The 60,948-nt window shown below is 41.5% G+C and overlaps 1 protein-coding gene across 1 annotated transcript; it reads right to left on the bottom strand.

The window, feature by feature from the left end:
- Positions 1 to 3,072: 3,072 nt before the first annotated feature.
- On the bottom strand, positions 3,073 to 54,043 carry Slc38a11 (solute carrier family 38 member 11). Its single transcript, XM_075984406.1, has 12 exons — positions 53,873 to 54,043; positions 53,348 to 53,468; positions 51,406 to 51,480; positions 48,864 to 48,998; positions 47,557 to 47,622; positions 46,197 to 46,303; positions 43,335 to 43,414; positions 28,829 to 28,899; positions 28,002 to 28,163; positions 24,667 to 24,779; positions 20,737 to 20,868; positions 3,073 to 3,536 (listed from the first exon to the last, which is right to left on the bottom strand). Exons 1-12 carry the CDS (start codon positions 53,909 to 53,911, stop codon positions 3,243 to 3,245), a joined length of 1,395 nt encoding a protein of 464 aa, XP_075840521.1. The 5' UTR covers positions 53,912 to 54,043; the 3' UTR covers positions 3,073 to 3,242.
- Positions 54,044 to 60,948: the final 6,905 nt, after the last annotated feature.

The raw sequence follows: 60,948 nt of genomic DNA, 5'->3' as shown, positions 1-60,948 counted from the left end.
TGAGAGGCACTGTCCTCTGCCTTCTGAGTGCTGGAATGAGAGGCAAGCACCAGCACACTTGGTCCACGGGATGCTTTCTTTGGTGGGCATCATACTTGACTTTAAGTGACTGTGTGATGTTAGCAGAGCAAGAGTTGGGATTTTCTTGAATAACCTGGACTCAGACTCCTTGTGGGAAAGAAAAGAGATGAGGAGTGCTGCTTGTCACCTGTGCAGCTGTCACTGGAAATGGTCCAGAAGCGAGGAAGTTCTGAAAATTATCCCAGGCAGGACCGAAATGGAAGACCCTCAGCAAACTGGCTAGGAACACAATTCCTAAAAGATAGAGATGCTGTCTGATGTATGTATATTTGATAGACACGTGCTGTTGGATGTGTGCTTTAATGTGTCCAAATACCATTCTCACCAATGCCTCTTTAAACTTTAGGAAATGCTTTAGAAGTTTAAAGGCATGGCCTCTTAACAAATTGGACAATAGCCTATGAATTGCTTTGTCAGCATCATGGAAGTAATGAGCTTCGGTGGAGGGGATCTCTTTCTAAATAAACGAAGACAGGACTCACGGGGATGGAAGGTTAGGCCTACCCTATCACAATGTGAAAGATGTTGGCAATACATGCGCCCGATAACTGGGTCAAAGGTGCTTCTGTTCTTCATTTGTTTAATAACCAACAAACACCTATTTATTGGATATTAAAGATGAATTTGGTTCTTACCAGGGGATTTTCGTCTAGCTGCAGTTTCAAGGTTAACACGTCTGAAGCAATACCAAAGTGCAAGATGACAGATTGCTAAGTATTAAATTGTGTTATCCTTGATGTCTTTTGTTTATTCTTGGTAATCTCACCCATCTCTGATGGTGTTTTCTAATAAGTGAGCGGGCAGGTCAGTGGTTCAATTTTTTAGCATGGAATGAAAGTATCCTCATGACTATTTTAACATGTACCATCTGAAAGTGTGTACTTAATCTAAAAATGGCTTAACAGTATAGCTGTATGACTCTTAATGGGACTGGGAAAATATATAAATTAAATATTGGAAAACTGTACAGCCAACAGAGCTTGTATTCCCGAGTGAGTGGCTGATGCCTTACTGAAGCAAAACTCACTACTGGCCCCCGGGCCTGTTCAGGTATGCCCCTGGGGCTTTTGGCAGTATTTCTTTATTGAGGACTTATTTGTATTTTTTTTTAATTATGTGCAGGTATGGGTAAATGCATATCCAAGGGGGCCAGAGGTGTCGGATCTCCTGGCACTGGAGTTACAGACAGGTATGAGAAGCCTGATGCGGGTGTTGGGAATTGAACTCTGGTCCTCCCAATGCTGAGTCATCTCTCCAGCTCCCTTTAGGCCAGCAGTTCTCAACGGGGGTGGTGGGGCGTGGCAAACAATGCTTTCTCAGGGTTTGCAAATCAGATATCCTGCATCACAAGGTATTTACACTATGATTCATAAGAGTAGGAAAATTACGGTCATGAAGCATCAACAAAAATTTTATGGCTGTGGTCACCACAACATGAGGAACTGCATAAAGGGGTGCAGCGTTGGGAAGATTGAGAACCACTGCACTAGGCCTTTCTTACTGTGTTGTTTGATGCCGCAAGGCTCAGCACTTGATGGAAACGGCTGTGAAACTGTTTTCTATAGATCCTGGGGGGATATTTGGGCTGTGCATTATTTTTAAAAATATGTCCGTATTACCTCTGCTTGTGATATCATCTCATAATTTAGCAGTAGGATGACCAAAACTGATCAAAATACAGATGAAAGGGTAAAATTACCATCTTGGTGGCACTTGCTGTAAGGACGCCATTGAGATGAGCCGGATTTTCTTCTCCTGATTGCATAGTTTTAAAGATAGGAAGATATGTATGAAATTCATTCTAAAAATGGGGGTTGCCTATAGTAGACTCAGCTGTCCCAGGGATCTCTAAGAATGAATGTTGTAGACACCCAGCCTCTAGCTCTCTGTTCCTTTCAGTTTGCTCCGCTACACACAGCTGACTAACCCAGGGGCCCATTCTTCCCTAGAAGCCCATACTCAATGACTCATGGAAGCAGCTGCAGGGACATTTGCCTGGGTACTCAGAACGGAGCCAGCTCTGAGGCATAGCTTGGTATGCCATCGGCTTGGTAGAGCTCTGCTTCTCGTCACCGCTGCTTAGGATTCCCAGTCAATACCCTGCACGACAACCTGCATGTCAGCACCTGCTTCCTCGTCATTGCAGGGGCCTTTAATCCAGCCCTCTCCAGAGGCAGAGGCTGACAGGTCTCTGTAAATTTGAAGCTAGCCTGGTCTACATAGCCAGTCAAGATTGCATAGTTAGAATCTGTGTCAAAAACCAAACCAAACCAAACAAACATCTCCTAAACAAAACAAACAAACAAAAAAAACCAAGCCAGATGAACAAGAACTCCCAACTGCTTCCTTGAGGGCCTGGGACAGTAAGAATGTGTCCTTTCCTAAATTCCAGATTCAGGGCAAGCTTTTAGTCTCTAGATCCAGCTTCTGGGTGTCTTGTATATTCCTGTCATGCTGCAAACTCAGTAGGTCAAATCTGAAATGTAGCTGATGAGTTAGGTTAATGCCTCAGAACAACGAGAAAGAGTGTGCCTTTCTGATTTAAAATAGCACACGTATCATAGTCCCACTGCACGGGACGCCTGGAGATAATTGTGATATCCTACATAGGCTTGTTCTGCCCCTCCACTTTATTGTGTGTGCTTCTTCATGGGAGTTTGTTGCTTATTCATCCAGGGACCCACTTCCTCATAAATAAGGTAACTCCCAGAATTACAACAAAAGCCTTCTCTTTGCTGCTGGATAGTTATTCTACTTAAGAGTTGTGTTTCCTTCTCCCTTCCATTCTACACATTTCTTTAAACATTTGCGTTATCCTGAGGAAACCCCACCCCCAGTTCTAAAGTACAATCACCTACTTATTTGAAAGCACAAAACAGTGGCTCACATACAAGATAATAATGATTTGGGGACTGAAACCGGATACTAAGGTCGAACTGGTCCTTCTCAATTAGATTAGCGCAGTCACAATAAAATACGTCTGCCCCCGTGTAACGTAAAATATACATTCAGGTTTTTTTTTATTTTTCATATTGCTGTAAAGAGTAAGGACGAGCAAGTCTTGATACATGCCAGTGATCGCAAGTGACAAAGAGACTTGCACGCGTGGATTTCAGGAGGTGGCATCTCTGAAAGCAGGCACAGTCTGTAAACCAGTCAGCTCACTGAAAGATGCTGAGGTTCCCAAGGGAAAGCTGTGTTGTCAGTTGAAGATGAGTCCAGGAGGAGTTTGTGAGGGAGGAGTTGCCAGGAAAGCAGTAGAACATTTCCTGCCCATGGGTGCAGTCCTGAGGACTTGTGATGGCCATGATGAATCCCACCACCATCACCACTGCACCAACCGGAAGCATGACACAGGCCATTATCTTATCCGTGTGTGTCCTTGGCTCGCCAGACAATTTCAGATAACAGGCTGAGGGGATGATAAAAATCAAAGGGGCCGCACAGAGCACACCCTGGGTGTTGAAGACAAGAGGCAAGTTAACGTTAGAGGAGAGAATTCCTTGTGTGTGTGTGTGTATACATTTGTATGTTTTATTTTTCTGAGACAGGCTTTCACTATGCATTCAAGGCTGGCATCAAATTGTCAGCCATTTTCCTGCCTCCCCCTCCCACCAAGTGCTTGGAGTAAAGACATGAACTATCACATATAACCTCATATAGCTTTTTGAAGTGCATTATAGAAACATTTATGGGTGAGGGGATGGCTCAGTAGATAAAGGCACTTGCCACCTAGGACGCAAGCCTTTTGGTTCCATCTTAGGAACAGAAGCAGAAATGGGAGGTGAAAATTGACGCCACAAAGTTGTCCTGTCTTCCACACATAGGCCATGGCCTGAGTGCTCTCCCACCTCCACGGCATACATACATATACACACTAGTGATACATATTTAAAATAGTCCAGTGTTTTAAAAGTATTTGTCATTACACATATTAAGAGTTGTATAGGTTCAGTGAAGACAAACCAAGGAAGGAAACATGTTAAGGAAAGACTTAGATGTAGGTTTCCCTTTCCAATGGAATAGTTGCAAAGAAATAATAAAAGGAAGATAGAGTAATGAATAGCAAACCTAGGGGAAGATTAATAGACAATAAAGCAGATGGCAAGATGAACTCCTGGAAAATATGAAACCCACTTTTTGGTCACATCGTCTTTTCTAATCCTGTCTAGAAATCCCAGTATATCACTAATGCCTTTCAAATCGGAGTGGGTTTATCTGCTGTTTGTGTACAGAGAGGGACAGTGGGAAATTGGATGAACATTTTTCTCTTTTCTCTTCTCTCACATCTGTTTGAAAGTGGAGCCTGTCTGTGTCAGAAAGAAAGGTTTAACCCTCGGGGCTTAGCATGAAATCCCATTTCTAAGCTTTCTTTCAAGTAACGCTAAGTGCATTAATTACCCTAGAAAATTGACAGTGGAACCAAATGACCGTAACTTGCTCCACTCCCCCAACTAGCTGCCCATAAATCCAACCTAAGGGGGAATGTCAGGTTGAAAATTATGGGTGGGAGAGTTGTTTATTGTAGAAACAGGGACAAGTACTGACTTCAAAGGGAAAGAGATTTTCCCCTTTAGAAGAACTAATTCTCACTAGAAACTGTGCAAATGTTGTTTGTAAATGTTAAAATTCATTGTATTTTAGATAACACTTTTTCTCCTCTTTTCAAGTGCTATATGTTAACTAAAACATAAAAATTTTATGACAAACGTGTGTTACACATCATAAAATTTTTCCTTTTAGCAAATCTCATTGTGTGTATTGGAAGTTTACAACATGGAGCTGTGGGACACGTGGGTAATGGGTCACTGTGATGGGACAAATTTAGAATAAGACTCAATTACTTTTGCATGTATGAAAAAAAGCTTCTGAAGATCTATTATATAACCAAATTCTCAAATACAGTAGGCTGTTGTTATCTTACTTGTTACTCCTTCCACCTAGAGCCTTGTTCGGACCGTAAGTCGGCTACCCTGCACCCTCACTCCACACTTCTGTTTGTCCTCTCTCCCTTCCCTTTAATAACCACATATTTAGTCTCTGACTCTATTTGGATTTTAAAAATAAATTCCACATACTGAGGGGGATCAGGCAGGTTTTTTTTTTTCATTCTGTGTCTAACTTGTTCCCTTTAGCATAATGCTATTCACATACTGTCAAAAAGCAGGGCTCCCTTCGTTTCAGGGCTGAGTCACTCTCCACTGTGTACCCAAGCTCTGTCTCCTTTACTCATTCATTGCTGATAGACACAGAGGTTGCTTCCATATCTTGACTAATGCAGGTAATGCTGCAGTGGACATGGCGTGCAGATGTGGGTATGAGATGGTCAGTCTGTTGCCTTTGGGACAGACCTTGGCTAGGGACGGCTGGCTTTGGGGTAGTCGTTTTTGTTTGTTTGTTTTGACCTGTTTTTAAAAACCCATACCTTTTTTTTCCATCATGGATGACAACTTATATTCTTACCAAGGGTAACCTTTACTAGTATTTGTCTTCTCTTGTCTTTTGATGGGAGCATCTTAAATAGTTTGAAATGATTTGTTAATGGTGGTTTTTACCCTGCAGTTTTCTGCGGACTTTATTATACTCAATTTAACCTGCCATCCATGTTTATGTTTTCTTGGAGAATGGACTGTTCAGGTTATTTGCCTTTTGTTTGTTTGTTTGTTTGTTTAAGACAATGTAACCCTGGCTGACCTTTACTCATTGTGTAGACTTGTCTAGCCTCTAACTCAGAGACTTTTCCTGCCTCTTCTTTCTGAATGAGTTCTTGGATTAAAGACATATGTGCCACTATGGCTGGCCTATTTATTTATTTACTTACTTACTTCTGAGACAGGGTCTCATTAGTTGCACAGTCTTTCAATCAATGCAAACTGAATTTGAAATTGGGTAATGTAAAATTACAGATTATACCTTTAACATCTTTAAAAGAATGAGTTTCTCAATACTAGCCTGTAAAATTGCATATGTCATACTAAATGTCATCTCCATACTAGCTTTCAATAGTATATTTATTTTTAGTGTCTTTTTTTAAAATTTACAGATACATGACTTTGTGGAATCAGACTGTCAGGTAGTATCTAAAATTTTGAGGAAGAATGCCTAGAAAGTATTTCTATAGTAATTTTGGGGAAGAATGCCTAGAAAATATTTCTATAGTAAGAGAGACAAGAATGACAAAATACTAAGAGGTGCTGATACTGCATTCTAATCTAAAATATTTAGGGCTAAGGAGATGGCTTTATCATTAAAGTTCTCACCATGCAAATGTGAGTACCAGAGTTTGGATCCCCAGAGCCCATGTAAACACCAGCTGGATGTGGGGACCTACTTGTAATCAGTTCTAGCCTCTAAAGACAGGATGCAGACAGGACCTCAGAGCAATCTGGTTAAAGATTGTAATATTGGCAATGGTGGCGTTTGATTGAGAGACCCAGCCTCAACAAAGAAGGAAGAAGAGCCATTGGAGATGATTCCTTACATAAACCTCAGACCTCACATGAATGTGCATGCAAACTTAACCACACATGTACCCACATACATGCAAACATACATGCATACATACGCATACCACATACACACACAAAGATAGAAAAGAATAAATGTATACACAGTGGCGTTTTGCTCTTTAGTACTTGAATAGATATAAGTATCTATGAGAGGTACATAGCAAATAAAAAATAAATTATCAGATGGCTGAAATTAAGTGGACAACATGATACTTTGAATTAAGTTATGAAGATATTATGGGAATGAATCATCCTTTGTAAAAAGTATGAGCTTCTAATTTCTTTGAAGTAAGAGATTGGGGGTGGAAGTTACTCACACCTCTATACCCTGGTTTGTGTGTATAGATTCTGCCCTTTGTAGAGACCACGTATGAGGCTAACTTATCTAGAACAGAGAGTGTGATGCTGCTGTCAGGAAGGAGACTGTCACCTGCTGAGATGCTGTCATCAGCCTTTGGGAACTCTTCCAAATCCAAGTTGCCAGCAGGCAAGGCAGTATATATATCCATCCTGATTTTTCTATCTTTATGTGTGTAGGGCATACATGTCTATGTATGTGTGCTTGCATGTCTATGGGCACATGTGTGTTTGAGTGTGCAAGCACATTCACGTTTGCGTTACAGTTCTTATGCATTGTTGTGGTGACTTGAATGAGTATGTCCCCTCAAGTTCATATATTTGACTATATGTCCCCCCCCCTTAGTGGAACTGTTTGAGATTAGGCAGTGTTGTCTTGTGGGAGGAGCTGTGTCCCAGGGGCAGGCTTTGAGGTTTCAAAAGCCCCTACCATTGCCACTTAAATCTCTCCTTCTGCCCCCACACCTGGTGCTTAGGTCTCAAGACGTGAGTTGTCAACTCCAGTTCCAGCACCATGCCTGCCTGCCTGTCACCACACTCCCTGCCATGGTAGTCTTAGACTCTAGCCCTTTGGAACCATGAGAACTAATTAAATGTGTTCTTTTGTAAGTTTCCTTTGTCATGCTGTATCTTGTCACACCATGAAAATTAATAACAGAAAAATAAGTAAGTTGGGACAGGGACAGTTACAGAGCAAACGTAACAGCTGATATTTGTACTGGAAGAAACCCAGTTGACTGACTTGTTCATGTTACTTTCTTGATGGCGTGAAAGCTCGGCTTTGCTAGAAGTCATGACTGGAGCTCAAGACTAACAGAAAAATGATAGTCTGAATGAAAAATGAAATTTACGCCCTGGAAATGCTGAAGCATGCATGGGCAGCCCGTATGTGGTGGTTCTGTTGAACTTGTCCATATTGGACAACTATTTCTCAAGAGGGCACCATATCTCATTACAGATGGTTGTGAGCCACCATGTGGTTGCTGGGAATTCAACTCAGGACCTTTGGGAAAGCAGGCGGTGCCCTTAATCTCTGAGCCATCTCTCCTGCCCACTTTCCTTTTTATCTACTCTATGTAAAGGAGTCCAGCCTATTAATCCATTTAGTGAAGGACTGTCTGAAGATACATCACCAGCTTTGGAAATTGCTTGGCAGGTCATAAAACCATAACTGCTGGTTAAAAAGATGGTACAAATATCGTCTTATTCATTAAGGCAGGTCAGTTCCATCCATTGCTGATGCCAGGACATTTTGCAATTCGCATCGTGGAAAGAACAAAAGGTCTGCAGGACATTTATAAGCAATACAGCTCATAAAATTGTGTTTTGTGGCCTGAATAGAGTCTAGTAAATGATGCAAGAAGCTAAAAACTAAATAGAAAAAAAAAAAGAATCCTGATGAACTGTGGACCCATGGGGAAGAGTTTTCCATCAGCCTCTGGGCCCATCAGGAACCACTCCCAGCAGAACCCCTCCTAGGGTCCCTCCTTGGCATGTCACACCCTTGGTCCTTTGGACACCTCAGAGACTGGTGATCATCTGCATCTTCCCACCACCGTGTCATTCTGGCTCCTTAAGGCTGGTGGTTGCCAGGTAGGCATCATGGCTGAGTTGCTGCTGCATGCTGTTGGAGATTCCAGGCCTCCAGGGCCTACAGGAGTGAGGTTGGGTAGACTGGGGGTTGGGCTCCGTTGATAGGAATGAGGGAAAGATCTCACTGGGCCCCTTGCTGCTGCTGTCTCATTGCAGAATCAGCCCTGCAGGTCGGTGCCACTGGCATAGGCCCTTGGTACCAGGGTTCACAGACAGGGTTTCCTTAGTCACAGGCATCAGTCCTATCTGGGTGACTGCAGGGAGGAGGAGCCCCCAGGCCCTTGGCAATGATGAAGGTGACAAGCATCACCCACTTCTGATAGCCCCTCCTCTGTCCCTGCTCATACCCCTGAAGGGATTGAGGTTTGTGGCTGCCCTGGGTAGGGGACACAGCTTCTGAGATTCTCAAAGGCCCTTCAGGGATCAGCCTGCCAGCTGCTCCTCTATAGTAGTGGGAAGGGATCGCAGGAAGATTGACAGGATCCATCTTCCTTGGAGAGAAAGCTCAGGCCTGAGGTATATAGGGAGTGACAGCCGGTCTTTAAAGGTGGGGCTTTCTCAGAAGATCCCTTCTCCTTGCTATTGGTCCTTGCCTCCCTAGCGAGCCTTTCCTTCAGCCCCCGAAGCATACCTATTGACCCCTTTTCTTGGGGGACACCTGATGAGGCACAACTTCCTGTAAGGAAGGGTTAGTACTCCTCGACCCCCCACCCCACAACCCCTGTGGCCATATTTTGGTAGTTCCTGGTTTCTTTGGTTGTGCTGGGGAGCAGGTCTGAATCTCGCAGGGTCCCTTCCTCTGACCTCCTCTCACCCCACCCCCATAACTGCTAATATTTCAAAGCAGAATGAAAAAAAAATTACCTATCTTTTAATTTTCTGCTTTACAATCAATTGATACTCATGAAAGTTATTCCTATATCTTAAGAGAAAACGAAAGCCTCTGTCTTAGGAAGTATGCCGACTTGGGCTCTGGTTTGCTTGCCCGATGATTATGTCTCTCTTTCTGGGTCTCATTGGCCTGCTTTCTTCCTGCCAAGCAAACAGCATACAGTGCTTTGGGGGCTGGTTCCTGTGACCATGGCACCAGCTGTTTCATTTCCCCCCGCTTTGTTCCACAAGTACAAACCCACAGGGCCCAATTACTGCAGCTACCTTGTCCCTAACAGCAGCATCCAGCCAAGATGCTGGAGTCTTGCAACAGAACGGGTCAAGGACTGCTTTTCTTTGCTTTTAAAATGGACTCTAAGATTGAGAACGCCTCTGCTTTGAGAATATGTCCTTGCTGTCCTCTGCTATGAAAACATGAAAAAAAGGTGAAATTCTAAACGGGCTTTGAATTTTTACCAGATAACCCAAATTATTTAGCCTGTATTTATTTAATTTTTAGCAATATCAGCATTTTCCTGATTTTGCCAGTTCTCATTCTAACACACGTCTCATCTTTATGGGTGATTGTGATATCTGAAAAGCCAGAACAGAGAATAATTTCTAAAGCGATTAGAGACCGTGGCAAGGCCCTGAGCTGTCTGTCATTCACATCCCCTCACAGAAAGTCTACTAATTAAAGTGAAAGCTATGAAGAGAAAATGAACACAAAAATCTTTAGTTTCAGTTTACTTCCAGCCTGGTATTTACTTTAGTCCTTTAAAAAATTGTTTCATATGTAGCATAGCTTATTCTTAAAAATACTTAAAGAGAAACTTTCTCTCTTTCTCTCTTTCTGGCCTCCCCCCACAAATACACATGCCCCCCCACACACAATATACACAAACACATACAAAAGAAGTCATTTTTCTGTGCTATGGATAGGGTGCAAACCCTTGCATAAATAGGACAAACAGTCCACCGCTGAGCTCTATGGATGTGTATGGATGTATAATGAAAGTGGTCTATTCATATGTATGTCAGCGTGTTCATGTATGTGGAGGCTAGAAGACAACTTTCTGTGTCCTGTGACATCGATCTCTGCCTTCTTTCCTTGAGACAGAGACTCCCATCGAATCAGAAACTTCCTGTTTCAGCTAGACTGACTAGCTCTTGGGGCTGGAGAGATGGTTTAGTAGCAAGAGTTTGCTGCTCTTGCAGAGGACCCAGGTTCAGTTTCAGGCACCCACCTGGGCACTTACAACAATTCTTAGCTTTAGTTCCAGAGATTTAGTGCCCCTCTTCTTGCTTCTGTGATTACTAGGCACACATCTAGTACACTTACATAAATGCAGGCAAAACATTCAAACTCATAAAAATAAATACATTTTCCAAAACAAAAGTGATCAAGCTGGCAAGATGACTCAGTGGGTTAAAGTTCTTGCAGTACAAGTCTGACGGCTTGAGTTCAGTCCCCAAAAACCCATGGTGCCAGGAGATAACCAACTCCAAAACACTGTCCAGTGGCCCTTATGCATGTTTATAGCTGCATACAAGTACTGCTTGCTCTCTTTTTCCTCTCTCTGTCTCTTACACACACATACACACACATGCACACACACACACACACATCATGAATACATAGTGAATAAGTAACTCGAAAAGTTAAAAAAATAAAAATCAACCTAATAAACTTTGAGAACTCAAATGAGGTATTTTATAAAACCAGAAAAAAACCAAACAATAACAAAAAATGATTGAAAGTGTTGTGGCTGGAATGAGAAACAGGCCCCATGTGTTATTTGAACACCTGGTCCCCAGAGGGTGATGCTGTTTGGGATGGTCATTGATCCTTTAGATGTGGCCTTGCTGAAGGAATTACGTTATTGGGGGCAGGCTTTGGGGTTTTATAGCCTGGACCCATGTCTTGTTCTCTCTCTCTCTCTCTCTCTCTCTCTCTCTCTCTCTCTCTCTCTCTCTCTCTCTCTCTCTCTGAAGTGCGATCAGTCTGCTTTCTGAATGCCAGGATGGCCTCATCTGTGGCTCTGTCTTCCCTGCCATGGTGAACTGTGAGTCAAAATAAGCCCTTTCTTCCTTAAGATGGTTTGTCAGAGCATTTTATCTCATCAACAGAAAAGGGACTGCTGTAGGGGTTCATTGTTCCAGACATCTCTACAGTGTAGTTGTAATAGTATTAGCACTGTGGTGTGTGCGTGTGTGTGAGAGAGAGATGTATATGTGTGTATGTATATAATATATGTAATATATATTCCTTTACTTTTTTTTTTTTTTTTTTTTTTTTTTTTTTTTTTTTTTAAATTTTTTTATTGATAAAAGGAGGATAAAGAAAAGAAAAAAAAAAACAAATTTCCACCTCCTCCCACCAGCCTCCCATTTCCCTCCCCCTCCTCCCACTCTTCTCCCCCTCCCCCCAGTCTTCTCCCCCTCCTCCCACCCCTCTCCCCTTCCCCCCACTCCTCTCCCCCTCCCTTTCCAGTCCAAAGAGCTGTCAGGGTTCCCTGCCCTGTGGTACGTCCTAGGTCCTCCCCCCTCCATCCATATCTAGGAAGGTGAACATCCAGACTGGCTAGGCTCCCACCAAGCCAGCACATTGCGTAGGATCAAAACCGCGTGCCATTGTCCTTGGCGTCTCATCAGCCCTCATTGTTCGCCATGTTCCGAGAGTCCAGTTTTATCCCATGCTTTTTCTGGTAACAGTCCAGCTGGCCTTGGTGAGCTCCCAGTAGATCATCTCCACTGTCTCAGTGGGTGGGTGCACTCCTCGTGGTCCCGACATCTTTGCTCATGTTCTCACTCCTTCTGCTCCTCATTGGGACCTTGGGAGCTCAGTCCAGTGCTCCAGTGTGGGTCTCTGTCTCTGTCTCCATCCATCGCCAGATGTAAGTTCTAGGATGATATGCAATATATTCGTCAGTATTGCTCTAGGGTAGGGTCATTTCAGGTTCCCTATCCTCAGCTGCCCAGGGAACTAACTGGGGACCTCAGCTTGGGCACCTGGGAGCCCCTCTAGGGTCAAGTCTCCTGCCCACCCTAAAGTGGGTCCCTTAACTCAGAATTGTGGTTCCGTGCTCCCCTATCCAACCTTCCTTTATCCCGATCCTCCTGTTTCCCCAAGTCCACCCTCCTTCCCTTCTACCTTTTCTCTCCCCATCTCCCCTAACCCCCATCCCACCCCACCCCCAAGATCCCACTTTTCCCCCCGGCAATTTTGTCTACTTCCCTTATCCAAGAGGATAACTATATGTTTTTCCTTGGGTTCCCCTTCTTACTTAGCTTCTTTAGATTCGCCTATTGTAGACTCCGTGAACCCTATTTATGGCTAGAAACCAATTATGAGTGAGTACATCCCATGTTCGTCTTTTTGGGCCTGGGATACCTCACTCAGGATAGTGTTTTCTATTTCCATCCATTTGCATGCAAAATTCGAGAAGTCATTGTTTTTTACCGCAGCGTAGTACTCTAGTGTGTATATATTCCATACTTTCTTCATCCATTCTTCCATTGAAGGGCATCTAGGTTGTTTCCAGGTTCTGGCTATTACAAATAATACTGCTATGAACATAGTTGAACAAATGCTTTTGACATGTGATAGAGCATCTCTTGGGTAAATTCCCAAGAGTGGTATTGCTGGGTCCAGGGGTAGGTTGATCCCGAATTTCCGGAGAAACCGAAACACTGACTTCCACAGTGGTTGCACAAGATTGCATTCCCACCAGCAATGGATGAGGGTACCCCTTCCTCCACAGCCTCTCCAGCAAAGGCTATCCTTGGTGTTTTTGACTTTAGCCAGTCTTACAGGTGTAAGATGATATCTCAAAGTTGTTTTGATTTGCATTTCCCTGATCGCTAAGGAGGTTGAGCATGACCTTAAGTGTCTTTTGGTCATTTGAACTTCTTCTGTTGAGAATTCTCTGTTCAGTTCAGCGCCCCATTTTTTAATTGGGTTAATTAGCATTTTAAAGTCTAGTTTCTTGAGTTCTCTATATATTTTGGAGATCAGACCTTTGTCTGTTGTGGGGTTGGTGAAGATCTTCTCCCAGTCAGTAGGTTGCCTTTGTGTCTTAGTGACAGTGTCCTTTGCTTTACAGAAGCTTCTCAGTTTTAGTAGGTCCCATTTATTCAATGTTGCCCTTAATGTCTGTGCTTCTGTGGTTATACCTAAGAAGCGATCGCCTGTGCCCATCTGTTGTAGGGTATTGCCCACTTTCTCTTCAATCAGATTCAGTGTTTTCGGGCTGATATTGAGGTCTTTAATCCATTTGGACTTGAGTTTTGTGCACGGTGATAGATATGGGTCTATTTTCATTCTTCTACAGGTTGACATCCAGTTGTGCCAGCACCATTTGTTGAAGATGCTTTCTTTCTTCCAATGTAAACTTTTAGCTCCTTTATCGAAAATGAGGTGTTCATAGGTTTGTGGGATAAAGTCCGGGTCTTCTATACGATTCCATTGGTCGACTTCTCTGTTTTTATGCCAGTACCACCCTGTTTTCATTACTGTAGCTCGGTAATAGAGTTTGAAGTCAGGGATGGTAATGCCTCCAGAAGATCCTTTATTGTATAGGATTGTTTTGGCTATCCTGGGTTTTTTGTTTTTCCATATAAAGTTGATTATTGTCCTCTCCAGATCTGTGAAGAATTTTGATGGGATCTTGATGGGGATTGCATTGAATCTATAAATTGCCTTTGGTAGAATTGCCATTTTTACTATGTTGATCCTCCCAATCCAAGAGCAAGGGATGTCCATCCATTTTTTGGTATCCTCTTCAATTTCTTTCTTCAATGCCTTAAAGTTCTTGTCAAATAGATCTTTCACTTCCTTGGTTAGATTTACCCCAAGATATTTTATGCTGTTTGTGGCTATCGTGAATGGAGAAGCTTCTCTGATTTCCCTCTCTGCTTCCATATCCTTTGAGTATAGGAGGGCGACAGATTTTTTGGAGTTGATCTTGTATCCTGCCACATTACTAAAGCTGTTTATCAGCTGTAAAAGTTCTTTGGTGGAATTTTTGGGGTCGCTTATGTACACTATCATATCATCTGCGAATAACGAAAGTTTAACTTCTTCATTTCCAATTCGAATCCCCTTGATCCCATTATGCTGTCTTATTGCTATTGCTAGAACTTCCAGCACTATATTGAAGAGGTATGGCGAAAGTGGGCAGCCTTGTCGTGTTCCTGAGTTAAGCGGGATGGCTTTGAGTTTCTCTCCATTTAATTTGATGTTAGCTGTCGGCTTGCTGTATATAGCTTTTATTATATTTAGGTATGACCCTTGTATCCCTAATCTCTCCAAGACTTTTAACATAAATGGATGTTGAATTTTGTCAAATGCTTTTTCAGCATCTAATGAAATGATCATATGGTTTTTTTCTTTCAGTTTATTTATATGATGGATTACATTGATAGATTTTCGTATGTTGAACCAGCCCTGCATCTCAGGAATGAAGCCTACTTGATCATAATGGATAATTTTTCGGATGTGTTCTTGGATTCGGTTTGCCAGTATTTTGTTGAGGATTTTTGCGTCGATATTCATGAGTGAGATTGGCCTGTAATTCTCTTTCCTGGTTGAGTCTTTGTGTGGTTTTGGTATCAGAGTAACTGTAGCTTCATAAAAGGAATTTGGTAATGACCCTTCTGTTTCTATATTGTGGAATACATTGAGGAGTATAGGTATTAGGTCTTCTTGGAAGTTCTGGTAGAATTCCGCATTGAAACCATCTGGCCCTGGGCTTTTTTTGGTAGGGAGGTTTTTGATAACCGCTTCTAGTTCTTCGCGACTGACAGGTCTGTTTAGCTTGTTCACCTGGTCCTGATTTAATTTTGGTAAATCGTATTTATCTAAGAAAGTGTCCATTTCTTTTACATTTTCCAGTTTAGTGGCATACAAGCTTTTGTAGTAAGATCTAATGACTCTCTGAATTTCCTCTGTGTTTGTGGTTATGTCCCCCTTTTCATTTCTGATCTTATTAATTTGCAAATTTTCTCTCTGCCGTTTGATTAGTTTGGATAGGGGTTTGTCAATCTTGTTGATTTTTTCCAGGAACCAGCTTCTTGATTCATTGATTCTTTGGATTGTTTTTTGTGTTTCTATTTTGTTGATTTCAGCCCTCAGTTTGATTATTTCCAGTCTTCTACTCCTCCTAGGTGAGTCTGCTTCTTTTTTTTCTAGAGCTTTCAGGTGGGCTGTTAAGTCTCCAATATGTGCTTTCTCTGTTTTCTTTAAGTGGGCACTTAGTGCTATGAACTTTCCTCTCAGGACTGCTTTCATAGTGTCCCATAAGTTCGAGTATGTTGTTTCTTTATTTTCATTGAATTCAAGGAAGACTTTAATTTCTTTCTTTATTTCCTCCTTAATCCAGGAATGGTTCAGTAGTTGACTGTTCAGTTTCCATGAGTTTGTAGGCTTTCTGGGGGTAGCATTGTTGTTGAATTCTAACTTTAATCCATGGTGGTCTGATAAGACACAGGTGGTTAGTAATATTTTTTTGTAGCTGTGTAAGTTAGCTTTGTTACCAAGTATGTGGTCAATTTTCGAGAAGGTTCCATGAGCTGCAGAGAAAAAGGTATATTCTTTCCTATTTGGGTGGAATATTCTATAGATGTCTGTTAAGTCCATTTGCTTCATTACCTCCATTAATTCTCTAATTTCTCTGTTAGGTTTCTGTCTGATTGACCTGTCCATTGGTGAAAGAGGAGTGTTGAAGTCTCCTACTATTAGTGTGTGCGGTTTGATGGCTGCCTTGAATTTTAGCAATGTTTCTTTCACATACGTGGGTGCTTTTATATTAGGGGCATAGATATTCAGGATTGAGATTTCTTCCTGATGAATTTTTCCTGTTATGAGTATAAAATGTCCCTCTCCATCTCTTTTGATTGATTTAAGTTTGAAGTCAACTTTGTTAGAAATTAGTATGGCCACACCTGCTTGTTTCTTAGGTCCATTTGCTTGATAAGCCTTTTCCCAGCCCTTTACTCTGAGTAGGTGCCTGTCTTTGTGGTTGAGGTGTGTTTCTTGTAGACAGCAGAATGTTGGATCCTGTTTTCGTATCCAGTCTCTTAGCCTGTGCCTTTTTATAGGTGAGTTGAGTCCATTGACATTAAGAGATATTAATGACCAGTGGTTGTTAACTCCGGTCACTTTTTAAGTAGTAGGGTTTGTGTGTTTCCCTTCTTTGAGTTGCGCTGGTGAAGGGTCTCTAGATGTCTGAGTTATTGAGGTCTTTGTTGGACTCCTTGGTTAGTGATTTTCCTTCTATTATTTTCTGTAAGGCTGGATTTGTGGCTACGTATTGCTTAAATTTGTTTTTATCCTGGAAAATTTTGTTTTCTCCATTTATGGTGAACGAAAGCTTGGCTGGATATAGTAGTCTGGGCTTGCATCCATGGTCTCTTAGTTTTTGCAGTACATCTATCCAGGACCTTCTGGCTTTCATGGTTTCCATAGAGAAGTCAGGTGTAAGTCTGATAGGTTTACCTTTATAAGTAAGTTGGCCTTTTTCCTTTGCGGCTCTTAATATTCTTTCTTTATTCTGTATATTTTGTGTTTTGATTATTATATGGCGAGGGGATGTTTTTTTTTGATCCAGCCTATTTGGGGTTCTGTATGCCTCTTGAACCTTCATAGGTACATCCTTCTTCAGGTTGGGAAAGTTTTCTTCTATAATTTTGTTAAGTATATTTTCTGGACCGTTGAGCTGCACTTCTTCTCCTTCTTCTACTCCAATTATTCTTAGGTTTGGTCTTTTTATTGTGTCCCATATTTCCTGAATGTTTTGTGATGAGAGTTTGTTGGACTTGCTGTTTTCTTTGATCAGTGCGTTTATTTTCTCTATGTTATCCTCAGACTCTGAGATTCTTTCTTCTATCTCTTGTATTCTGCTGGTTATGCTTGTTTCTGTAGTCTCTATTCGTTTACCTAGATTTTCCATGTCCAGCCGGCCCTCTGTTTGTGTTTTCTTCTTTGCCTCCATTTCATTTTTCAAATCATGAACTGTTTCCATTATCTGCTTGATTGTTTTTCCTTGCTTTCCTAGGGTGTCATTCACTGATTTACTCAATTCCTCGAACTTTCTGTTATACTTCGCATCCATTTCTATAAGGGCGTTTTTTATATGCTGTTTAAGGGTGTCAATCACTGTCATGAAGTCAGTTTTTTCTCCTTCTTCATGATTAAGGTGTTCATGTCCTCCTGTTGTGAGGTCGCTGGCTTCTGGTGGTTTCGTGTTGTTCTTCAGATTGTTGGGTGAATTCTTGCATTGGCGTCTCCCCATCTCTACCTTCCAATATTCTCCTATGGATCTTCTTTTACAGGATCAGGTCTTCTTGCCAACTGATGTACCTTCCAAGTGATGTCACTCCCCTGTGATGTTTCTCCTGGGGTGCAGTTCCGATCTCCTTGCTGCTTGGTTAGCTTGCAAACAAAGGCCCACCCTGCTTGCTGCAGGCAGGTTATGGGGACAAAGGAGCTACCACCTTCCCCTTTGCACTCACCTTCGGGTTCAGTCCCAAGCCCAGGCAGGCTGAACAGGGAGGCACTCTGCTCCAAGAAGGGAGGGATGGAGGGAGATAGGGGGTAGGGGGATCTGGATGTAAGCTGGATGGGATAGGAAGAGAGAGGAGGTACCGGGCAGTGTAGCCCTGTAGGTTGATCAGGAAGTGTAGGCGGGCTGTTCCCGGGTGCCGCAGCACTCACTCACCACAATGATGTCTCACTAGGTGCCCTGATCGAAACTCCGTGCTGCTTGGTTCACTCGCAGACAAAGGGCCCACCCTGCTTGCTGCAGGCGGGCTATGGGGACAAAGAAGCCCCCGAGCTCCCCTTGACCCTACGCTTGGGGTTAGGACCCAGCGCCCAAGCAGGCAGAGCCGGGAGGCTCTCTGCCACCAGGGATGGGAGGGGGGAGAGAAACAGAGGGTGGGGGGATCTGGATGTAAGCTGGATGGGATAGGAAGAGAGAGGAGGTACCGGGCAGTGTAGCCCTGTAGGTTGATCAGGAAGTGTATGCGGGCTGTTCCCGGGTGCCGCAGCACTCACTCACCACAATGATGTCTCACTAGGTGCCCTGATCGAAACTCCGTGCTGCTTGGTTCGCTCGCAGACAAAGGGCCCACCCTGCTTGCTGCAGGCGGGCTATGGGGACAAAGAAGCCCCCGAGCTCCCCTTGACCCTACGCTTGGGGTTAGGACCCAGCGCCCAAGCAGGCAGAGCCGGGAGGCTCTCTGCCACCAGGGATGGGAGGGGGGAGAGAAACAGAGGGTGGGGGGATCTGGATGTAAGCTGGATGGGATAGGAAGAGAGAGGAGGTACTGGGCCTATATTCCTTTACTTTATTTCCTGCTTCTATTCCAATGGTTCACTTACCATCCTAAATAGTTATAGAAACAGGTCCTAAGCTGTGGTCACAAGGCATGATCATTCGTGTAATAACTTAAGCTGTTCTCAGCAGCGTGTCCAGTGTGGTGGGCCATAGAGGAAGTCATTATATATGTTTGTCTTGGAAGAGTTTACCATTTGGAAAGTAAAGATAATTAATGGACAGTTCAAATATCACATGGTCTAAGATCTTACGTAAAAGTTATTTCATTAAGTTAAACAGGAACCATTCACAGAAATCAAGACTACTATGTGATTGGATTTCTGCTTTTTCTCCCCTCTCGATTTGTTTGAGAGATGAGGTGTTGCTATACTACTCAGACTGGGTTCAAGGGATTCCTGTGCTTAGTCTCTCCTGAGAAGCTAACTTGCTGGAACTACAGGGCTGCATCAACATACCAAAGGAAGCCTTTTTCCTGTTGTTGATGTAATGGAAAATTCCCCAGGGTCCCTAGTGTTTGGCATCTGATATAAGAAAAGTCCGAATTATTTGCTTCTCGACAGGCTATTCTCCAGCTTTTGTTTGGAACTTCAAGTCACAATGGCATTGGGAAAGCATAGTGACGTCAATATGAGCGATAAACCCTCATTCATCCTGAACTTTTCATAGCCAGGAGAGCAGGATGAGCTGGAGTCTCCCCTACACAACCCTGCCCTCAATGTGGCACATGACCAGGAGATGCTAACTGGTTTTCTTCTGATTAGAAATCCTGTAAGGCTTGTGGAGAAGGAAGAATAAAGACCTTGCATTAGTGGTTTTCCTTCCATTGCTATCTCATCAAATGGTGCCATTAGCCTAGGGTCACACAATAGAGTGGAATCATTCTTGATGTACTTCTCTGTCCCTCTGTGTTCCTAATGGAATCTGTCACCGAAGTGTGTGAAGTTTTGTGTGTGTGTTCTTTCATCAACCACACAGCTGCTGAACATTCACGTTAGTGAGAAAGGTTATATTCTTTCAAATTTCCTTCCATCACTATGTTTTTACTGTGTAGTGCAGAGTAATTGCTCAGTGACTATATGGTTAATGAATAAATGAGTTCCAAGTGACAGCCAACAACAGACTTTGTAGGACTTAGGCAGACGAAAAATAATCATTGCAGGAAAAGGAATGAATGGAAAAGCAGACAGGGTAAAGGAGAAGAAAAAAGATTGATATGGCATAGTGACAGGCTGAAAATAAATCTGGCAGCTAAGGGAGCCTTTGGAGAAATACACTGGAAGTAAGTCCCCATAGAGACTGGGCTACTGAACAACAGCATTTCCAATTGCATTGAAAGAAAAAGATCAGTTCAGACATGACACAATAGAGACCTACATCTGTGTACTTAGAGATGACAAAAGAAAAGTCTGGGGAAAGAAAAAAATATTGAAAGGAAAAGAAGTTTGGATTATCCAAAGTGATGATGTGATCGGGATAAAATTTTATTCTTTCTATAATTTCAAGAAATCCACTAGACATTTCAATTCCACACACAGTGTAGGGTGTGGTCAACTTGAGAAATACCTGGATAGTACAGGGACAAGATATGCAGCTGTGGAATTCTTGACACTTGTAGTCAGACACAGTTTTGTTGTGAGGGATTGTCCTGAATATCATGAGATATTATTGATGCCCTGGCTTCTTCTTACGATATACCCATAGCATTGCTACCCTGCTAGGCAACCAAAGCTGTCTCCGGACATCACAAATATGACCCTCCTGGATGGGGAGCAAAATCATGCCTTTTGAGAAGCACTGTCGTAAACCATATGCTTTCACAGACAGCAGAGGGTCATCATTATCAATATTTATTATTATAATGCAAACAGATTTGCACTATACTTCAGAAAGTGATACTTTGAAGAAAAGGAGAACATTTTATAATAGACAATAACATTTTAAAAGAGATTTCAGAAAGCATAGAGCAAGTCCTTTCATGTACTTACGTTGAGTTCTAAAACTATCCCAAGGCAATCAATCAGCAATGATACCAGCGTGGCTGCAGTAACAATAACCACAGTTAAGATGATGTGGAACACTGATGAAGGATTCCCACCGAAAAACACATTGGCAATTACCTAGCAAATAAACAGAACAGGTTGATAGGTGTTCTTGAGGCTCACTGGAATCAGTAAGGGGCTTTTGTACTAGCAGCGCTATGACTATATGAACCACCCATAGTAAGGCAACGCATTAAACCTTAGGACACTAGGAATGTTTCTGTCTTTTCAAAGAAACTGCACATCTGCATACATAGCAATAATGAGTATTCCTTGCTGAGAACATTGTCAATCGGTGTCCTATGCTGTAGACCCAGAGCCTGGCACACCATTGTTGTAATACACACATTTTTTTTAAGGATAAGAAGGCTTTGAAAGTTTCCTTATCCTTCTTGAGCTGGGCAGATTGCCACTAAAACAAACTACAAACACTAATTGATTACTTAATGGTCTCTAAGGAAGGTGTTAGGACTTACCCTCGTAATGATATTGGATGAGTGCTATCCTTTATTAAGAGAAAATCAATTCTATACGTAAGAAACCCACAGAGGAAAGGCAAATTAGGAATAGTTTGTCAATATTTTCCATGAATCAACAGATTAGGAGGCTAATCTATAGTCACTACTGGATGCATCCCACTCTGATGAATTTACAATAAGAGAATGTCAAAAGAATGATTCCTGTTCTCAAGAACTGCCATCCCAATAGAAGGCCCATAATTGGCATAGAAACAAGTAGAGACTAGTTTGTGGCAGGATTTAAAAAGACCAAGTAGAATGTAGAGGGCTCTTCCGTTGTCTAAACTGGTCTCCTGCGGAAAGCAGAGGAAGCCCTGGACGAATGTGTGAGGAGCAGCTGAAGACCCAAGCGGAAGTATAACACTGACAGAATCACCGCCATGTTCAGGACCCCAGTGCCTCAGACCAGTGTGACTGGCAAAACTTCCCCAAGTCCACATGCAAATGTTGACAGAAAGTGCACTCTGTCGCAGGTTCTTCCTCCTAGATGTTTACAGCCTGAGCTCCCCCCTCCCCGGGACTAGCTGCCCCCTCCTTATTCTGTATATAATAAACACAATCATTTCTGGGCTGCCGTGATACGTGCTCTCCACCAGAGCAAGCCCACACCACCCAATCTGAGCTTGTCTGTATACACGTCTGTATTTCTCCATCCCCGTGTCTCCCCAGTCAGGTTTCTAGGACCACAGCACACAGGACACGGCCTTCCTTAAAGTCCTCTTCTTTTTACCGTTTCTGAAACGCGAGTGACCTAGCCGAGCTTGGGGTGAGGATTAACGGTAGAGCAGAATGACAAGCTGAGGCCACCGAGGAAAGAAGAGCAAAGGAGAAAGAGTAAGAACATTCTCGATGGAGGACAGAAAGGAGACTCTGAACAGAGTGATGAGCATGTGCAAAACTGTAGGGTTAAGACAGCCCCTTTGGGGGCGGGGTTTGCCTCAGGCAAATGCCTGCCAATGGCACGCGGGTAGGCAGCTCGGCCCCTTTTCCTTCCTACCTTCTGTGCCACACGGGAACTTCGGTTCTGTAAGTTTATCATTAAAGTGGTAAATATTCTTTAATATCTGCACTGTATTTATTTACGCCGATACACAAAACACCAGTGAAGCGAGAGCTGTCAGTGGAGAGAGCATCAGGTGCCAGGTACTGTAACCATGACAACTGTGGAAAAATGACCTAAACAGATGATATCCCCGCCCATCAGCCGCTCCAGCGCTGCTGCTGGTAGAGACCTAATGGTGATATTAATAACTTAGATGAAAAATAAAATAAAAATAACTTAGATGATGTGGATTTGCTGTTTCTTTAAACACAACTGTTCCATACATCTCTAAGATGGCCTTAAGAGGCCAAAATAGCTAAAGAGGCAGGATCAGGGCATACAGTCTTTTTTTTTTTTAATCCTCTTTATATGTACCTGGTCTATTTTACCTATAAAGAGAAATGGCTGTGTTCATGTTGGTTCTCTCTGTGTGTATACGTGTGCGTTCATGTTTGCTCTGTGTGTGTGTGTGTGTGTAGATGTGTGAGAACAGCAACAGCAACCACCGAGTCTCATACAGCATCTCTCTGCATGGCGCATGCTGCCAGGGCAAACATCTTAGTTTGACTCTGCTTTCCCATGATGGCAGCTAGAATGGAAACTCATTCCACATAGGAAAGACAGACGCTGCAGGTGATGTGACTCAAGTCATCCACACATGGCTGACCAGAAGGTATCCAAGCCTGCACTGTCCACTCATGTTGATCTCGAGATCCGATCTGAGCCTGAAGTGCTGGGTAGATGCTGACAGACCAGCCTTTCGCGACCAACAGTTAGCAAAGTTTTAAAAGAATCTCGAAGCTCAAAAATCTGCATAAAGTTCATTCTACCCCTCTCTCCTGTAAAGGAAGGGCACCAGCCTTGGGTCATGCTGTTTGTGAACAGGAGTGAGACTGGAAAGAATGCACAGCCCTGAACCTGTATCCCAGCGCTGGTTCACCTTGCCAGCACTGGCCTACAGTGAGAAACCAGCTGCCTTGAGATGCCTGCGGATTCGATAGGGGATTTAAGGCTCTCTTGGTGGCTCCCTTCATACATTGTATGCAGTCCCAGTGCACTGCAGAAACAGTAGAAGAAGATGCTGACTAAGCCCTTTCCACAGTGCTCGTGGGTGCTGCTCACTCAGCACAGTAGATATCTAGCCAAAGGCCTAAGATTCCTGACAAACCATGTTACCCAGGATTACACAAGAATAGATTCTCTGTTGTCTACATAACTGCCTGTATTTGCAAACATGTAAAATTCTTATAAGGCATTTATTATAAATATATGCAACAAAATATATCTGTAGACCTATAGGTTTAAGTTGAAGTTTGATTCCTCATGGATTATAATATATTATTTTTAAAAATAAAACCAATTACTCTGGCCTTTTGTAAATAATCAATGGCTTATGAAACATCATAGCAAAAATATAATTTTGGGAATGATTTCTTTAAACCTTCATCCTTCGTTTGGCATTTCTAAAGGCTGTTCTTCACTTGGGGACCAAGCGATGTGTTTGTGTTTATGATCATCTAGACTCAACCCTGGGGCATGATTTACAGTCATAACATCTAAAACAATTATTTTGTAAATATTTGAATACATACTTAAATAAAAATGAGGACATGACCACTCCTAGGTATGGTTGGAAAGAATGTTTTTATTGTAGATATGAGGGAAAGAATAGACAGAGGCATCTGGAAGACACCATAGCAGGGAGAGAAAGAAGTGGGGGAAGGGCTGCAAGCAAGAGAGGATCAGAAGAGAGAGAGAGAAGAATTGACCCAAAGACCAGAGGCCAAAAAAGCCTATGGCCGAAATGGCTGGAATCAGAAGCTGGGGGAAGGGAAGGGAAGGTCAGGGTCTGGATAGGTTTAGGGTAGAGGGTGGTGGGTGAGACTTGCTGAGGTAGCCTGGCAGCCAGTGTCTGCTTTGATAGGCTAACCAGCACCTTAGTTTGTCACGGGTTTCTTTGGAACCTAACAATGTTCATCTATAGATTCCAATACTTTACAGCTTAAAGAGGAGGTTGTATGAACCTACCCTGTCATCTTGCCTTTAGGGAATTTACGTATTGAGTCATCTGTGTCTTCTTTTTTTTTTTTTTTTTTTTTTTTGGTTTTTCAAGACAGGGTTTCTCTGTGGCTTTGGAGCCTGTCCTGGAACTAGCTCTTGTAGACCAGGCTGGTCTCGAACTCACAGAGATCCGCCTGCCTCTGCCTCCCGAGTGCTGGGATTAAAGGCGTGTGCTACCACCACCTGGCTATTTTAAGCCAATGTAGTAGAGCAATCACAGGGACATAGGGTTGGAAAGAGCCTGGGCTAGCTTACCTCTCTAGTCACAAAGCATTCAATCGGGTACGTCAAAATGACGGTGATGCCATAACAAAACCTTCCGAAGGTCACCAGGTCATCACTTCTGCAGTAATTTTCAAATAAGTCTCCTGGAGAACAAGAAAAATATATTGAATTGCAAGGTCTTGGGAGTAACTAACAAATGAGATAATCCTTCCTATAAAAGTGGTGGCCTATACACTTCATCTCATCGAATTAGAAGAACAGATTACCAGGTCTAAGTATCACATACTGCCTCCAGTAGCCCTGTTATTATACACAGCTATAGTGCATGCTCTACGTGAAGGTAGACTCATGATTCTTATTTGTTTTTGGTAAGTTTGCCTTAAAGTTGTGCCAGCTTTTGAAAAAATACTTTGTCCATTGTGGGCTGGGGTTTCTTTATATATATATATTTAACAGAATCAACTCCCTAAATTCTTGTGTGCTGCCTTTATAAATGGCTTCTGGTCTTTGTTTCTGGTGATTGTATTATTTTAAACAAATGCCTATTAAAATAAACAAATTTCTCTTTGAAATGCTATTTTTAGATCGAGGACAATCCCACAAGGAAGAGTAGGACCAGGGCCTGTGGGAGGCTGAGTTTCCTGCATGGGAGGTATAGGTCCTGATCACAAGCTCGGCACCACACCAAGGAATTCCAAAGGTAACACCGTCCTTCGTGACATTTGATGTATGCAAGTAGAAACACAAATTTCACTGATAAGACTGATTCCAGGAAAGGACACTAAATTTAATGACTTCTAAATTAAGTAGCAGACCACATATACCTTAGGCTCCTTTTTATTGAGACTCTGTATGTTTGCAGGAGTCTACCAAAAAAATGCCAGGCTCTGGTCAGCTCACAGCAGACAGCCTTTGGGCCTCATTACTTCCTGAACATAACATGGTTAAGGCTGGACACCACAGTTGCCTTTTTTCAATTAAACCAATTAGAAAATTGCATGAAAGCCGCATATTTGACAGTACTGTTTCAGAAGAAGAAAATAATCCTCCGAGCTTGTTTGTATTAAAGAGTGAGGAGGCAGCCTATTCGTGTGGAAACTTCCTCTTTCCAGGGCAAGTCCCTTCCCTCCACCAAGGACACCTGATGTGTGTGACTCTCCTGGTGTCCCTTCTGGACAGAAGATGACAACACAAAGCAATAGAAGCAGAAAACAGCTTCAACACTGATTAAGGGTTCAACCCTGTGAGAAACCCAAGAACCTGGGTTCCCATTGCTAACCTCTCACCCCCCAATAACCAAAGCCCTGTGTTTGCTTTGACGTTACAGGGTATCGAAACGAGACACTAGACTTCTCACTGCCTTATTGGCTTGAATGTACCTGATGAACAAGGGAACGTGTAGTTTGCACAAACACGACCAGGTTGAGCTAAAGAAAAATGAACTAAAGAAGCAATGTTGGCTCATTCCAGCTGGAATCTAAGTGTGTGTCAGGGAATTAGAGCTAAGGGGAAAAAAGAGGGACAAGAACAATAACATCAAATACCTATCAGCTTTGCTCTATTAAGATGTGTATAAGAGACAGAATGTGTGCGTGTTTGTGTATGAATGTATGCAGTGTCTGCACATAGGTGTGTGGGTATTTGTACCTGTGTACAGGCCTGTGGAGGCCATCAGGTGCCCTGCTTCATCATGCTCTGCCTTATTATTTGTGAGACAGAATCTCTCACCGAAGATAGGCAGGCAGTCAGGAAGCCCAAGCGATCCTGTTGTCTCTTCCCTACATGAGCCCATGTGGCCACACTCAGCTTAAAGAGGCTTTTTAGAGAGTCCCTTTTAGAGAGTGTTGCTGTATAGCACAGGCTAGCCACCCTCCTGCCTTAGCCTCCCATGCGCTGTGTGGAGATTACAGATGTTAGTGACTGTGCACAGCTGTCATAAATATTTAATTACAGCAGGGCAATTACCATTGCTAAAGACACTAGGAAGATATCACTAGCGAAAACAGACATCTATAAACCAAGGTTCCATGCCTGCTGGAGTCCTTAGGCCATTCAACTTGACATACTATGTAGCAATTGTAATTGGTCCATGGCGGTGCTTGAAAATAGGTCAGTTCTTATCCAGACTTTCAACGCTGCTTTTAACTGTACTATCCTGTAACTAATCCATATGTTCTGCATTGCTATCACATTATCACTAGTTTTTTTTAATCTTTATTAATTTCTGAGAAATAAAAGCACATAATCACAGTGACCTATGATCTCTGTGCAGAACAAGGCATCCCAAGCGTACCACAGTGTCACATGTCACAGAAAACCAAGTCAAGAGGAGCTGGACTCGAAGAGGTTATTGGAGACTCTATGTTAGTCAAAACTGGGGAAGCAGACAGAGAAGGGGGGAAGATATCTGAACTTGAGCTTCAGGGGACCACGTGCCTTCTGGTTGTTACCAGCCGGCTGGGGCAAGTTACTTCTCTTTCTGTGTGAGCAGGAAGTAGAACTTGTTATTCCACTTACCTTCAAAGGGTTGTGGGAAGGTCAAGCGAGAGGCTAGACCTGTAAAAGCTGCGGAATCTCTGAATCACAGCGCTTGGCTCGCTGTCAGGCTACCCAGAGTATTACACCCGGAGTGATTGGATGAAAGGGTCAAAAGCGGTAAAGGGAAGACCATGTAATCACCAGGCTCAAGAGAAACAAGAAAAGAGAAGGCATTTGGAAGTCAGTGAGGGCTGGCTTTATAGGAAAGATGATGTTTGTAATTTAGTCCAGAATGAGACAATTAAGCAGAGATATCCTACAGGCTGGAGATGGAAAGGAAGGTCTGGGTTAGAAGGAGAATAAGGAAATTACCCATGAGAAAGACAGGGCCCCAATGTCTGGGTGGGATGGGGGATTAGAAAATCCTTAAGAAGGAAGCAAAAAAAATAGCACAGAAAAGGAAAACCCATTATAGTACAGTCATTCTTTCCTCAAGTGGGAGGCAAGGCAGTTCAGGACAGCTGACTCTGAAAGGTTCAGAAGGACCAGACCAGAAAGGGTATCAGCTTCAGCACTGGGAGGCTGTTAGTGCCCAGGAAAGCACAGAGTGTCAGCGGAGAGGGGAGCCAGAGTTCATGTCTGGAAACAAACAAACCTGTCTGGAAGCAGAGAATCCGTGGTCACAGAACTAAGTCTCAGTGGTTAAGAAGAGAGAAATTGGGGAGCAGAGCATAGAGAGGCAGGAGTGTAGAGCGCAGAGTGGGGGGAAGGGCCGTGGCGTCGGATAGACCCCGGGGAAAATGTTCGAGACATGAGTAGGATACTGATACACTGGCTCCAGTCCACATGTGCACCAAGGTAGGATGTGGTTTAGGCTCTCGTTTTACCTTGAGTGAAGCCGGTAAAAGTCAAGTACCCACAAGTGGCAAAGAGCACACAAATAAACACAGAAACCAAGATGGACGTGTGGATGATCCGGCACCACTTAGCCACCGTGGGCTCTTCCAGAGACCCATAGACTAGGAAGCAGTTATGGTGGCAAATGAACGCTGGAACACAAAAGAAAACAAATCATTACTGGGGCAGTAGCAGGCCTGTGTTTTCTACTCTGAAAGGCTGAGAGGTGCCTACTGCCTGAGAATTTCAAGTATCTAAGATGAAAACATGTTGATTTTGTAGCACTGAATAAGACAGAAAGTAAGTTTCCTAAGAAGCCTACAAATGAGAACCTACACAGAAGGTTCACCTGGTTTCTTCCTCACTGTCAACAAGAACCAGGCCTGCCTGTCCAACTTCTCTCCCAGTTTTTTTTCTTCCTCATGACCCTTCCTATCTTAAGGAAAATCCGCACGTGACTTTCCTTGGCAACTGGGACATAGGGCAGCTATAGATATCTAGCCAGATTTTAACCTTTTCTGCAGAGACTTTGAAGAGGTCTTTGATATTTGCTGGACTTCCAAGTTAGAAAGCACACAAACTGTAATGAATGTCCATCCTGGAAATACTTTTCCTTCAATTGGGAGCAAATTTTAGTAATGAGTGAGGAAGGCTGGTAATAGACAAGAAAGGTTTGGTAATTTTATATTAACACAAACTAGACTGTATGCTGCTGATGTGGAACTTAGAAGACCTGGGATACACATACAGGGAACAGCACCTCTTCACTGAGCAGATGGAGTCATACTGAGAAAAGGTTTTGTAGTCAGGTACTCACCAAAGGACATTACCCCAATAGCCTGAATGGCATTGGGCTTTGCAAACACCCAAGCATCTTCTGTCTTTGGTCTAGAAGAAAATCAGTTAATTAGATATAGTATTAAACAAATGTAATAATAAACTTATTGGAGAATAAGAAATGGTATCCCACAATAAAATTGAGTATCTTTCAATGGGGACTTATTAAGGTGGACTGGAGAGATGGCTCAGAGTTTAAAAGTGTTTGTGGCTCTTGCAGAGGACCCAGGATTGGTGCCTAGACCCCACCTGGTGGCTCACAGCCATCTGTAACTCCAGTTCCTGGAAAATCTAATGCCCTCTTATGAACTCCTTGGGAACTAGACACCCGTGATACACACAGACACAGGCATAGATGCGACACAGACACACACAAACTCACACACATACACACACACACACACACACACCATGCAGGCAAAATACCTATACATATAAAATAAATAATTTTCCAAAAAAGAAAAAGAAAAAAATAATAAGGGGGCTTTCATTCATCTCATCATTTCCTGAGGGCAGGCACCAGCATTTCCTCAACCCCATGCTCTAAAATGCCTGTTGGATGCTTAGAAAGAGTCTGTGTTTATACATGTAAAATACCCATCGACTGTGTGATTTGGGAAATTGATTTGCTTAGTCAATTTAACAACAAAGTTAGTATGGAGTCAGCACACAGGATCCCGAGGGAGAGACTAAGTTACCGCGTCCTATATCTACTCTTCATTCACCTCTTCCGGTTTTCAGGCTTGATCGAGCTGACAGAAGTTTAAAGGGAGCTGTAGTTTACTGAGGAAGGTGGAAGGGAGCTGAGACTGACTGGGGGTGCACTATTTCTGGGCAAACACACTCTTACCTCATTTGATGATTTTTTTTTTTTTGCAGGTACATTCAAGAATTATCATGTAGGCCAGACATAGTGGTGCACACGTTTAGCCTTTAGCACTCAGGAGGCAGAGGCAGGTGAATCTCCATGAATTCAAGGCCAGGCTAGTTTACAAAGTGAGGTCCAGACCAGCTAGGGTCACATAGTGAGACCCTGTCTCAAATCAAAACCCAAACCAAAATGAGCATTATTTTCATCTAACATTAAGGTAAGCATTACGATCTAGTTTGCTTAGCTTCTTGCTGTGTTTCAGACAAAATCTTTTCAGACATTGGTCTCAGGTTTCCACTTGTTAGTGTACTTCTAAGTGGAGTTTTGAGCATATATACATTCCAAAAATTATTTTCAGTCATTTATTCTGAGACAGAACCTCACGGGTGATCTATCCAGGCTGGCCTCAAACTCATGATCCTCCTGGCTCAGTCTTTATAGTTCTGGGGTTAAAAGTGTGGCTTCAGCATATCCAGTTAGTCGTTCTGCATTCTCAAGCAGCTTACATCCCAGTGGAATTAAAATATGTAGCGTCAGCAGGGACTGGCCTGCCTAATAAATACTCATGTCTCCACCTCCAGTAATAACGAATATCACAGGCTTGAGTCTGTTCTTCTGGTCTCTGCTATTTGTTGGCTAAGGTATTTCTTTAGCTAAGTTAATTGATCTGCATTTTAATTCCTTCCTCTGTGAAATGAGAGTAACCAGAGTATCTAATTTCCTGAGTTATTTTACAGATTAAACGAGATAAATCACGTAAATCTTCTGAAAAGGGGTCGTAAGACAGCATATATTCAATATATACAGTCATTAGTTTTACCAGTACTATTTATTAATATTTGATTAGTATCCTTTCTTACGTATTCAAAGGTAGATAAAAGTCCACAAGTAGCACGTACTTCTATAGACAGGTTTGAATGAGACCCAAAAGAGTGCATGGAAATAGACAAGAAGCCCACTAGAGAGCACGAGGGTCCTGGAGGGTTAGAGAAAAAGGGGAATTCTCAAGATGAAAACTCAACTTTCATGTTTGCTCCTCATTGTCTGTATAAAGAGGACACAAACGGATTCTGTTTGCTTTGTCAAGGTTTGTGGAATTTTTTGCAGTATATCATCTCTATCATCTCTCTGTAAATGAACCGAGCAGCTCTCAGGGGAGAAAAAAAAGCCTTACAGAAAAGAGAGGAGGCTTCCCACTGTTCTCTGACCTGCTGGGAATCTCTGCTCTTGGAGTGGGAGCTACTGCCACCTGCTGCCTCCAGAGCTTTCTCTCCAGTCAGCCTGGCAAATTCCAGCCTCAATGTGCAAAGTGCACTTATTTATAAATGCACTATATATTTATAGATGCTTATAAAATGATTCCCATTGGGCAGTACTAATGGAAGATGGTCTAAATTTCTGATACGCTCTGAGAGAGTAATGTGTTCCAAGTCTGGGAAAAGGAGCGAGGTAATGGGTTGTTGCTTTCCAATTGTTTGCAATAAGCTAGGAGTACTTTCAGAACCAATTAGTTCCACAGAGAGGGAGGGCGGGCAGAAGAGAAGGAATGACTATCTCTCCCTGTTATAATTTATGCATCGAGATAAATTTTGATACCCATCCTGGAGCAAAACAAATGAAGTTATGTTTCTTTTACCTTAGACTATAGATGTCAAATACAAAAACATTAATAATGTGTCCAAGCAATGTGTATGATTAAAACATCACCAAAAATGGCCTTCCTAATCTTTGCTAGGGTAGTTTCATAGAAACATCTGTTAGTGCAGTTACCACATTAAGAGATTAGTGCGGGAAAACATATGGATTTTAGCACATACACAAAAGCATATGATTCAGTATTGATTTTTCATGAACATACCAAGCAAGCTGTTAAGAATTTCCTTATCCCAAGGAAGAACATCTACAACAAATGTGTAATAAACATGGATCTTAAAAGGTAGAAATGTTACAACTAAGGGAAGAAACCAGGTATGTTTCATATCCAATTGTCGGTTCTTACTTAGTTCAAGAAGTCAATGAGAAGATGTCTAATTACAAAAAAAATGTGTAGCTTATTGGAGCACAACATGATTGTAAACATGGACAATTCAAGGGCTCTTGTGTTCAGCCACTAGGGTATTTAACAGAGGGCTAATATAAATTCAGTTCATACACACACACATACCAGTAAAGTTGGTGTAGACAACTGACATATTGTAAGGAGTGACTGTAACAACAAAATTCTGATTTTGCAGAGAGTTTTAACATTATGTTATATTTCTGTTAAAGATACAAAGAAATGGAGAGACATACCATGTCTACATTACTGCTCAGGAAGAGTCAATATTATGCACCTGCCAATTCCTCCCAAATTAGGATTCAAAGAATAAAGTGTATTGAAGAATGAATTTTGCAAACAGATACTATTGAAATCTGAAGGCAAATACTGGTAGATGACAAAATCAATTAAAGGTATTATAAAACATTTGTAAATAATATAATCCATATGAAAAGCTAAGAATACAAATGTCTAACTGGAAAAAGAGATTGGGGATTGATCACACATAAAATCAGTGAAATGATTATTATCTAGTTTAAAGTAAATATTCTGCAAGGCAATAAGAAAAATAAAACATGATGAACAATGGGTGAATCAACTGGTAGGAAAAGAATCAAGACCGAGGTCATAAGTATTAATTTTAATTTTATGTGTGTCAGGTACCAGGGAAATGGCCTGCATACTAGGCAAGCACCCTACCACTGAGCTATATCCCCGGATATATTTCACTTTTTTGAGATAGGATCTTGCTAAGTTTAAATTGGCCAGTCAGCCCTTCAACTCCCTCTATAGCCCAGGCGGTCCTTGAATTTGCCATCTGTCTGATCAAGCTTTCCTAGTAACTTAGCTAACAGGTACGTCCCACCATGCCCGGTGCTTCAATTGTTAAGTCCTGAATGTCTTGAAATCGAAATGAACGAACAGGTGTGGCCACTGTAACCTGTTACATTAGGTTTCCTTAGTTTTAACCTTTCTTATTTGTGGCACCTATCCCGTCTGTCCAAGATCTCCTTGATCTTCTCCAGCTCCTGAATGTGGGGATAACAGATGTGCACCAATGTGCCCAGTTTGATGTGACGTTGGAGATCAAACTGCCAGGAGAGTACTCTACCAGCTGACCTACATCCACAGGCTTATCAAATGAAAACAGTGCAGGGGAATTCAAATATATATATTTGCAAAGACAGAGGAAAGACCATGGACATTTTGAAGTTTGAGAAACAGGAAGATAAAAGATTGAAGGATTAATAGATGAAGAAAAGTGAACAGACGGAAAGGGGCTCCTGAGACACCATCTAGTCTATCTAGTCAGCATAGTGTCAGAAGGCAGAGAGAGAGAGAGGGGGGGGGGGAGGGAGGGAGGGAGGGAGGGAGGGAGGGAGGGAAAGAGGAAACAGATAATGCTAGAAGAATGGCTGAAAATTCCCAGATTTCATAGTGAGCTCAAATATCACGAATATGAACAGAACAAATTAAGGTGACTTCAGTAACATCTAGCCTGACCACATGATATAAACCTTAGAGACTGAGGAGACTGACCGCACTCATCACATTTGTATGTGATCATGGACAGTTATTTGTCAAGCACAGACATTGAGCAGATTTCCTGAACAACTGGGGCTGCCTTTTTATAGAGAGCCACAGTCCATTCACCTCATCAGCCAACTCACACTTCTGCCTTCAGAACTGTTAGAGGCCCAGGACAGGTTTTCATAAGGGAGGGATGTGAGAGTATGAACGTGCGCATTTCGCATTCTCTGCAAGTGTTGGGAAATTAGCTTCCTATGAATTTACCAAATTAGACTATGATTGGATGTATAAACAGGAACATGCCCTTAACACCCCGTTTTCTGCTTTCTGTGAAGGAATGTTTTCAAGGGTCGACTCTCATAGATCTCTCCCCAAAGCTTTCATCTAAGCGCTAACACTGCTTCTTCCTTTTCCTCCTTTAACCTTTAAATCATAGTTAGAGTAACAGAGACTAGAAACTGATAGGTAAAGAAATTCAGCAAGTAGAAAATTTATTATGTTTTTCATCTGCATAAAACTCTACTTATGTATGGGGTACCATGTGATTTTTGTAATACATATATATTTACCAGGTCATTTTTTAAATCAGGACAAACACACACATACACACGTTCTTTTTCATAAAAATATTTAAAATACGTTCTCCTAGCTTTTTAACCATTAACTGTACATTATCATCTGTAATCATTCTACTGTACATAAAACAGAACTTATTTCTCTTTCTTAATTGTGTCTTTGGATAACCCCTCCTCAGCCTCTAGTGACAACCATTCAACTCTTTAACTTCTAGGAGAGCAACTTTGTTTGCTTTTGGGGGACAGGGCCTCACTGTACAAGGTTAGGTGGGATTCTACAGACCTGCCTATTTTTGCCTCCCATGTGTTAGGAGAGAGGGCATGTACCACTAAGCCCTGCCTGAGATCAACTTTTAAGATATTTCACAAGTGAGTGAGATCATGTAGTACTTTCTGTTTGTGACTTATTTTACATTTCCAGTTTCATGTTGTAGCAAATGAAATATATATCTATATATATATTTATATATATAGTAGAATAGTATTATGTTGTATGTGTTTGTCATATTTTCCTTATTCATCAGTGGCTGGACACTTAGACTGCTTCTATATCTTCATTATTATGAAAAATGTTACAATAAGTAATTAGGTAATTTTTGAGAAAGAATTACCTATCCATCTGTGATGACAAATCTTGGCTGTCATTTGACTAATCTGGAATTAACTAAAATCCCCAAATGGAGCACAGCTGTGAGGGATTTTTTTGTTTGATTTGAAGTGGGAAGATCTACTTCTAATCTGGATCTTGGAGGTGGGAGGACACACTTTTAATCCAGATCTTTTGAGATGGGGATACCTGACTCTAGTCTGGGCCACACCTTCTGCTAGAAGTCTATACAAGGGGGACAGGGAAAAGGGAAGCTTTGCTCTTCACCTACTTTTTTTTCATTTATAGCAAGTTCATTCCTCATTGGCATTTGGGTCTTCTTCTTTGAGATATCATATATATTGAAGACCAGCTGAGACATCCAGCCTCATAGACTGAGTAAGTACTGGATTCGTGGAATGTGCATTCTTAGGCAGCCATTGTTGGATTAAGCTGGACCACGACCTGTAAGTCATTCTAATGTATCATATCATATCTCTGTCTGTCTGTCTGTCTGTCTGAACACACACACACACCACACACCCTTAAAGTTGGCTATCGAATTAAAACAGAGTAGAAAGGCCACATGGATTTCCCTTCTATCCTGAGACCCCACTAAAATGTTATTAAAGGAATTTAAATGGTTCATGAGGGAGAGGATGGTGTCAGTAGAGACATCATGGAGGAGAATGAACAGGGGATGTTTATGTCATAACTATGGAGAGCCATGTAGAGGGTGAGCATGAGAGTAGTTGGCTTCATGCCAGCCCAGAGTGTGTGGCATGTTGAGGCTCAGACAGCATAGGGAAGAGGTGAAGGGGAGTCCTCGAGTAGGGGGTGGAGGTGCAGGGCAAACTGAGAGGCAGTCTGTCTAGAAGGCACAGCAGCACAGGGCTTCCTGTCAAGCTGATCCATTATCTTATCTAAGCCTTTAGAAGAGGCTTAACAAAAGGGATCAAGTCTAAAAGTCAAGCAGGGTAAACTGGTTAAAAGAAAACCCAAGGCAGGAATTGAGCTTGGGGAGGGGAAGTGGGGGGTGGAGGAAAAGGAGGTTGGGAGGAAAGCTAAAAAGTACTTAATCTTAAAAGCTTCTAAGAACTACAATATGTGAAGAGTAAGAAGATAATTTGGGGCCCAGTACACAGCAGTTCGTAGCCTTAGCACAGATAGCACTTCAAAAAGAAAGGTTGCTTCCTTTACATAAAAAATCTGAACAGATGTTAATTTATATAATTTTTGTTTAGTCTTTTTTGGTGGGGAGTGCGCTGCGGATCAAAGTCAGAGTTTCCTTATATGTATGCTAATCACAAAGCTATACATAGTCGTATATGCTTTTTAAGAAAAGATTTACTTTTAATCATTTTTATTTGTGTGTATGTCTGTGGGAGTACATGCCATGTGTGAACATGCCCATAGAAACCAGAAGACATCAGTTCCTCAGGATCTGAAGTTACAGCTGGTTGTGAGCTTCTGGGTGCGGGTAATGGTTTGGATTCTTGGATTCAGTCTTCTGATCTTGATTGGAAACTTGAATTTGTTATCTTCCTAACAGCTGAGGGATCAGCAATGATGTCCTATCAAATAACCCTGTCTTCACAGAGTGATGAAAGCAAGCTTCAGGCTGGACATGGTGTCTCCCCTGAAACCTCCGCCCTCAAGAGGCAGAGGAAAGTGGGTGTCTCTAAGTTTGGGGCTAGCCTGGTCTACATAGTGCATTTCAGGCCAACCTGGGCTATGTATCTACTGAGCCCCACCTCAAATAAATAACAACGAAACAACAACCAAGCTCCAGAGTATTGCTCCTGGGTCTTAGGACACCACACCTCTGGGGCAGGAGGCTTGGAACATTTGTGCCTTGTGGTTGCAGAGGAGGCTTCCAAATGATCCAGCATGGGCAGAGCCTGACTTTTGTTGGGCGCTTTGCAAATGAACTGCTTCAACCAGACACAGCGGAGAGTTAAGTGCTCTGGACACCCTCGGGCACAGTTCATGTGTCCTGTTTTCTGTCAAGCTCTGAAGAACCGGCAGACCTGACCACGTCCCCCAGCTCAGCCTCCCCTGGCTCCTCAGCCATTGTGCTGTCCCAGCTCATTTGTGTATGAATCTGTGGTACAGATCTGTGTTTGACAGAGCTGCCTGGGAAAATCCTTCCTCGTGATTATTCTCAGTGTCAGAAAAAATTCACTTCTTTTAACTACAATTTTCAAAAGTCGATTTAAATATTCAGAAAACTTAATGCCGATTCTTTTTGGCCAAAATATAGTTTTGATCTTACAAAAAAAAAAAAAACCCAAAAAACAATCCCCAAGAAAAACCCTGTAATCATGAACCCAGTTTGCCATGGGAGATATCAATGTTCTTTGATTCTTATTATCATCTATTCTATGATTCCCTTGCCAACTCTTCACAAAGTGTTGGTGGTTGGTTGATTTGGCAGAGACAGGTAGGTATGTCAGGGAGTAGAGTAGGATTTTACTTTTAAAAATATTTATTATTATTATCACTGTTGTTATTAGTGTATATGTTCTTGTGTATACATTTGTAGGGGAAGGTAATTATGGGAGCATTGTAAGAATGTGTGCTTGTGAAGGTCAGAGGTCAACACTAGTGTTTTCCTTGATCGCTTCTCCACTTTGTCATCTGAGATGGGTTCGTTCAAGGAACCTGACACTCATTGATTGGCTTAGACTAGCTGGTCAACAAGCCCAGAAATCTTCCTGCCTCCATCCTCCTAGCCCTAGGATCACAGGCATACACTGATGATTTGACTTTTCATAGGGGCGCTGGGGATTCGAACTCAGGCCCCCATGCTTGTGCTACAGTCACATTGCCGACTGAATCATCTCCCTGCCCCCTACATTTTATAATATTATAAATATCAGTTATAATGATGAGTGTTATTTGGTTTTTGAGGTTTATATGCCCAACTCTACCCTCAATAAACTTGAATCGACCTACAAAGGGGGACTGGGTACCACCTACCTTTGTAGCCTCACAACTGGCACAATAGGCATTTAATGCATTGATTGACAGTAGATTCTTCTGTTTCTCCCATTGGTTGTGAATTCTGGGCATCCTATGAATCGAGTTGTTTAAGCTGAAAACCTTTATGTCAACCATCACCCTAAGTGACTCCTGCTCCCTTAGACCCTTCACGGTGACACTCAGTCTATCAGCTGAAAGGCTCCTCTCCCTCTTCATGTCTGCCAGCCATGTGCATACACTGTACCCGCTGTCCTGTGCCTAGACCCTTGCCATAGACAGCCTTTCCCCAAGCTTCTGTGTTCCCACTGCCCTCACCTGGGCTCTAAGAAGAGCCCAGATTAAAATGAAAAGCTTTATCTGACCACTCTTCTGCTTCCTGTCAACATCCAGCAGCTGAAGAAACAAGCCAAGATTTTTACGCTTCAGCAAAGTCTTCCCTTCATCTTGGGGTCTCTGCCAAACCATCTGTGCTGATTTCCTTATGTACCCTGGATAGGCTTTCAGCCTAGGATCAACAGAACTCTAGTAATGTCTTTAATACAATATCTAAGTGGTGGGAGGTGGGGGGAGGCATAGGAAAATGGGGGTCAGTGGTTGCCATGAGCTAGGTGATCACTGGCTTTGAAAGTAACCATAGGAAACTTTGCCTTGCTAGTAAATACTTTTTTCCGTGAAAATTTCATTGCTTCGAGATGATTCTTATTCTTTTGTTCAGTCAGTCCGCAGGATGAACCGACTAAAGCAGGTAGGCACACAGATTCATGGAGCTGTTGCGTTATTATCTGGCGATTCCATCCTGAGCCCCAAGTTTGTGTTACACACTCTGCTGAGAGAGGAGCACACAGCAGGAAAGAGCAAACGTGACCTCTGTTCTCATCCTGCTTGCGGAGGGATGAAAGACATAAAGTACCCCTAAGAGAAGACGCCTAAGCAATGAGTAAAGACAGTTCAACAAGGAACATCATCATTTTACTTCTAAGTGGAGAACCCTTCTCATTCCCTATAGCTCCAACTTACAAAGCCAAAACGCTCAGCTTCTGAACCTACTCCTGATCATCATTCTAGAATGATAGCACAAGCTCCTGGCTTGAAACTCATATTGCCTCTCACAATCTTCAGAATGGACCCACGTGTTCCTCTGTGTATCCTTAGGATACACAGCTTCTACCCAAGGACCACTCAAACGATGCCCTAAATGCCTTTAAGAGTTCTGGGAAGCTGGATGTGGTGGCACATGCCTTTCATCCCAGCATTTGGGAGACAGAGGCAGGAGGTTCTGTGAGTTTCAGGCCAGCCTGGTCTAGGACACACAGAGCAATATAGTGAGACCCCCACCTCATCTCTCCGCTCCAATAAAGAGTTCATGGAGCACTTTTAGATTCATCTTTTGACTGGAGCTATGATTTGATCAATAATTCCTATGTTTACAGCAAACTAAAGCAGTTTAGCTCTCTTTTCTCTCTCCGGCCAATTTTCCCACACTGTTTCACTCCATTTACACCCCTTCTCAAATAAGGAGAACAGGAGGACAGAGAGGGAAAGGAGGGTTTTCCAGATTCTTTGTTTTCTACAGAAATAATTTATTGACCATTGTTATGCCATATGCCTTTTAAGTATATAAATGTCATAAAAACAATTTACTAGAAACATTGTGTTTTTCTTTAACTTGTAAAATTTTCATTAAACAATGTCCCCAGGCTCCAATAGGAGTATTTTTTTCCATGAGGACATTTGTCATTTATTTATATCTTAAATTCTTTTGTAAGTGTGTTCTACCCATACCATTTAATTGAAACCCCTGTAATCTAAATGGGTACTGTTATTTTCAGGGTTCATGGCTCTTCCATATTTTCAATCATAACTGTTTTGATGCCTTTTGGGGCCACTCATTTTCCTATTCAGTCTAGATGCAGTGACCCTTTTCTTAGCTCCAAGGGTAGGCACCCATGACCTGATCTCAACTCAGCAACTCAACACACAGATCCTGGGGTAGGAATCCTTATAGATCCTCATCAGAGCCAACTGGCAATAATCCTTGCAGTGGACTGCAATCCCCCGAAAGAGAAAACTCTCTTTCTCTGGATTTAAGCCTATATATCTATTTATATGTTACCTCGTGACAGCGAGAAGGCATTTCAGAGCCTGGAGCTCAAACAAGAAGCAGAACAAAGAGATGGGTAAAAAAGAAAAGCCAGACCTGACTTCATTAAGTGAGCCACACCCATAACCACACCCAACAACTGACCTTGAATCTTATAGTTGGGTGAATAAATTGTCTTTTACTTCAGTCAGATTACAGTTTGATGACTGTCATTTACAACAAGAACAACAACAATTCATGTGTCATAAAAAACAAAAAATGTTCACTGATCGACACCCGTCAAATCTAATCATTCTCTTCCTCAAATATGTACTTTTACGTATTTTACCCATTTTTTTCTGATTCTCTCTTGAATCCTTTCTAGGTCATTAAATTGTATAATTTTAGGCATAAGAAGGACAGAATAACTAAATTAATGCTTGCTGGGTTCTAGGGTACAGTTTGTGTATCTAAGTGTTTATATAAATCTTAGGCGTGTATATACTACAGTTATGTTTAGAATGCTAAGTTATTGATTAAAATATTAAAGCAGAGATGTCATATGAAAGAAAATAGTTTCAAATTTGATTTCATGTTATCATTTCCACGCTGATTGTAAGATATGAATATTAATGACATTACTAAGTAAAGATTTTTTCAAAAATAATGCCTCCTATTTAAGTTAGGAAAAAAAATCCAAGTGTGTTACTGCATTTTTATACTCGTGCGCTCTCTGGAAAACAATTAAATTGTTCTGTTACCCCAGATTTTATAAAGCAAAGACCTAGAAAATGCAATAAAACTGAACATAATTTCCAAGAAGAACTGAGAGTCGTGAGGCTGTGGCTATTTGAAATCATATCAGAAAGCAGAATTTATGGCCCTACGAGTTATGGAAAAGGAAATTGAATTGTGTTTTATTTTTAAACACAACCACTAAAAAGGTGTTTCCATGGCAACGAGGTCACCACTAGCAGCCATTACAGACCTGCTTGTCTTCTGATAGTGGGTTTAAAGATCTTTTTTTTTTTTTTTCAAATACGATTTTAGAAGACCGAGGGGAAGAGAAATGCACAGCTTTTCTGATCACCCCTCTGAACTGGAAATGAAGAAAAGTACACATGGTGTACCGGGTCTCTCATGTTTTATGGATGACGAGCATCCATGCCCGCCTTATTTTCAGAAGGAAGCTGCTTGACCAGCTTCTGTGCCAACCTCTACACAGATCTCATTAGCCTGATGGTAAGCAGGGCGAGGAGAAGTGGTTTGCAGAACTAGTCAAACAGAAATAAGGGGTGGCACCGTACGAGAGGACATGTTTCCTAGACATCTAAATATTGGAAGAGCTGAACAAATATTCCCCCGTTGTTGTAAAGCCTCGGTCTCAGATAAAATATTATATCACCAGTAGAGGAGATTAAGGCTACATTTTGTTTGGGACCAAAACAAACAAATAGTTTTGTTTTTTTTTTTAGCTCTGTGGCCATGACATCAGCTCGTTTAGCCTGACAGGAAGAGCGCACCCCTTCCTCTTTATCCTTATAGTTATCCTCAGAGTGTTATTTTCCCCACTAAACTGAAAGATCTTTGGGAGCAAAGACATTTCATTTCTTTTTGTATTCATGATGCTCTGTCACATGATACTTTCTATATTAAAAAAAAAACCCTGAGAAACATAAACAAAGGATGATCATCAACCACAGAGCATCAAGTAGAAACAAAAATCTCTGGTTTCATTTTGGGAATGAAGTACAGCCTGGGTGTGCTTCTGGCCAGTCTCTGGGCCAGAGCCTCTGTCTAGCTCCTTGCTCATGGACCCTTTAACTGTTTCATAAGGAGTCCAGTTGCCTCACCCCTAGACAGATGGGCAGAAACTCTGTGGGTGGGGCCCTTGCACCCCAGTCATCAAGATAATCAGGTGAGTAGAATATGCAATGTTGATGGAGATCAAGGTTTGCCCCTTCTGGATCATAATTGAGGTCTGATTCATTGACTTCTCAAGTTTTCTAATTTTCTCTCTATTGTCCTCCTCCTCGATATCACCTCATTGTGTTATATATACCCAGCATACAAAATCTCTTATTATCAATGGCTACTTAGAAGCATTTTTCATTATAAAGTTTTCAGTCATTATAGTTACGTCTCACGAAATCACCAGTTTGCTTAAATTATTACTTCTTGTATTATTCATTGCATGTATTATCTTTCTGTTTCTGTAACTCAGTTTTTCAAAAACCAGGATGGAATTTGGTATCTGCTCAATAAATACTGAGTAAGAAGCAGCAGAATGGCTGTACACCTCTGTGTTTCTATGTGCACATTTCCTGAGCCCAAAATGCCTTTTACCCTCCTATCTATCTAAAAAAGTTCCAGTCCTTCCAAGATACCAAGATCATACATGGTTTTCTCTTTAAGGAGGTCTTCTAGATCCAAACAGTTCGTGAAGCCCTGGTTTGGGCAATGCCTTTGCCCCCTTTCACATTTCCCTTCACACTTATCACACTGTATTGAACTTATTTTTCTTTTGTTTTGAAATCATCCAACTGATAGATAATTTGCGGCAGACACTGATCCAGACAATATATTGGTCCTCTCTTCCAGGACACAGCAAAATCACCAGAAACAATAGGTTCTTGCTGAAAGAAGGGATAGATGGCCACACTAAAGGGAATCAAACCCAATTCATTTCAAAGCTGCTCAGGCTATGTAAGGACTGGATTAATGAACCTTTCTTCTTCCTTCCTTCCTTCCTTCCTTCCTTCCTTCCTTCCTTCCTTCCTTCCTTCCTTCCTTTCCTTCCTTTCTTCCTTTCTTCCCACCTTCCTTCTTCCTTCCCTCCCTCCCTCTCTTCCTTTCTTTTTTATTTGTTTAATAACTCTTTCCTCCCCTCCCTCCCCCTCCTTCCTTCCCTCCCTCCCTTCCTTTCTCTTTGATTTGTTTATCTTAGTAATTGATGAGGGAAGGGGGCTTGTATTCTAGTTAGCCTCTCTTCCAAGGGGGCTACAAGCAGATAGCTTCTCCAGCTATCTGCCCCAATCGTTATGGTAAAGTCCTGGTATATTGGTGTGATGCTGCCTAAAAGGAAGCCCTTTAGGAGGCAATAAGGGTCAGGTGAGAGGAGGTGGGCTGCAACCACAGAGCCGGCTGCCATGTGATGACCTGTAGCAAGGGGACCCTGGGGCTCTTCTAAGATCAAAGCTCATTGGCACCCTGCTCTTAGACTTCCTACCTACTTGAGTCACAATTTTTTAACTTTTTTTTTCAGGCAAGCTAAGAAGAAGTGACTTTACAGAGCAACAATTAGTCAAAAGGGAAACAAATTGTCTTGTGCACATGCTACTGATCAGATCTATCCAACAGATTTCCTCGCCGCCTTCTTTCTTAGAGACCATTCATAGAATGCAGCATTTCTTGCATTCATTAAGACATGACTTAAATTAATTTTTTTTATTGTTTAGTATATTTCAGGCCCCCTGATACATTTACTGACTGTAAAACTTTCTCTGATTTTTTCCATATACTCGCTATATGGTGTTTCTCATTGCTATGTGTATATAACCTCTTTCTTTCTCCCTTTTTTCCTTTCTTATTTTCTATTTTGAGACCAAGTCTCCTGTATCTCAGCATAACCGTGACATTGCTATATAGCTGAAAATGACTTTAAACTCTTGATCATCTGCCGCCTCTTCTTGGGCCCTGGGATTATAAGCATGAGCCATCATATCTGGCTATATTTTTATTTGTGTATTTTCCTTATGTTCTTGAATATGATATATTTCAGCAAATATTGATGTAAAAGTCAAAAATACAACAGCACTTACATGTTTGGCCCCAAAGAAACTGCTCTTGTCATTACGATTCCAAGGATTATAGTTGTTAAAACTGTGGAAATGAAAGAGATCTGTACAAAGAAACGTGAAGACACCGTCAGTATAAGATGCAGATAAGTTGTTTAAAATAGTACATCATTTTTATTAATTTGGTAAACTTATTTATAGATTGTTTCTATCAGGCTCCCTAAGTGGTTTATAACCTTATAGATTAGTCTCTACACTGGTTGAGTGGGTACATAACAGATTATAATCGTCCCTGAGACCCAAACAGAGGATCGAGGGTCCACTGTGGTTTTACAACAAAGTTTGAAGCCCTCTTAGTGACTTCCTGCACAGGATACAAAGTGAGCGCTTTTAATTTATGAAAGTTAAAATGAAAACATCTTTTTTTAAAATTTCAGGTCCCATTTTAGTACTGACTTAAGCTGCTTTCCATCTACCGTTGCTTTTTTCATTTTCATCTCCTCCCTTTTCCTTTCAACATATCATGCATACACTCATCTCAATTCTCTTTGTTCATGTCTGCCTTTCCCTCTCTGCTCTCCAGCTCCGTTGGTCTATTTTTCCCATGTGGTTTGCCCTCTGCTCTGTGTTTCTGGGTCTGTTCTTTGTCTTCCTCTCAGCACTGTGCCTGTTTCATCCGGCTAACACACGGGTCGCTGTGCGTGCGCATGTACCTTGTACACTCATTACATTAGGTTTGTGAATCGATTCTCCATTTAAAATGGGTAAGCACATCTGAGTTGGCTTCTAGGATAGGTTAGAACAAAAAGGCCTCAAATTCCTTTTATTTCATGTCATTATCATTAACATTGGATTTTAAGTTTTTAATGTTTAATTTGAAATAAATATCTATCATGAGTTCCCTGGTCCTGTGAGGGACAGAGAGAAAAAATAGCCAATGGAAGTTCACACAGCTAGAAGGTGACAGGTGGCATTCAAATGCAAGCAGCCTACTCCGTAGAGAGCCTGCCCTGTGCTCTGTTAATCAGGATTTCAGTAGGACACTTCAAGAGATGTGTAGGGAATTCATATGTTAAGGATCATCATTTTTTCATGAATGTTTTGCTTCCTACTTTCAGAAGATAACATTTATGCATCTATATTGAACATTTATGTATCTATATTGAATATATATTTATATATCTATTTTTCACTTGTAAAGAAAAAAATGCTCAATCATTCAGGTACCTGACACAAAAAATTGCTTTCGATACAATTTTCTTCCTTTCTTTTTTCTTTCTTTTTTTCTTCCTCCCTCCCTCCCTCCCTCCCTCCCTCCCTTCTCTCTCTCTCTCTCTCTCTCTCTCTCTCTCTCTCTCTCTCTCTCTCTCTCTCTCTCTCTCTCTCTCATTGACGAGGGTCTCACTATGTAGCCCTGACTGGCCAGGAATTATGTATAGATCAGGTTGGCTTCAACTCATAGCGATCTGTCTGCCTCTTCCTCCAGGTCCTCAATATTACAGCTGTGCACTGCCATGTCTGGCCTCCCTTTGGGTCCTTGCTTGTCACTAAATGGCTGCTAAAGTCGAAAGGCCTGGTGGTGAGAACACCCCCACATGCTGGCTCCGTGTCCAGCTCTGCCTGGAAGAAGGGACCTCACTCATCACTGGATGCATTGTGTTAAACATCAAAGGCAGGAACAGAATGGAGTTGATGGGTGCAGTGTTCAAAGCAGACTGTAGAAGTGTCACATGATCAACCCTTTTAGAAAACGTATGGTCAGAATATTTGATCATGTAGACATAGTACCAGTTATATTTTGAGTAAAATAAAAACATTCCTCAGCAGTAAGAAAACAAAATACAAACACATAAAGGATAGTCTATGTAAATAAGGTTAGGTGGTGAGTCAAATAATGATTTAGTTAATTTTATTATAAAGACTTTAGTCCCATTGGCAAAATTCTCAACAATTGATCAATCAAAAAAATGGTATTTAAATTCACTGAGTGGGTAGCCTGGTGGTGGTGGCACATGTCTTTAATCCAGTACTTGGAAGGCAGAGACAGGAGGATCTCTGAGTTCAAGGTCAGCCTGGTCTACAGAACTATTTTCAAGATAGCCAGGAAATAGAGACAGCCTGTCTCAAAAAAACAAAACAGCAAAAAATTCACGGAGTGGAAACACGTACAATAGACATTGTAATTTGCAAATAAAAACATTTTGCATCATTTAAGTGATTCATCCTCTATATACTTTTATTTACTTTTCATTTTAACTGATACACAAAACATAAAATTTTATATAGATTCAGGGTCCCACACAGTTTGTCAATGCACTTATTGTACAATGCTTAAATAAGATTAAACATTTATCTCTTCCAACACTTCTCTCTTTGTCATACTTAGTTTAATCCAGTTGTTTAAATTATCTCCAGAAAAAGGTGGGGCACTTTTCTAATAAAGTAGACTGCTTTAAATACAGTTTTCTGTATTTTCTAAATTGAAAATCCATTGTCTGATATTATATTATCTCCTTTAGAAAAAAAAGGAAGAGCATATTTTCTTCACATTTAACCATAAGTTTCCCCAAATGAGCTATTCTCAGTTTGCTAAGCATAACTGTGGTGGCAGCTGAGTAGACTGTAGGTCCGCAAAATTAAGGGCTATTTAAAAAATGTAAAAATGGGGCCGGAGAGATGGCTCAGTAGTTAAGAGCACTGGCTGCTCCTACAGAGGACATAAGTGGGATTTCTAGCACCTACGGCAGCTCCCACAACCCTCTGTAACTCCAGGTCCAGGGGATCTTCCAGCTCCTGCAAGTACACGGTGCACACACATACATGCAAGCGCAACACTCACGTACATAGAAATAAAAAACAAGTAAAGCTTTAAAATGTAGAAATTACCTTTCCTAGCTTTGCTATGTCTCGGTACAATGACAGAGGCAAAGTAAATGTAGCCGTTGAAACCACAATGATGAAGTGTCGGCCAATAAACACGCTTCCAGGATCAACTGAAATATAGTAAATATTATTTAGTGTTTATACATATAAATTGCGCATTGTGTGGTACATTAACTACCCAAACACTTCATTATAAATAATGATGTAAAAAAAACTTAAATCATATATGAAGATGATTTTGAGTTAATAAACAAAAAATCATGTTAAAACAGAAATATACCACAAAAAGATAATACAAAATAACCCAAGAATGAACTTATGCTTCCTACGATGTCATAGAATTTTACATTCCTATGAATAGCGTCTTTAAAAATTATTAATTTATTTAATGTTCATAGCCTTTTACTGTACATATATCTGTTCACCACTTGAATGCCTGATGCCCCTGAAGGCCAGAGGAGGGTATCAAATTCCCTAGGAATGGTTACAGATGGCTGTGAGCGACTACACAGGTGCTAGGAATTGAACCCTGGTCCTCTGCAAGAGCAGCTGGTACTCTAAACAATGAGCCACTTCGCTTGCCCCAATCGCCTTCTCGTCAGTTTCCCCACTCCTAAACTACAAGCAAACATGCCCATCCTTGCTGAATTACTCTCACAACCAAGCCATGGTGACAGGCTCAACAGGAAGTGGGCTTGTGACACGTGCTGAAAATGTCACCTGAGGATATTCACGGCAGCTGTCACACAATTGGCCCACAATGGAAACAACACAAACGTGCCCTGGCTGACTGCCACACTAGTGTGTTTGTGTTTCCATAGCATGGGATGCTCCTAACCATAGAAATATAACCAGGCAGACTCCTCATGGAGTCACGGGGGTAACAAATTCCTGTCACATACAACCTGCTGAGTGCAAGGAGTCAGAACCAGAAAGCTATGTGCTTTGTTTGTTTGTTTATTTATTTTGATGGGATTTACATGGTGTTCTGAAAAAAAGTGAATCAAATGGAAATGCATTGAAAATGGCAACTTTTTTTTAGACAGGCTTTCTCTGGCTGTCCTGGAACTTGCTCTGTAGACCAGGCTGGTCTGGAACTCAGAGGTCCATCTGCCTCCACATTTAGGGTGTTGGGATTATTGAAGACTTGTACTACCATGCCTGGAGAAGACAGCAACTTTTAAAAATTGGTCAAAAACCAATTTAAGTTTGTTGTATTGGATGGATGTGAGCCCTGGGAACTGCAAGGTCTGTGAGGCAGCCCAGCTCCACAGTCAAATGTTTTGTTTGTAAATTATGAATTACATCATACCTATGAAAAGTAAGCTTATTTCAACTCGCCACACTTCTCATGGTTACCTACCTCCTGGGATTCTTTGAAAGACTTTGCTCAGAGTATCTCCGGTTATTATGTTGTAACTTATCATGGCTGAAAGCACAATGACAGGAATGGTCGTTAATAAGCCTGCACATGTTTTTCTCTTGCATATTCTGAACACTGAAAGTTACGACTTACTAAATACTGACATAGGCTTAGCATGCATTGCATATAATTTCTAGTATGCCCGGGTTAAGGATAAGATGAAAGATTTATGCCCGAGTGTCAACTTGAGCTTCAGGAAAAATTTCACTATACAAATTGGTTCACCCCAGAATGCTTTAGAACGTTAAGATTTGACGCTCATTTGAAATGTGATTTATTTTGTTGTGGAGGGTTGGTTTCCAAACACCTTTTTTTGGGAAGACATGTGCTACTTACATTGAAGAACCAATGACAACAGTAAAATTTGGAGACACACACACACACACACACACACACACACACACACAAAGCCTTCATTTGAAAATGCAAGGCTTTCAAATGAAGTATTTTTTTCTAGATTTCTGTGAGAACACATAGACTTACTTCAACTATAGCTTCTTTAATTCTAATAAAAATATGAAATCAACATTGTTTGAAATTCCCAAAGAATTAATAAGATGTAAGTGAAGTCTTTGGTTGTTAATTTATATGAACATTTTATCTGTTTAAGAAGTGGGTGACATTTTCACCATTGTGGTACAAATCATAAAACAAAATAAAACAAAAATCATCTTCATTGAGCCTTAAGAGAGACTTGCTGGTTTTCTCACTCACTTTCAATCCCAAATCATTGTGTATGTCTATGTGTGTGTATACATATATATATATATATATATATATATATATATATATATATATGTGTGTGTGTGTATGTATATATATATGTGTGTGTGTGTGCATGTGTATTGTGTGTATAAATGTGTGTGTCTGTGCATTGTATATATATTTTTGTGTATATGTATGTGTATTGTGCATGTGTATGTATGTGTGAGTGATATTTGCATGTGTATATATGCTGTATATTCATATACACATTTATCAGAGAGAGAGCATACAGCAGGTAAGGAAAACTAAAGCATTAACCAAATTCCCATTTTATTTTAGAAAAAAATAGTAATAGAATAGGTAAAATGTATTAGAAAATATGAAGGAAAATTGTTAAAGATGCAAGCGCTGAATTTGGAAAACACTTCAACTACTAGGTTTTTTTTTTTTTTGGCTCTCAAATGCCTATTAAAGCTGCTGCCATTCAGAAAGAACCACGTGGGTACCAGCTATTATAGCATCTGTCTTCATGGCCACCTTACCTATGAAAGGGTACATAAACTGTAGGGCAGAGAGCAGCAGGTATCCTGGAAAGCCAAAGGTCTGGTTAACCAAAGACTGGTAGGAGTCTGTTCCAGAGAGGGCTCCTCCTTTTATCAATAAAATGAGGGAAAAGTCTGTAGCAAAACAAAACAAAACACAAATCATCTGAAACAAAGGGTCAGCATGTTTTGACTGTTGTCTTTGAGAAGAGATTCATTTTTAAATTAAGGTTTCAGATGGCCAGGGCTGGCTTCAAGTTTGTTCTGTATTCAAGGCTGACCCTGAACTCCTGTGCCCTGCCTCAACCTCCAGAGTGCTGAGAGATAGGCAAGAGCCACCATACTGGGGTGTGGGAACTCCATCCAAGGATGGAGTCCTGGGAGGGGGATTTGAGTGCATGTAAGAAAACAGAGCAAGGGTCTTGTGACTTCAGTTTCTTTGAAACCATGGGTTTGTTCTTCTAATGCATTTTCCTGGCCCTCCCAGGTCTAGTGGATAGGAGGGAGTTTGCTTCAGAGTATTCTTTAACTGACTACTGGTAAACGTTTAAATGCCTCTGTGGAAAAACATGTTTTCTACATCTGCAGCCTGTCCTTGTGACTATATGCAGCCTGACCTCATGAGAACTTTACTCATGCACCCTTTCTTAACCCTTAGAGTATACAGTGATCTGAATAAAGTTTGCTCTTGCATGGGACTTTAGTTCCCCTCATTTCTTGGCTCCATCTCCCAGGTTCCATTGCCTCCTGCGTGTGTCTCTGGGTTTCCAATGGTGCTGGAGGGGCTGGGGATTGAACCCAAGGCTGCACACATGTGGGACAATCTCTGTATGGATGGAGCTTCATCTTCAGCCTGAGAAAAAGAGGAATTCCAGGAGAAGAGCTGCAGTGGTACAGTATTACCATGACAAGGTTAATGACTTTTAATAAAACATCATTTTTCTTTTAGCTACATGTCTTTCAAACACAATGCAGATATCCTTGAATATCCAGGTGATGCCCTGAATAGGGCAGAGGCAGTATGACTGCCAAAGGCCATGGATACTCATAATTTTCTATCCTAAAGACGTAGCCACGTTTATGGGGATGTGACTCCACCGCAGGTGATATAACATAGGTGCTCAATCTGTAAACACCATGGTGAGGATTTTAGGGTTAATGAATATATAAGACTCAGAGCACTTGGTTTGGAATAAAATAAAATCAGTGACTTAATTTTAAAGCTATTATGGTTAAGAGTGCACTCTATGGATTATTTAAAAATATTTACATTGTAGTTATTTCATTTCAAATTTTGAATTAAAGCTGAAGACATAAATATACAGTAATTATATAAATAAGAATAATTTTCCCCAGGTGGTGGTAGCACACACCTTTAATCCCAGCACCTGGAAGGCAGAAGTAGGGGGAGCTCCATGAATTCAAGGCCAGCCCAGTCTACAAAATGAGTTCCAAGACAGCCAGAACTGTTACAGAGAAGCTACTGTTTAAATATAGTGTTACCAAGTAATTTCCACTGGTTTGAATGGGTAATAAGGACCATAGGGTTAAGAACCCAGGATTTAAATTCCAACCTAACTCCATAGTTTAAGATTTTAATTGCAGTGTTGAACAATAGATCTGTAGGACTCCCATAATTTGTAAAGAAGTCTGATTCCATTAAAAAAAATTGTAGTGTTAGGCAAGAAAAAATTAACATACTGTATTTGTAGATTTTGCTCTTAAAGCATAAAAAAGAAAATGAATCTTAAAATATAAATTGTTTGACTTTCGTGAGGAGATCTTTTATTTATCAAAATTATTCAAAGATGCAGATGATGTTAGTAAATGAATGGGTTAATCGTTCCTACTGATAGTGAGCTTGCAATGCAGGTCTTTGGAGCGACTGTACATCATGGGTACACCAGCAACTGAACATGCTATTTGCAGTGTGGTTTATTTACATGTAATATGATGCGGGTTTACTAACCATTCGTCTTCTTCCAATCCACAGGTGAGATGTTTACTTTTCTCTGCCTGCTGGTTTATAATCATGTGTTCACCATGCACTAAAGCTATGGTAATATACTGGGTGGAAATTAAATATTTGCCAGCACCAACTGGGGAGCAGGCAATTAAAAATGGAAAGGCTTTTAAAAGATACTTATATTCATAAGCATAGATTATGCGTCTCTCAGGTCTGGAATGGAGAGGCTGTTCTGCATGTACCTGCCAGCCCAACCCCGTTGTGTGCATCATGGAGCAATGTTTTCTCAGCCAGCACTGGCCTTGGAAGTGACTTTCTCAGCCGCCACTTTGTGTATGAAGTGGAAAAGGCACATGCCCAGGTTTAGGCTTGGTGATAGAACATGCTACGTTCACTAATCTGTTTAAGAGATTAGGAAGAAAAGCAAATCCCCTCAAATGTGATGCTTAAATTCCTCAGGATCCTTTGATGGACTTCTTAATTAACTGGGAGATCCAATTGCAGGGCATGTTTGTGTAGGTGAAGAAGTCATTGAACAATTTATACTGCAGGGATATGCAGCCGTGTGCTATTTACCTGTAATATATGAGACCCAGAATAAAAGCAGTATTCCCAAGGGAAATCCAGCTTGATTCATTGAATATGGCAATCCTGGAAAAACATAAAATGCCCCAACCCATTAAAATGACATATATAAATGCAAAAATCTCTCACAATTCATATATAGGTAGTAAAATAAATTCTGTATATCCATGATTAAAAGTTGTAACCTAAGACAAGATAGTCCTAAATCAAATATTAGCCTATTAGCACTTATTCCAGAATGGAATACCGTTAAATTAATGACATGTCAGGAGAACAAGCACATGAGATGAATGAAGAAGAGTTCAAAAGCTGCAAATCAAAAATCAATTTCAGTTCAAGCAATACTTATTTCAGTGTGATGGTTAGTGTCCTAGATTCCAGGGAGAACAAAGACCCCAGGCCCTGCCTGACACACTGCTGTGGTTGTGAGATCTTAGGGGAGACTGATCATGGAGCCAAAAATGGGGGAGTCAATTAGGAAATGCAGGGAGCACAGGCATGCAGAATTACTTTTTCTCAAGCTAAATGGGGTTCATGAGAATATTTTTTATGACTTTGTGGATGTGGATAATTTTAGATTATAGACGACAAAATATTCAAAATGGAATAATTTAAGCATTTTTCTTTAGAATATTTCTTTTTAGAAAAGTTTTCTCTTTAAAACAAAGCTGCCGAGTGCAGTGAAGTGGAACTTTATTGTATCACTGACCTGCATGTACCTGAGAAGTATTCGTACCAGGAATAAATTCCAGACTTCTGAAGGTTGAACTGTCCATACTCCATGACACATGGACACAGACTTTTAAGCAAGCTTTAACTCTGATTACTTCTGTTTCACCCAGAAGTCTCCAATTTATTGTTCATTTAAAAATATGTATATATGGATTAATGTAAAGCCAGAAAGCACATAAACTTGTGAAAAAATAAGAAATTAACTCAGGGGCTAGAGAGATGGCCCAGCAGTTAAGAATAGTTATTGCTCGTGCCAAATACCCATTTCCCAGTGCCCACATAGTGGCATACTACCATCCTTAAATTCAGTTCCAGGGAGTCCGACAGCCCCTTCTGACCTCTGTGGGCACCGGGTATGCATGTGGTGTATGTGTTTGTAGGCAAAACACTCACACATGCACATAAAATAATAAATAAATAATGAAATCAAGAAAAGAAAAACAACTCATTTGATAAACAACAGTTTTAAGCAGATAACAATATGAAAAACGTTATTGCAGAAAGTTGCGTATTTGGGGAGCAATGCAGTTGACAGGACTTTATTTTTCCTGCCTCTTTGGAAATGGAATGTTTTCCAACTACAACAAACAATAGACGCTGGAAAATACCGTTTCTCTCACTGTAGCGCAAAACCCTTTCAAAGTTTTTACTCTTTAAAGAGGCTTTCCCTTGCTTCTGATTGATTGGAAAAACATGGGCTATTCTTTCCTGATCATTGTAAATGAACTGTCATAGTGACTAGATGCTCAAAACTAATATTTCATATGTTCACGGTTTAAGTTTAGCATCCTGTAGGTAGGCCCAGAAATAGTGTAGTTTAATATTCCATAGGACGGATTGTTAAAGTCTCGCATTAAACTTTTGTGCCTGCTATGCGTACAAAAATCAGGAATTCCCTCCTGGGACTAATGGGATTTAAGTAATGGAGTCTACTTGAGAAAAAAAGAACAAATGCATTAGATGGAATGATAACTGACCAGGCCATCTATGAAAAGCCCATTTCCCCTATCCCCTGGGCACTCCCCCTTCTCCTCCCCAGGACACTATCTACTGTGGAGCAAAACACAGTCATCTAATTAAGTTTTTTTTTCTTTAAAAACAACCAGCAAATGCTAGCAGAATATTAACAGTTTTACCCCCCCCCCCCTTTAAAAAAAAACTTAACTTCTCAAATAGAACCCAGCAGGCACAGATGGCTTACCTATTATCCCGGATCCTATGACAGAATTGACCACATTGAACACAGCGGCAGAATGACAGGATTTCCTTTGGTGCTCATGGCCAGAGACCAGGCTTTCTCTGTCACTCAGGTGTGTTTCTCTCTATTTCAATAGATGAAAGAATGATTAAACATTCACTAGTTTGAAAGTGCATAATGTCAGATTATAAATAAGCAATGCATGATTCAAACATAGTTAATGACATCAAGTAATTCCTATAGCGTTAATAATATGATAACAAGGGAAAACAGAAAGGCTAGGCATCCGAAAGAACTATACAAACTTTATCCCTAAGTCTTCACATTGCCGCTGCCCAACTGTTTTGAGCTAATTCCAGAGTATGGGGTCTGTTCATGAAATTTAAAAAGTTATAGAAAAGTGTTTATTCAGAAGATGTAGGTCAGATTAAATCAGATAAAGCCCCCTCCTCCTTTTTTGCCAAACCAAGACCCCAGCCTGAAAGTGGACGGGAACTGTTCAGCTCCTGCCCCTGTTGCCACTTTTACCTGCCGCCGGTCGCTCAGCTCTGGACGCTGGTAGCTCATATCTGCACAAGGGAAGGTTCTGGGCTGGGAAGCCGGCTCCCACCTGGCCAGGCTCCCCTGCCGTTTTTGCCTGCAGTCAAGGTCGCCAGAGAGGGAGCCGGTTCCGCGGGTCTCGGTATCCTGGAGTGGCTGCAGTTCAGAGGTCTCCGCCTTCACCGGGGCGGGTTCTCCCGCTGGCCACTGCTCCTGTGGATGCTCTAGGATTTTTCCAACTTGCAGCCGGGTCTCCCCTCACTCAGATCACACAGGTATCCCTCCCTGAAACTGCAAAAGTACAACCTGTTCCTCCCACGGCGCCCTAGCTTGCTTCTTCTGTTCCTAACTCAGTTGCTGGTTCCTATCCTAGAGACTGAAGCCAGCTAAGAACTCAGAAGCAACTTGCTCCACAGAGTGACTTTTCTCCCCGGCGTCGCTCCCCTTACACTTCATTTGGATGGAACAGAACGGTGAAATTTTAGGACTTTTATATTAAGTGGAAATTGAAAGGAAGAATAAACAGAAAACACAACACGACATAAAACACAGTTCTACGGTTTTAGCAAGCTTGTTTACTTTGCATGCCCAGTTAAATGCACCCTGGTTACTTTTCGGAAGAGGAGACATAAAGAGAAAGGCATGATAGATCGATACTGGATGCAGGCAATGGAGCTTTTAAAAGGAAAGGGTAAACAGGGGAAGGGAAGGAACCTAGAATATTTGAGCTAGGAAGAGTCTTAAATGATCGTCTATTTATCCTTTCGTGTTAAGCAGATGAAACAGGTCTGGAGATACGTGATGGCGAATGAACTTTGGGGCAATAATAATAATAATAATAATACACAGATGCTAACCAATTTTTTTTCGTGAAAGTTTAAAATCAAGGGGGGGGGCTTTGCTGTTTTTCTGTGAGTTTTAAAGTGAGACATGTTAAATGTATACATTTTTATTATCTTATGTTGAAGTAAAGGATCTTTGCATATATTCAATAACTATTGGTTTTGTCTTTTTAGAAACTTAATTTTACAACCCTTGAACATTTGGTATTGGCTATCTGACCTTCCTTTCTTCCTTCTTTTCTTCTTTTATTTTATCTTCCTTCCTTCCTTTTCTCCCTCTATCCCTTCCTCTATTCCCCCCCCCCTATTTTTTTGCTCATTTTGAGACAGTGTCTCACTGTAAAGCCTTGGTGGGCTTGGATCTTACTATGTAGAAGAGACTGGCTTTGAACTTCCAATAGGAGAACTGTTCTCCTGCCTCGGCCTCCTGAGTGCTGGTATTATAACTGCGTGCTCTCATATCCAGTTGGTCTTGTGGATTTGTAGGGGTTAGTTATACACCTGGGACATCAAACCTTTGTCAGTCATGTATTTTGTACACAGCTTCTCCTAGCTTCTATTAAAATTATTTTTCCTCATTAATATTTGCAAGTTTGATATACTTAAAGTTAATTATCTTGATCCAGATACAAATGAATTAAGAAAGGAACTACAAGCCTATTTTATTAATCTTATAGATGCAAAAGTCTTAAAGGAAATAACAAGTTGGATAAAATAGGATTCATAACCAACAACACATATTTTTTTTTATTCTGAAGAGGCTTTGGAAGCAATCTCATTTCTATAAAAAATGAAACAGAAATGTGCAACTTGTGATGTTTACACAAAGTGGTATTGAAATTCTAAGTCTAAAACAATAATAAATGAAGGAGAAAATAAAGGTATGAGGATTAGAAAGACAGAAAAAAAAAGGCCCTGTCATTATTTTCAAGTGGTAAGAGCCTTATAAAGAAAACTCCAAAAGAATTAGAGAAAATGTTTGTTATAATGTGAGAACATAGAGATGACAAGATTTAAGATTGACCTAAGCATATACTAATTTCTGTACTGCAGTCATAAACAACCAGATATAATTTGAAAGACTATAATGCTACCAGTGAAGAGCAAATCCTTGGTAATAAATGCAACACATATTTGAGACTGTAAACTTGAAAGGTTTGTAAAAACTTAAGTTCTCAATGAAAAGAAAAACTTAGTCTTTAAAAAGTATAAACTAAGGAGGCAATTATTAGGGCTAGGAAAAGGATAGCAAGGAGGAAGGAGCAGGAAGAGGGTAAAAGGCAGGGTGAGGGAAAACAAAGAAACAATGACGTCAGGAAATTTGAAGGCAAATGGACGGGACTAGAAAACAATCTTCCTGAATGAGGTAACCCAGACCTAGAAAGACAAACAAGGTATGCACTCACATATAAGTGTATGTTAACTGTAAAATAAAGGATACTCATGCTACAATCCACAGACCCAGAGAGGCTGGATAACAAGGAGGGCCCCAGGAGGGGAGGGCACATGAATCTCCTGGGTGAACTGGGGCTGGCTGGGGAAGGGAACTTGAGGGATAGTACTGAAAGAGGATGATGGGAAAGAAGAGGGCATTTCAGGGTCAGGTAGATGCAAGGGAAACTCCCAGGAACCTACAAGGATGGCCCCAGACTCCTACCAATCGATAGTGAATATGTAGGTGATGGAGCAAGACTTCTAGCGGAGGAACTGGGACATCAACCCAGCCACATAACCCATACCATAAGAGTGATCCCACTGTCATGTGTCAGCACTGCCTGGAAAGCCAGGACCCGGAGGCTACATAGCCCAGAGACCTAAGATATAACCAAACCTATGGGAAAAGGGGGGAAAAGCCAATGTAATGATGCCTAATGATATTCTGCTACACTCATAGATTGGTCCCTACCTCAATTGTCAGCAGAGAGACTTCATCCAGTAACTGATGGAAACAGAGGCAGAGACCCACAGCCAAACATTAGCCAAGCTTGGGGAATCCTACTGAAGAGATGGAGGAAGGAGCCAAAGGGGTCAAGGACACCACAAAAAATTCCCCAGAATCAACTAACCTGGTCTCATAGGAACTCATGGAATCTGAACCAACAACCAGAGAGCCTGCATGTGACTGACCTCTATGTATATGTGACAGTTGTGTCATTTGATCTACTTGTGGGTTCCTAACAATGGGAGCAGGGGCTGTTGGGAATGCTTTGGCTGACACATAGGAACCTATTCCTCATGCTGGATTTCTTTGGCCAGTCCAAATACAAAAGGAGGTGCTCTGTCCTATTGCAAGTTGATATACTGTGCTTTGTTGATACCCTTGGGAGGTGTGCCCCTTTCTAAACAGAAACAGAGGAGGAGTGGATGGGGGTAGGCAGGTGAGGGGAGGGACTGGGAGGAGAGGAGGGAGGGGAAACTTGTAAATAAAAAAGAACACAGTACCATGAAGCCCAGTACTTTGTGTGCTAACGTAGCACTTCGTGGAAAAAGGATCGGAGGGACTGCAGGATGGTTTAGTCAACAGAAGTGCTTATCACACAAGCCTTGTGGCCTGAGTTCCATTACTGGTATCTGTGATTGAAGGAGAAAAATGACTCTAGAAAGATGCTCCCTGACCTTCCCATGAACACAGTGATGTCCATGCTTGTTTACTAATAACTAAAATAAAAAATTAAAAAAGAACAGAAAACAAATAAAAATTAAAATATACTTCGTAAATTGTTTTCTTTCTTTTCTTTTTCTGTATCTTTGGAGCTTGTCTGGAACTCGCTTTGGAAACCAGGCTGGCCTTGAACTCACAAAGATCAGCCATCACTGCTCTACGCCCGTCTGTGCGCTCTATGCGCCGCCATACCGTTCGTGAGCTGGGCAAGGGGCTGGAGATTGAAACATACAAAGACTCACAGACAGACAGAGACACGGGTCATCCTTGATGCCAGAATGCCCCAAGAATGCTACCTTTATTGTGTCCAGAGGCAGCTTATATAGGAATAGCCACGCCCCAACCAAACGCACCAGAAACCATTCCTCTGCCAAGAACTCCTGAGGGTCTCGTGCTCAGAGCAGCTGTAGGCACTCAGATCAGGGGAAAACACGTTGTTTACAAGAAATTCAGGATCTGGGGGCTCACAGTTCCCAACACATCACCCCAGACCCTGGCTTCCACATGGTCATGGACCCAGACATGGCTCTAGGCAGCACCCATGCCCAAATGTCTCCATGGCTCCAGGTGGCAGCACTGGCCACCAGATCAGGATGCTACAGGCCAATCTTTTTTTTTTTTTAGATTTATTTATTATGTATACAGTGCTCTACCTACAGGCCAGAAGAGGGCACCAGACCCCATTACAGATGGTTGCGAGCCACCATGTGGTTGCTGGGAATTGAACTCAGGACCTCTGGAAGAGCAGCCATCTCTCCACCCTGCTACAGGCCAATCTTATGAAGGCATATTTTCAGTCAGGAGTCCCTTTTCCCAGATATGTCTGTGCTTGTATTATGTTAACTAAAAACGATAAGCATGAGCTTTCTCTTCGTCCACTATGAGAGAACCTCTGACATGTTCTAGATGGTTCAGGAGGATTGGAATTTCTCTCCTCACCTTCATTTGGCTCTGGGCAAATGGAGATTCAGGTAAAAGGAGAATCCTGAAAGGGAAGGATGCTCACACCCTTCCCTCTCCTTTGGTTATTTTAAATGAAGTTCAGAGACATAACTGATGCTCGGCGTGGGAGTGCTAATCTGCAGCTGGAAACTAAATACCAAAATGAACAAAATGACAAGCTAAATATCTGCATATTTAATGGACATGTGAGGTTTGGAAGAAATGGATGTTAATATAGTCTTAGCCAGTATTAACCTGAGGCTTTCCATCATTTGCATTTATTACATGAATTAATATACTGCCACAGGATATTTATATTATAATTCCAATAGTCAACAGGACTCATCCAATTTAGATATTTCTACATGGTAGTACCAGGAAAGGTTTGTCTTAGGGTTTCTATTGCCGTGAAGAGATACCATGGGCACAGCATCTCTTATAAAGGAAACATTTGTTGAGACTGGCATACAGTGCAGACGTTTAGTCCATTATTGCCACGGCGGGAAGCATGGTAGCGCATAGGCAGAACTGGTGCTGGAGAGGTAGCTGACAGTTCTGCATCTGGATCCATAGGCAGCAGGAAGAGGCACGCAAGCCACTAGCCTGGCTTGAGCTTCTGATACCTCAGAGATCACCCTCTAATGATACAGTCCCCGCAACAAAGTCACACATACTCCAACAAGGCCGTATCTCCCAACAGTGCCACTCCCTGTGAGCCTATGGGGACCATTTTCAAACCACCACAAGTTTATTATTAGAATTCCTTTTGGAAGTCACAGGAGAATTCATTTTGTTTTATTAAGGTCTGTATTAATAAAAAACAATTGGTTCACCACTACAGGCGTCAGTCGTAATCTGAAAACCATGGGATTCTGGGATGTGTAGTTTTGCCTCCCTAGCAAACTGGTAAGAACTCCTGGCCTACACAGCCTGGGGAATGCTCGTTTCCGGTTCTGCAGGTCATAGGTGGGTATTATATGAAATACTTGGGTATGTATGTGACCAGTGTGACCGGCCATGTCTTGCTTTGGGGTGTACTGAGATTTCTCAGTACATTACTAGGACTGTGGATATGAGGGCTGAGTTGGAGAAAGCTTCAGTCTGATATGAAAAGTGGGCTCTCAGGGTCAGCTGCTGTGTTGTTGAACTCTCTCACGGAGATGGGGGTTACAGTTGGAAAACTCTGTGGAGGGTGTTTCTACCGGGACTCTGAACTAATTTAACCCTTCTTGTTGTTGTTTGTAATTTTGTCTTTGGATGATCAAGAAACATTTCTCAGCCTCTCGAATTTGAGGGGGGTCACCTGTTCTTGGATGTTACTCTCAGTTGAGAAAACTGAAATTTATTTTTAAAATATATTTAAAAATGTTATTTTTTCTTCTTCATTAATTTTTTCAACACACACACACAAAGGGACAGGATTGATGAAATGAAGTTAGATGCTATGTGCCATCTCAGTCAAATGGATCTGTGATGTTAAATTGGAGTAACTAAGAGCTCACATACTTACCTTTTACTTCTACTTGTGATTTAATAAAGTTCTATTGGCCACATTTTAGTCTTAGCCTCTTAATATTAGACTAGAAGAAAGGATATGATTTCCCTTAGGATGGGCTGTTAAGATTCCAGAATTCACAAACTGGTGGTTGTGGTGATGAGAATTCACAAACTAATTGTTGTGATGATGTTAGCTAAAGTCATAGGAACAAAGTCAAGACTGAAGTGGAATTCAGTAGTATGTTTGGGGCAATGTGGCTGCCTAGAGCATTGTCTTCTCATATGTGATGCTAGCCAGAAACATGTGTATCATAAAGAACATCCAAGTGGGCCTAAAATGAGGATGTGAGTAAAGAGGCCAAAGGGACCCTCGTGACCAGAGCCCCACTTCTCACCCATGGTGGACATATGGGCCAGGCTTTCCTCATGTCTCCAAATCTTGTTTATGTCGCTGTGCCGGTTAGTTTTAGCCAACTTGACAGAAGCTGAAATCTGGGAGGAGAAAGCTTCAGCTGAGTAACTGCCTCCATCAGGTTGGCCTTTAAGACTGTTTGTGGAGCTTTATTTATTTATTTGAGATAGGGTTTCTCTGTGTACTAGTTCTAGCTGTTCTGGAGCTTGATTTGTAGATCAGGTTGGCCTAGATTCACAGATATCCACCTGCCTCTGCCTCCTGAGTGCTGGGGTTAAAGGCAAGAGCCACCACCATCTGGCTGGAGCATTTTTTAAAAATTAATGATTGATATGGGAAGGTTCATGCCTCTCTGGATGCGGCCACCTTTGGACATGTGGTCCTGGCTTGTACAAGGAAGGTAGCTGAGCAAGCCATGAGAAGCGAACTAGCTAGCTGCATTCCAACATGGCTTTTTACTACAGTGCCTGCCTCCAAGTTCCTGACTTGAGTTCCTGCTTGAATTTCCCTCTGCAATGGTTGTTGCCTGGAGGTAGGAGATGAAATAAATCTTTACTCCTCAGGTTGCTTTGGCCAAAAATCAAATTAAAACCATCTTCTTCCTGAATTTGAGTAATTCTGTTTACTCCTGAAGTATACTAACTAATTTTTTTTACTTCACAGGAACCATATGTGTGTCTGTGGGAATAGTAATTCCATTGAGGGAAGG

This window comes from Microtus pennsylvanicus, chromosome 9, assembly GCF_037038515.1.
Source record: "Microtus pennsylvanicus isolate mMicPen1 chromosome 9, mMicPen1.hap1, whole genome shotgun sequence".
Classification (NCBI taxonomy): domain Eukaryota; kingdom Metazoa; phylum Chordata; class Mammalia; order Rodentia; family Cricetidae; genus Microtus; species Microtus pennsylvanicus.
This window is presented reverse-complemented; position numbering and strand designations above follow the sequence as displayed.

Bases quoted from the DNA above. Each gene is read 5' to 3' on its own strand.
- Slc38a11 (XM_075984406.1), bottom strand. From the start codon at position 53,911: ATGAGCTACCAGCGTCCAGAGCTGAGCGACCGGCGGCAG. The intron at 43,415-46,196 runs GTAATTTCTACA...TTCTTTGTACAG, and splicing joins ACATAGCAAAGCTAGGAAAG to ATCTCTTTCATTTCCACAGT. The intron at 28,900-43,334 runs GTAAGTGCTGTT...ATTTTCTTCTAG, and splicing joins GTTTCTTTGGGGCCAAACAT to ACCAAAGACAGAAGATGCTT.